Source organism: Mus caroli, unplaced genomic scaffold (genome assembly GCF_978045245.1).
Source record: "Mus caroli unplaced genomic scaffold, Mus_caroli_1 scaffold_5, whole genome shotgun sequence".
Classification (NCBI taxonomy): domain Eukaryota; kingdom Metazoa; phylum Chordata; class Mammalia; order Rodentia; family Muridae; genus Mus; species Mus caroli.
The window spans coordinates 651,370-723,458 of NW_028227260.1; the positions used below are offsets into that span (position 1 = coordinate 651,370).

General features: G+C 37.3%; 2 protein-coding genes across 3 annotated transcripts; both read right to left on the bottom strand.

Annotated features, from left to right (window-relative positions):
* Nucleotides 1-19,842: 19,842 nt before the first annotated feature.
* LOC110287625 (polyprenol dehydrogenase) lies at nt 19,843-40,867 on the bottom strand. Of its 2 annotated transcripts, none has more exons than XM_085837883.1 (7): nt 40,577-40,867; nt 22,849-22,956; nt 22,529-22,597; nt 22,091-22,192; nt 21,383-21,590; nt 20,574-20,781; nt 19,843-20,110 (listed from the first exon to the last, which is right to left on the bottom strand). In XM_085837883.1, exons 1-7 carry the CDS (start codon nt 40,683-40,685, stop codon nt 19,907-19,909), a joined length of 1,008 nt encoding a protein of 335 aa, XP_085694009.1. In that variant the 5' UTR covers nt 40,686-40,867; the 3' UTR covers nt 19,843-19,906. The 2 variants fall into 2 exon arrangements, with proteins under 2 accessions (XP_085694009.1, XP_085694008.1); XM_085837882.1 differs by lacking the exon at nt 40,577-40,867 and adding an exon at nt 40,064-40,473.
* A 26,740-nt stretch (nt 40,868-67,607) lies between these two features.
* Nucleotides 67,608-68,376, bottom strand: LOC147004450 (spindlin-2-like). Its single transcript, XM_085837848.1, has one exon. The coding sequence runs from the start codon at nt 68,325-68,327 to the stop codon at nt 67,608-67,610; it is 720 nt and encodes a 239-aa protein (XP_085693974.1). The 5' UTR covers nt 68,328-68,376.
* Between the last annotated feature and the right edge of the window lie 3,713 nt (nt 68,377-72,089).

The following is a 72,089-nucleotide window of genomic DNA, read 5'->3' on the forward strand; positions in this document are numbered from 1 at the left end:
GGTTTTAGGTTTTTTTTTTTTTAAATTAGAGTTCTTGAAGTTTTTTTTTTTTTAAATTAGGGTATTTTTTATTTTTTTTTAAAGTTTTTATTAATAATTCTAGGGTTTTTTAAAAGGGTTCTTTAATTTAAAAAATGATTTTAGGGATTTCTCCGAGTTTAAGATGATCTTTTAACGCCATAGGGGTTTTTGTTTGTTTGTTTGGTTTGGTTTGCATTTTATGGTTTTATGGTTTTTAGAGTCTTTTTCGGGTTCTTGGAGTTTTCCTGAATTTTAGGGCTTTTTCTTTTAATTTTTTTTTTTTTTAGTATTTTAGAATTTTTTGGTGTCTTTTTCGTGTTCTTCCTTTTTTTTGAATTTTAGCGTTTTTTAAAAAAGTGTTTATTGAGCATTTTAGGGGCTGCTCTTTTTATTTCTTAAGCTTTTCTCGGGGCTCTCTTGGTGTTTGTTGACAGACTCTAGGGATTTTTAGGGTTTTCCTTCTGAAAGGTTTCAGGTTTCTTTCACAGTTTTTAAACTTTCTGAGAGTTTTTAGGGTTTTTTCTGTGTGTGGGGTCGCAGGCCTCGTGGTTGTTGTCACGGTTGTGGGGTTTTTTATGGTTTTAAAAAGTTTTGGGGATTTTTGCGTTTTAGGGTCTTAGGGTTTTTTGTGGTTTATTTTTAGGGTTTTTTGAAGGTTCTCGATTTCTTGTAGAATTTTAAGGTATTTTAATCCCCGAAAATATAAAACTCTAAATTATAAAAAAAAATTAAGAACAACAACAACAACAAAAACCCTAAGAAATACAGTAAAATGATAAAATGAAATAAAGTCTAAATTAAATCCTAAAACCCTAACATACACTAAAAATCCTAAAAAAAAAAAAAAGAAAAACAAACAAAAACAAGAAAAAACATTAAAAATCCACGAGAAGTCTGAAAACCAAAAACCTCTAAAACACTCTTCTAAAAACGCTACAAACCTGTTACAAAACCCACAGGAATCTAAAAAATAAAATAGAATAAAATAAAATAAAATAAAATAAAATAAAATAAAATAAAATAAAAATAAAATAAAATAAAGTAAAATAAAATAAAATAAAATAAAAATAAAATAAAGTAAAATAAAATAAAATAAAATAAAGTAAAATAAAATAAAATAAAATAATAAAATAAAATAAAATAAAAATAAAATAAAAATAAAGTAAAGTAAAATAAAATAAAATAAAAATAAAAAAAATAAAATAAAATAAAATAAAATAAAATAAAATAAAATACACAAGAAGCCAAAACGTCCCTAAAACTTTTCTTCCTTCCTTTCTCTCGCTGCCGCTGCTGCTTCTTCTTTTTCTTCAGTTTTTCGGGACTCGGTTTCTCTGTGTTTCCCTCTCTGACTTTAGGTTTCAGAGCTGTGGTGAATATTTAGGTTTTTCATTTTTTTTTTAAGGAATTTAGGTTTTTTTTTATGGCTTTAGGGATTTTTTAGCAGACTTTTTCATGTTCTTGGGTTTTTCAGAATTATAGGTTTTTTTTTTTAGAGTTTTAAGTTTTAAGTTTTTTGGTTATAGAATTTCAGGGTATTTTAGTATTTTAAGGTTCGTTTATGTTTTTTTAATTTCACTTTTCTAGGTTTTTTAGCTTTTTTTGGCTTTAGGGATTTTTATAGTTTTATTTTTTTTAGGATTTTAGGAGGTTGGTTTTTTTTTTTTCATTTTTAGAGGGTTTTTTTTTTTTTTTTTTTAAGGTTGTGGGGATTTTTAGCGTCTTTTTAGGGTTCTGAAAGTTTTTTCTTATCATTTATGTTGTTTTTGGGTTTTAGATTTTAAAAAAATATCCAGAGTTCTGGAGGTTTTTCTTTGAGAATTTTACGTTTTTTTTTTGTTTTTTTGATTTTTTGTTTTTCCTTTTTTTTTGTTTTGTTTTTTTTTTTTGGGGGGATTTTTTTGTTTTGTTTTGTTTTTTTTTAAGGTTTCTTTCTTGTAAAAAATGACTTTAGGGTTTCTCAGAGTTTTTAAGATGCTTTTTTAAAAATGCCATAGGGTTTTATTTATTTATTTTTTTAATGGTTTTCAGTATTTTAGGGTCTTATTGGGGCTCTTGAGGTTTTGTAGAATTTTAGGACTTTTAGAATTTTTTGGGTTTTTTTATAGTTTTTTTTTTTTTTTTTTTTTTTAGAATTGTAGGTGTTTTTTTTTGCAGTGTATACGAAGCATTTCCGGTTTCTTTATTTTGGCTTTTTGGGGCTCTTTCCGTGTCTGTTTAAAGATTCTCCTTCTTTAAGGGTTTTCTGCTTTTTAAGGTTTTAGGTTTTTTTAAGGATTTTTTTAAGGTTTCCCTTTAGTGATTTTAAAGTGTTTTAGAGATTTTAGGATTTTAAGAGGATTTTTGACGGCGTCGTCAGTGTCATGATTTAGGGTTTCAGGGCCTTTTGGGGTTTTTAAAGGATTTTAGGATATTTTTAAGGCTTTACTTTTTTAGGATTTTACAGATTTTTAGAGTCTTTTAAGGATTTTTGTGGGTTTTTTTTTTTAGAATTTTGTGGGGTTTTTTTAGGGGTTTAGGATTCATTTTAGGGTTTTAGGGTTTTATAGGTATTTTTTTTTATTTTATTTTATTTTTTTTTACTTTTTTGGGTTTCAGGGTTTTGATGTGTTTTTAGTTTTTTTAAAGGATTTTACGGATTTTTTTAGTGTTTTAGGGGTTTCTTGGTCTTTTTACTGATCTTTAGGGTTTTTTTGTTTTTTTTTTTTTGTTTTTTATTTTTGTTTTCTTTTTTTTTTTTTTTTTACAATTTTAGGGTTTATCTTTAGGGTTTTAGGTTTTTTAAATTTTTATTAAGGATTTTAGAATTTTTAAAAAAGGTCTTTTTTAGGGTTTTTAATTAATTTAATTAATTTTAGTGTTTTTTTAGTGTTTCTTGGTATTTTTTAAGGTCATAGTTTCATTTTTCTTTGTTTGTTCTTAATGATTTTTAAGGTCTTTTTAGGGTTCTCGAGTGGCAGAATTTTAAGATATATTTTAGGGTTTCTGAATTTCTTAAGGTCTTTTCAGTGTTCTTGGATTTTCTTTTTTTGTTTTTTTAGAATTTTAGTTTTTTTTAAAAAAAACTGTTTATTAAGTATTTAAAAAAAATTTTTTTTAAGCTTTTATGTTTCCTTCAGGGTTTGTTTAGGGTTTTATGGTTTTTAAGGTTTTAGAGTTCTTTTAGGGTTTTAAAATGATTTTAGGGTTTTTTTTTTTGTTTTTCAGTGTATTTGGCGATTTCTTTCAAGGCCTTTGGGTTCTTTTTTTTTTTTATGGTTTTAGGGTTTTCTCGGTCTTTTTAGCCTTCTAGACGGTTCTTTGTGTTTTGATTGTTTCTTTGTTTTTTTCGTTTTTTACAATTTTTGAGATTTTTTTAGGGTTTCAGGTTCTTTTAATTTTTTAAAGAATTTTAGGGTTTTCTTTTTTTTTAAGCGTTCTGTTGATTTTTTCAAGCTTCGGTTTCTTTTTTGAAGTTTTTAGGGTCTTTTCAGGTTTCTTTTTGAAAAGATTTAAAAAAATATTTTTTTTTAGTGTTTAGGGTATTTTTTTAAGCGGTTTCAGGTTCGTTTTTTTTTAGGGTTTTAGGGTTTTTAGGGTCTTTTTGGAGTTTTTGAGTTTTCTTTAGAATTTTAGGGTTTTCAGGGGTTTAGGATGCGTCTTAGGGTTTCAGATTTTTATCGTAGGGACTTAAGGTTTTTTGGTATTTTTTTAGTGTTTTAGGGGTTTGGGGGGTTTCAGGGTTTTGATGTATTTTTAGGGTTTTTTTTCGGGATTTTAGGTATTTTTAGGGTTTTTTTTTTTCAGGATTTTAGGTATTTTTTAGGGCGTGGGGGCATTTTTGGAGGTCTTAGTGTTTTTATTTAGAGCTTTAGGAATTTTTTATAGTTTAAAAAAATTGTTTTTTTTGTGTCTTAGGGATTTTTGTGGTTTATTTTTAGGGTTTTTTGAAGGTTCTCGATTTCTTCTAGAATTTTAAGGTGTTTTAGGGTTTGAGGGCATTTTAGGGTTTTTAAAGGATTTTAGGATTTTTTAGGGTTTTACATGGTTTTGCTTTTTTTATATATAGTTCAGGTTTTTTTTTTGAGGGTCTTAGAGATTTTTTAGGTTTTTTTGTTTTTCTTAGAATTTCAGAGTTTTTTATGGGTTTGGGATTGTTATTAGCGTTTCAGGTTTTTATTTAGGGTTCTAGTGTTTTGTAGGTATTTATTTTTTAGAGGGCTGTAGGTTTGCTTTTTTTTTAATTTCAGGGTTTTGAAGTATTTTTAGGTTTTTTAAAGATTTTCAGGCTTTTTTTTTTAGGGTTTTAGGGTTTTTTTTTTTTTTTTTCGGACCTTTTTTCTGTTCTTAAGGTCGTTTTGTTTGTTTGTTTGTTTTTGTTTTGTTTTGTTTTGTTTAGAATTTTAGGGTTAATCTTATTTATGGTTTTAGGTTTTTTTTTTTCCAGTTTTTATTAAGGATTTTAGGATTTTGTTTAAAGCTTTTTAGCGTTCTTTTAGGGTTTTTAAATGATTTTAGTGTTTTTGTTTTTTGTTTTGTTTTTTATGTTTTTGGTGATTTTTTTAAGGCCATAGGGTTTTTGTTTTTGGTTTTGTTTTTGTTTTTTAAAGTTTTTCTGTGGTCTTTTTAGGGTTCTACGGTTGTTGTAGAGTTTTTGAGTAATTTTTAGGGTTTTTAACATCTTTCAGGGCCTCTTTACAGTTCTTGTGTTTTCTTTTTTAGAATTTTATTTTATTTTTTAAAGGTTAATTAATTGAGTATTTTAAACTTTTTCTAGATTTTGTGGCCTATTTTATTGTCTGTTTAAGGATTTTAGGATTTTTTAAAAGTTTAACTTTTTTCTTTTTAAGTCTTAGGTTTCTTTCATGTTTTTGAATGACTTTAGGGTTTTTTCACTGTTTTTGGTGATTTTTGTCAAGTCCTTGGCGTTCTCTTTTTTTAAGGTTTTAGGGTCATCTGGGCCTTTTTATACATCTAGAAGATTTTATTTTATTTTATTTTTTAAAGGATTTTAGGGATTTTTTTTAAGGGTTTTTGGTTCTTTATTTTTTTTTTTAGAATTTTATAGATTTTTGCGGTGGTTGTTAATTTTTTTAAAACTTGAGGGTTTTTTTTTTTAAGTTTTTAGGGTTTTTAGGGTCTTTTCAGGTGCTTTTAAAAAGATTGTTTTAACTTTGTTGTTGTTGCTGTTGTTAAGTCTTTAGGGATTTTAAAAGGTTTCAGGTTCTTTTTTTTATGGTTTTAGGGTTTTTAGGGTCTTTTTAGGGTTTCTGAGTTTTCTTGAGAATTCTAGGGTTTTTTTTTTAGGGTTTTAGGATTCCTTTTAGGGTTTCAGATTTATTTCGGGTCTTAAGGTTTTGTCGGTGTGTTTTAGAATTTTAAGGTATTTTAGGGTTTTCAGTATCTTTTATGGTTTTTAAACTATTTTAGGACTTTTGTTTTTTTTACCTTTAATGTTTTTTTTTTTTTTTTTTACATTTTAGGTTTCATTTAGGTTTTTAGGGATTTCTGCTTCCTTTTAGGGTTCTATGATTTTTTTTTGTTTTTTTTTTTTCACTTATTTATTTTTTTTATTTTTTTTCACTTATTTGTTTTTTTTAACTATTGTAGTATTTTTTATTTAGCTCTAGGGATTCATTTAGTATTTTAGGGATTTCTGGGTCTTTTTAGGATTCAATATATATATATATTTTTTTGAATATCAATTTTTTATAGGGTTTTAGGTTCTTTCAGGGCTTGTGTGTTTTTTTTTTTTATTTTTAGAGTTCTTTATGGTTTTTCTTTTTTTTTTTTTTTTTTAAAGCTTCCTGGTTTATCATTTTGACTTTTTAAGGTTCTCAGGGTTTTTCTGTTTGTTTGTTTGTTTGTTTGCGTGTTTTTTTGACTTTTCCAGACAGAGTTCCTCTGTGCAGACCTGGCCGTCCCGGAAGTGGCCGTGCAGACCTGGACCTCAGCGATCTGTCGGAAGTCAGAACACTTTTCAAGGTTTTAGAAATTTTCAGTGTCTCTTTAAAGTTCTCGGGTTTTCCTTTTTATTTATTTATTTATTTATTTATTTATTTATTTATTTGAATTTTATTTATTTATTTATTTATTTATTTTTGGAATTTTAGTTTTTTTAAAACAATTGTTTTTAAATTATTTTATTTTATTTTTTTTTTATGTTTCTTTAAGGGCCTTTTAGTGTTCGAGACAGGGTTTCTCTGCGTAGCTCTAGGTTTTTTAAAAGGATTTTTTGGCTTTTTAAAGTCTTTAGTGGTTTTTTGTTTGTGTGTTTTTGTTGTTTTCTTTTGTTTTTAGCCGTTCCAGGTTTTTGTTTTTGTTTGTTTGTTTGTTTTTTTAGGTGTTTAGGGTTTTGGGGTCTTTTTAGGGGTTTTGAGGATTTTAGGGTTTTGCCCATGTCTTCAGAGATTTATTAAGGCGATACGGAATTTTTTTTTATTTTTTGGTTTTGTTTTGCTTTTCCTTTTCTTTTCTTTTTTTGTTCGTTTGTTTGGTTTTTTTCTTCTGTTTTTTTTTTGTGGTTTTATGGATTTCATGGTGTTTTTAGGGTTCTTGTAATTTTGTACAATTTTAGAGCATTTTGTAGCATGGGGAATTTTTTTTTTTTTTATAAAAGTAATAATCATTTTTTTAGGGTCTTTTTAGAGTTCTTGGGTTTTCTTTCTTTTCGGAATTTTAGATTTTTTTTAAAAATTTCTTTATAAAGTATTTTAGGGCTTTTGTGTTCTTTGTTTTTTTGTCTTTTTAGTTTTTTTTTGTTTTTTTTTTTTTTTTTGGTTTTTCGAGACAGGGTTTCTCTGTGTCGCCGCGGCTGCCCTGGGACTTATTTTTCAGATCAGGTTGGCCTCGAACTCGATTTGGGGGGCGGGGGTTTCAGGGTTTTGCTGTATTTTTAATTTTTTTTAAACATTTTAATTTTTAATTTTTTTAATTTTAATTTTAAATTAAAAAATGTTTAAGTTTTACATGGTTTTGGGAATTACTTTGGGGTCTTTTTAGTTTTTCAGAATTATACTTTTTTTTAGGTTTTTTTTTTTTTTAAGGTTGTTTTTCTAAAGGATTTTAGGATGTTTTGGTGATGCAGTGATCGTTTATGGTTTTTTTTAAGAATTTTATGGATTTTTAGGATTTTTGTCTTTTTCGGTCTTTATTTTGCAGTTTTGAGCCTCTTTAGAGTTCTTGAAGGATTTTTTTTCTTAACATGATAGGATTTTGGAGGTTTTGGGGATTTTTAGTGTCTTTTTAGTGTTCTAGAGATTTTTTATTACTGCTTTAGGGTATTTTTTTTTTTTCCCTTTTCGGGCTTTTAAAAAATATACAGTTCTTGAGTGTTTTTTTTAGAATGTTAGAGGGTTTTCTTTTTTTAGGTTTTAACGTTTTTATTAAAGATTTAAGATTTTCTTAAGGGGTTCTTTCATTTACAAATGATTTAAGGGTTTAGTGCCCGTTCTCAGAGATTTATTAAGGCCATAGGTCTTATTATTTTTATTCATTTATTTATTTTTATTTATTTATTTTTATATTTATTTATTTATTTATTTATTATTTCTTTTTAGGGTTTCATGGTTTTCAGGGTATTTTTAGGGTTCTTGAAATTTTAGGGTTTTTTTTTTAGTTTTTTTTTATGGATTTTCATTTCTTCTAGAATTTTAAGGTAGTTGAAGTTTGAGTGTCTTTTATGATTATTAAAGTATTTTAGGATGTTTTTTTAACTTTAATAAGCTGTTTTTTAAGCTTTCAGGTTTCGTTTAAATTTTTAGGGATTTCTGGGCCTTTTTCGGGTTCTAGAATTTTTTTGGTTTGTTTGTTTTTTGTTCGGTTGGGTTTTTTTTTTTTTTTTTTTTAGAATATTAGGAAATTTTTTAGGGTTTTAGGTTCTTTCATGGTTTGTGTTTTTTTTTTATTTTTGAATTTTTTTATTGTTTTTCTTGAATTTTTTAAAGCTTCATGGTTTATTATTTTGACTTTTTAAGGTTCTTAGGGTTTTTTTGTTTGTTTCTTTGTTTGTTTTTTTTGGTTTTTCGAGACAGGGTTTCTCTGTGTATCCCTGGCTGTCCTGGAACTCACTCTGTAGAGCAGGCTGGCCTCAAACTCAGAAATCCCCCTGCCTCTGCCTCCCGAGGGCTGGGATGAAAGGCGTGGGACACAAACCCTGAAATAATTAAACACGCCCTACAAGAGCCTTAAAAAAGCTAGAAAAAAAATTAAAATACTCAATAAACAAATTTTTAAGACCCTAAAATTCTAAAGAAACAGAAAAACCAAAGAACTCTAAAAAGACCTTAAAAAATAATAAAACTCTAAAAAACAAAACACCAAAAACTCCACAACTCGAGAACCCTAAAAAGACCCGAAAAACCATTAAAAAAAACAAAACAAAACAAAAAACCGTATATTCTTATAAAATAGCTAAAAACACTGAAATGACATTAAAAAAAACCCTAAAAAAAACACTATTTTTTTAAAAAAATCCTAAAATCCTTTAAAAAAAAAATACCCAAAATGCTAAAAAAACCTAAAGCCTTAAAAAACGAAATAAATAAAAAAATCATAAAAACATATTAAAAACTGTTAAAAGACCCTAAAACCCTAAAATATCTTAAAATTCTAGAAGAAATCATGGTTTTTTCTTTTAACAATTTTAGGTTCATTTTTTAAGGTTTTTGAGGTTTTTTTTTTTTTTAGGGGTTTAGGATTCTTTTTGAGGGTTTCCGGTTTTTGTTGAGGGTTTTAAGGTTTTCTGGGTGCTTTTTGTAGGTTTTAGGATTATTCGTGGTTTCAGGGTTTTGATGAATTTTTAGATTTTTTTTTAAAAGGATTTTAATTTCTTTATGATTTTTGGGGGATTTTTTTTTTCCCTGTCTTTTTAGTGTTCTTGTATTTTTCAGAACTTCGGGGATTTTTAGTGTTTGGGTTTTTTTTTTTTTTTTTACTTTTTTTTTTTTTTTCAATTTTAGGGTATTTTGGTTTCTTAGGGTTTATTTATTTTTTTTTTAAGAATTTTATATTTTATTATTCTTTTTGAGATTTTTTTTGGCCTTTAGGTTTTTTTTTTAAGTAGTTTTTTTTTTTTTTTAGGGTTCTAGAAGGTTTTTTGTTTTTGTTTTTGTTTTAACATTATAGGTTTTTTTTTTTCTTAGGGTTTTAGGTTTTTTTTTTTTAAATTAGAGTTCTTGAAGTTTTTTTTTTTTAAATTAGGGCATTTTTTATTTTTTTAAAAGTTTTTATTAATAATTCTAGGGTTTTTTAAAAGGGTTCTTTAATTTAAAAAATGATTTTAGGGATTTCTCCGTGTTTAAGATGAACTTTTAACGCCATAGGGTTTTTTGTTTGTTTGTTTGGTTTGCATTTTATGGTTTTATGGTTTTTAGAGTCTTTTTCGGGTTCTTGAAGATTTCCTGAATTTTAGGGCTTTTTCTTTTAATTTTTTTTTTTTTTTTTTTTTTTTTAGTATTTTAGAATTTTTTGGTGTCTTTTTCGTGTTCTTCGTTTTTTTGAATTTTAGCGTTTTTTAAAAAAGTGTTTATTGAGCATTTTAGGGGCTGCTCTCTTTATTTCTTAAGCTTTTCTCGGGGCTCTCTTGGTGTTTGTTGACAGACTCTAGGGATTTTTAGGGTTTTCCTTCTTAAAGGTTTCAGGTTTCTTTCACAGTTTTTAAACTTTCTGAGAGTTTTTAGGTTTTTTTCTGTGTGTGGGGTCGAAGGCCTCGTGGTTGTTGTCACGGTTGTGGGGTTTTTTATGGTTTTAAAAAGTTTGGGGGATTTTTGCGTTTTAGGGTCTTAGGGTTTTTTGTGGTTTATTTTTAGGGTTTTTTGAAGGTTCTCGATTTCTTGTAGAATTTTAAGGTATTTTAATCCCCAAAAATATAAAACTCTAGACTTTAAAAAAAAATTAAGAACAACAACAACAAAAACCCTAAGAAACACAGTAAAATGATAAAATGAAATAAAGTCTAAATTAAATCCTAAAACCCTAACATACACTAAAAATCCTAAAAAAAGAGAGAGAAAAACAAAGAAACAAAAACAAGGAAAAACATTAAAAATCCATGAGAAGTCTGAAAACCAAAAACGTCTAAAACACTCTTCTAAAAACGCTACAAACCTGTTACAAAACCCACGGGAATCTAAAAAATAAAATAGAATAAAATAAAAATAAAACAAAGTAAAATAAAATAAAATAAAAATAAAATAAAGTAAAATAAAATAAAATAAAATAAAAATAAAATAAAATAAAAATAAAATAAAATAAAAATAAAATAAAATAAAAGTAAAATAAAATAAAATAAATAAAATAAAAAAATAAAATAAAATAAAAATAAAATAAAATAAAATAAAGTAAAGTAAAATAAAATAAAATAAAAATAAAATAAAATAAAATAAAATAAAATGAAATAAAATTAAATGAAATAAAATAAAATAAAATACACAAGAAGCCAAAACGTCCCTAAAACTTTTCTTCCTTCCTTTCTCTCGCTGCTGCCGCTGCTGCTTCTTTTTCTTCAGTTTTTCGGGACTCGGTTTCTCTGTGTTTCCCTCTCTGACTTTAGGTTTCAGAGCTGTGGTGAATATTTAGGTTTTTCATTTTTTTTTAAAGGAATTTAGGTTTTTTTTTATGGCTTTAGGGATTTTTTAGCGGACTTTTTAATGTCCTTGGGTTTTTCAGAATTATAGGGTTTTTTTTTTTAGAGTTTTAAGTTTTTTGGTTATAGAATTTTAGGGTATTTTAGTATTTTAAGGTTCGTTTATTTTTTTTTAATTTCACTTTTCTAGTTTTTTTTTTAGCTTTTTTTGGCTTTAGGGATTTTTATAGTTTTATTTTTTTAGGATTCTAGGAGGTTGGGTTTTTTTTTCATTATTAGAGGGTTTTTTTTTTTAAGGCTGTAGGGATTTTTAGCGTCTTTTTAGGGTTCTGAAAGTTTTTTCTTATCATTTATGTTGTTTTTGGGTTTTAGATTTTAAAAAATATCCAGAGTTCTGGAGGTTTTTCTTTCAGAATTTTACGATTTTTTTTTTGTTTGTTTTTTTGGGTTTTTTTTTTTGTTTTTTTTTTTTAAAGGTTTCTTTCCTGTAAAAAATGACTTTAGGGTTTCTCAGAGTTTTTAAGATGCTTTTTTAAAAATGCCATAGGGTTTTATTTATTTATTTTTTTAATGGTTTTCAGTATTTTAGGGTCTTATTGGGGCTCTTGAGGATTTGTAGAATTTTACGACTTTTAGAATTTTTTGGGGTTTTTTTTTATAGTTTTTTTTTTAGAATTCCAGGTGTTTTTTTTGCAGTGTATCTGAAGCATTTCCGGTTTCTTTATTTTGGCTTTTTGGGGCTCTTTCCGTGTCTGTTTAAAGATTCTCCTTCTTTAAGGGTTTTCTGCTTTTTAAGGTTTTAGGTTTTTTTAAGGATTTTTTAAGGTTTCCCTTTAGTGATTTTAAAGTGTTTTAGAGATTTTAGGATTTTAAGAGGATTTTTGACGGCGTCGTCAGTGTCATGATTTAGGGTTTCAGGGCCTTTTGGGGTTTTTAAACGATTTTAGGATATTTTTAAGGCTTTACTTTTTTAGGATTTTACAGATTTTTAGAGTCTTTTAAGGATTTTTGTGTTTTTTTTTTTTTAGAATTTTGTGGGGTTTTTTAGGGGTTTAGGATTCATTTTAGGGTTTTAGGGTTTTATAGGTATTTTTTTATTTTATTTTATTTTTTTTTTACTTTTTTGGGTTTCAGGGTTTTGATGTGTTTTTAGTTTTTTTAAAGGATTTTACGGATTTTTTTAGTGTTTTAGGGGTTTCTCGGTCTTTTTACTGATCTTTAGGGTTTTTTTTTTTTGTTTTTTTTTGTTTTTATTTTTGTTTTCTTTTTTTTTTTTACAATTTTAGGGTTTATCTTTAGGGTTTTAGGTTTTTTAAATTTTTATTAAGGATTTTAGAATTTTTAAAAAAGGTCTTTTGGGTGCTTTTAGGGTTTTTAATTAATTTAATTAATTTTAGTGTTTTTTTAGTGTTTCTTGGTATTTTTTAAGGTCATATTTTTATTTTTCTTTGTTCTTAATGATTTTTAGGGTCTTTTTAGGGTTCTCGAGTGGTAGAATTTTAAGATATATTTTAGGGTTTCTGAATTTCTTAAGGTCTTTTCAGTGTTCTTGGATTTTCTTTTTTTGTTTTTTTAGAATTTTAGTTTTTAAAAAAAAATGTTTATTAAGTATTTAAAAAAAAATTTTTTTTAAGCTTTTATGTTTCCTTCAGGGTTTGTTTAGGGTTTTATGGTTTTTAAGGTTTTAGAGTTCTTTTAGGGTTTTAAAATGATTTTAGGGTTTTTTTTTTCAGTGTATTTGGCGATTTCTTTCAAGGCCTTTGGGTTCTTTTTTTTTTTTATGGTTTTAGGGTTTTCTCGGTCTTTTTAGCCTTCTAGACGGTTCTTTACGTTTTGATTGTTTCTTTGTTTTTTTTTGTTTTTTACAATTTTTGAGATTTTTTTAGGGTTTCAGGTTCTTTTAATTTTTAAAAGAATTTTAGGGTTTTCTTGTTTTTTAAGTGTTCTGTTGATTTTTTCAAGCTTCGGGTTTCTTTTTTGAAGTTTTTAGGGTCTTTTCAGGGTTTCTTTTTGAAAAGATTTAAAAAAATATATTTTTTTTAGTGTTTAGGGTATTTTTTTAAGCGGTTTCAGGTTCATTTTTTTTTTTTTTTAGGGTTTTAGGGTTTTTAGTGTCTTTTTGGAGTTTTTGAGTTTTCTTTAGAATTTTAGGGTTTTCAGGGGTTTAGGATGCGTCTTAGGGTTTCAGATTTTTATCGTAGGGACTTAAGGTTTTTTGGTATTTTTTTAGTGTTTTAGGGTTTGGGGGGTTTCAGGGTTTTGATGTATTTTTAGGGTTTTTTTTCAGGATTTTAGGTATTTTTTAGGGCGCGGGGGCATTTTTGGACGTCTTAGTGTTTTTATTTAGAGCTTTAGGAATTTTTTATAGTTTAAAAAAATTGTTTTTTTTCTGTGTCTTAGGGATTTTTGTGGTTTATTTTTAGGGTTTTTTGAAGGTTCTCGATTTCTTCTAGAATTTTAAGGTGTTTTAGGGTTTGAGGGCATTTTAGGGTTTTTAAAGGATTTTAGGATTTTTTAGGGTTTTACATGGTTTTGCTTTTTTTATATATAGTTCAGGTTTTTTATTTGAGGGTCTTAGAGATTTTTAGGGTTTTTTTGTTTTTCTTTTAGGGTTTTTTTGTTTTTCTTAGAATTTCAGAGTTTTTTAGGGGTTTGGGATTGTTATTAGCGTTTCAGGTTTTTATTTAGGGTTTTAGTGTTTTGTAGGTATTTATTTTTTAGAGGGCTGTAGGTTTGTTTTTTTTTTTTAATTTCAGGGTTTTGAAGTATTTTTAGGTTTTTTAAAGGTTTTCAGGCTTTTTTTTTAGGGTTTTAGGGTTGTTGTTTTTTTTTTTTTTTCGGACCTTTTTTCTGTTCTTAAGGTCGTTTTGTTTGTTTGTTTGTTTTTGTTTTGTTTTGTTTTTTTTAGAATTTTAGGGTTAATCTTATTTATGGTTTTAGGGTTTTTTTTTCAGTTTTCATTAAGGATTTTAGGATTTTGTTTAAAGCTTTTTAGCGTTCTTTTAGGGTTTTTAAATGATTTTAGTGTTTTTGTTTTTTGTTTTGTTTTTTATGTTTTTGGTGATTTTTTTTAAGGCCATAGGGTTTTTGTTTTTGTTTTTGTTTTTTAAAGTTTTTCTGTGGTCTTTTTAGGGTTCTACGGTTGTTGTAGAGTTTTTGGGTAATTTTTAGGGTTTTTAACATCTTTCAGGGCCTTTTTACAGTTCTTGTGTTTTCTTTTTTTAGAATTTTATTTTATTTTTTAAAGGTTAATTAATTGAGTATTTTACAGTTTTTCTAGATTTTGTGGCCTATTTTATTGTCTGTTTAAGGATTTTAGGATTTTTAAAAGTTTAACTTTTTTCTTTTTAAGTCTTAGGTTTCTTTCAGGTTTTTGAATGACTTTAGGGTTTTTTCACTGTTTTTGGTGATTTTTGTCAAGTCCTTGGCGTTCTCTTTTTTTAAGGTTTTAGGGTCATCTGGGCCTTTTTATACATCTAGGAGTTTTTATTTTATTTAATTTTTTAAAGGATTTTAGGGGTTTTTTTTTAAGGGTTTTTGGTTCTTTATTTTTTTTTAGAATTTTATAGACTTTTGCGGTGGTTGTTAATTTTTTTAAAACTTCAGGGTTTTTTTTTTAAGTTTTTAGGGTTTTTAGGGTCTTTTCCGGTGCTTTTAAAAAGATTGTTTTAACTCTTTTTGTTGTTGCTGCTGTTAAGTCTTTAGGGATTTTAAAAGGCTTCAGGTTCTTTTTTTTATGGTTTTAGGGTTTTTAGGGTCTTTTTAGGGTTTCTGAGTTTTCTTGAGAATTCTAGGGTTTTTTTTTTTAGGGTTTTAGGATTCCTCTTAGGGTTTCAGATTTATTTCGGGTCTTAAGGTTTTGTCGGTGTATTTTAGAATTTTAAGGTATTTTAGGGTTTTCAGTATCTTTTATGGTTTTTAAACTATTTTAGGACTTTTGTTTTTTTTTTACCTTTAATGTTTTTTTTTTTTTTTTTTACATTTTAGGTTTCATTTAGGTTTTTAGGGATTTCTGCTTCCTTTTAGGGTTCTATGATTTTTTTTTTGTTTTTTTTTTCACTTATTTATTTTTTTTTTAACTATTGTAGTATTTTTTATTTAGCTTTAGGGATTCACTTAGTATTTTAGGGATTTCTGGGTCTTTTTAGGATTCAATATATATATATATATTTTTGAATATCAATTTTTTATAGGGTTTTAGGTTCTTTCAGTGCTTGTGTTTTTTTTTTTTATTTTTAGGGTTCTTTATGGTTTTTCTTGATTTTTTTTTTTTTAAAGCTTCATGGTTTATCATTTTGACTTTTTAAGGTTCTCAGGGTTTTTCTGTTTGTTTGTTTGTTTGTTTGCGTATTTTTTTGACTTTTCCAGACAGAGTTCCTCTGTGCAGACCTGGCCGTCCCGGAAGTGGCTGTGCAGACCTGGACCTTAGCGATCTGTCGGAATTCAGAACACTTTTCAAGGTTTTAGGAATTTTCAGTGTCTCTTTAAAGTTCTCGGGTTTTCCTTTTTATTTATTTATTTATTTATTTATTTTATTTTTTTGGAATTTTAGTTTTTTAAAAACAATTGTTTTTAAATTATTTTATTTTATTTTATTTTTTTTTATGTTTCTTTAAGGGCCTTTTAGTGTTCGAGACAGGGTTTCTCTGCGTAGCTTATTTTTTAAAAGGATTTTTTGGCTTTTTAAAGTCTTTAGTGGTTTTTTGTTTGTGTGTTTTTGTTGTTTTGTTTTCTTTTGTTTTTAGCCGTTCCAGGTTTTTGTTTTTGTTTTTGTTTTTGTTTGTTTGTTTTTTTAGGTGTTTAGGGTTTTGGGGTCTTTTTAGGGGTTTTGAGGATTTTACGGTTTTGCCCCTGTCTGCAGAGATTTATTAAGGCGATACAGAATTTTTTTTTATTTTTTGGTTTTGTTTTGCTTTTCCTTTTCTTTTCTTTTTTTGTTCGTTCGTTTGGTTTTTTTCTTCTGTTTTTTTTGTGGTTTTATGGATTTCGTGGTGTTTTTAGGGTTCTTGTAATTTTGTACAATTTTAGAGCATTTTGTAGCATGGGGAATTTTTCAGGGTCTTTTTAGAGTTCTTGGGTTTTCTTTCTTTTTGGAATTTTAGATTTTTTTAAAAAATTTCTTTATAAAGGATTTTAGGGCTTTTGTGTTCTTTGTTTTTTGTTTTTTTAGTTTTTTTTTTTTTTTTTTTTTTTTTTTTGTTTTTCGAGACAGGGTTTCTCTGTGTAGTCCTGGCTGTCCTGGAACTCACTTTGTAGACCAGGCTGGCCTCGAACTCAGAAATCCCCCTGCCTCTGCCTCCCGAGCGCTGGGATCAAAGGCGTGCGCCACCACGCCCGGCTCAGTCTTTTTCGTTTTTTAAAACATTAAAAAGGAAAACCAAAAAAGCCATAGAATCTTTAAACAAACATTAAAACCCCAAAACCCTAAAAAGACCCCAAACCCTGAAAATCTTAAAAAAAAAGAAAACCATAAAGACGGAAAACCCCCACAACGTAAAGGGATTTGTAAGTTTTTTAGGTTTTTTTTTTTTTTTTTTGGTCAGTTCCTTTTTAGAGGGTTTTACGGTTCTCGGGGCGGGTTCCAGGGTTTTGCTGTATTTTTATTTAATTCTTAAAAGATTTTAGTTTTTATTTATTATTTTCGTGTCTCTTTAGTGTTTTTGAGTTTTTCAGAAATGTACTTTTTTAGTGTTTTAGGGTTTGGTATTTTTAGGGTGGTTTTTTTTAAAGGATTCTGGGACGTTTTGGTAATATAGAGATCGCTTATGTATTTTTAAGAATTTTATGGATTTTTTTTTTTTTTACGATTTTTGGCTTTTTCGAACTTTCTGGGATTTTTTCTTAACATCATAGGGTCTTTTGGGTTTTAGGGGTTTCTAGTGTCTTTTTAGGGTTCCAGTGATTTTTTTTTTTATTATTTTAGGGTTTTTTTTTTAAATAGTTTTAGTTTTTTTAATTTAAAAAAATTAGAGTTCTTGAGGTTTTTTTTTTTTTTTTTTTTTTTTTTTTTTTTTTTTTTTAGAAATTTAGGGTTTTTCTTTATGTTTTAAAAAAGTGTTTATTAAAGTTTTAAGATTTTCTTAAAGGGTTCTTTCATTTAAAAATTATTTAAGGGTTTTGTGCCCATTTTCAGAGATTTATTAAGGCCATAGGTTTTGTGTTTTCTTTTGTTTTTGGTTTTGGTTTTTTGTTTGTTTGTTTTATATATATATATATATTTATATAATTTTAAGAATTTGCAGGTACTTTTTTTAGAGGGTTTTAGCGTTTTGGGGGGGTTTCAGGATTTTGCAGTATTTTAGTTTCTTTTAAAGATTTTCAGAATTATTTTTGGGTCTTTTTAGTGTTTTTGAGTTTTTCTGAATTGTACTTTTGTTTTTTTAGTGTTTTAGTGTTTGTTTTTTAAGGTTTTTTTTTTTTAAGGATTTTAGGGTGTCTTGGTAATATAGAGATCATTTATGTTTTTTTAAGGATTTTATGTATTTTGGCTTTTTCGATCTTTATGTTGTTTTTTTTTTTTTAGTTTTACAGCTCTTTATGCTTCATAAAGGATTTTTTTCCTTAACATTGTAGGTTTTTTTTTGGTTTTTAGGGGTTTTTAGTGTCTTTTTAGGGTTCAAGAGATTTTTTTTTAATTTTCATTTTAGTTTTTAAAATAGTTTTAGGACTTTTAAAAAATTAGAGTACTTGAGTGTTTTGTTTTTGTTTTTGTTTTAGATTTTTTTTTTTTTTTAGATTTTCCTAAAGGGTTCTTTCATTTAAAAATGATTTAAGTGTTTTCAGAGATTTATTAAGGCCATAGTTTTTTGTTTTGTTTGTTTGTTTTTGGTATTTTTTTTGTTTTTTTTTGTTTTTGTTTTCTGTTTTTTTTTTTTAAGGTTGTATGGTTCTCAGGGTATTTTTAGGGTTCTTGAAATTTTGTAGAGTTTTAGAGCATTTTTAAGGTTTTAGGATTTTTTTCAGGGTCATTTTAGAGTTCTCGGGTTTTCTTTTTTTGGAATTTTAGTTTAATTTTTTTTAACAGTGTTTATAAAGCATTTTAGAGTCTTTATGGTTTTCTTTTTTTACAGTTTTATGGCTCTTTAGGTTTCTTGAAGGATTTTTTTCTTAACATTATAGGGTTTTGGGCGGCTTTAGAGGTTTTCAGTGTCTTTTTAGGGTTCTAAAGATTTTTTTTATTATTTTATTTTTTTTTTACAGTTTTAGGGTTTTTTAAAAAAAAATTAGAGTTCTTGAGTGTTTTTATATAAATATATATATATTTTTTTAGTTTTTTAAAAAGTTTTCATTAAAGTTTTAAGATTTTGTCTTTAAAGGGATCTTTCATTTAAAAAGATTTAAGTGTTTTGCCCCTGTTTTCAGAGATTTATTAAGGCCATAGGTTTTTGTTTGTTTGTTTTTGTTTTTGTTTTTAAGGTTTTATGTTTCTTTTAGCGTATTTTTAGGGTTCTTGAAATTTTGTAGGGTTTCAGAGCATTTTTTTTTTAAGGTTTTAGGATTTTTTTTGGAATTTTTTAGAGTTCTTTGTTTTTTGTTTTTTTTTTTTTTTAGAATTTTAGGGTTTTTTTTTAAGTCTTTATTAAGGATTTTAGGACTTTTTTAAAGGGTTTTTTCATTTTAAAAATGATTTTGGGTCTTGTCAGTGTTTTGGGCGACTTTTCAATGCCGCAGGGTTTGTGTTGCTGTGGTTGTGATGTTGTCTTCGGTTCCTGAGCTTTTGTAGAATTTAAGGCATTTTTCCGGGTTTTAGAATTTTTTCGGGTCTTATTCGAGTTCTCGGGTTTTTTGAAAGTTCGGTTTTTTTAATCAAGTGTGTATGTGTGTATGTGTGTGTGCGTATGTGTGTGTGTGCGCGTGTGTATAATGTATATATGTGTGTGTGTGTATGTGTGTGTGTGTGTCTGTGTATAGGTATGTGTAGTAGATAACTATTTTTATGTGTTTATATGTATTGTCTATGTGTGTGCGTGTGTGCGTGTGTGTGTGTGCGTGTGTGAGTGTGTGTGTGTGCGTGTGTGTGTGTGCGTGTGAGTGTGTGTGCGTGTGAGTGTGAGTGTGTCTGTGTGTGAGTGTGTGTGTGCGTGTGTGTGTGCGCGTGTGTGAGTGTGTGTGTGTGCGTGTGCGTGTGTGTGTGTGTGTGTGTGTGATTGTGACTGTGTATTCTTTAAATTTCTTTAACTTTATTTTTGGGTTCTCTGAGTTTCAGGGTCGCCGGGCCGTGGTGGCCACGCCTTTCGTCCCAGCCCGCGGGACGCAGAGGCAGGGGGATGGCCGAGATGGAGGCCAGCCTGGGCTACACACTGAGCCCCAGGACAGCCCGGGCCGCACCGTATGCTAATTTATGCAAATGCGGCCCTGACTGACGTCACCGACCCCGCCCCCGGCCCCACCCCGGGCGACGTCTCCAGCTCGGCCGCCGCTGCCACCGCCGACCTCTACATCCCGGCCCCTGCGTGCGGCGGCCGGGGCGGGGGCGGGGCGGGGGCGGGGGCGGGGGCGGGGCCCCAGTGGAGCGGGAGTCACAGGGGGGTCGTACGGGCTCGTGGGGTGTCGCGGGGGTCACCGAGGTCAGGTGGGGGCGATCCGGGGTCACTGGAGGTCACATGGTTCACCAGGGTCAGGTCGGGGTGGCGGGGTCTAATGGGGTCACCGGGGTCACACAGGGGTCAACGACGTCAAGTGGGGTCATCCGGGTTCACGGGAGGTCGCCTGGATCCAGCGATGTCACGGAGGTCACCAAGGCCCAGGTGAGGTGAACGGGGTCATCGGGGGGTCACCTAGGGTCACGTGAGGTCACGAGGGTCAAGCTGTGTTGGGTCCTTATCCTGGGGGGTCACGCAGGGTCACCGAGGTCAAGTAGGGTCACCCGGGGTCACGGCAGGTCAGGGGTCATGGCAGGTCAGAGAGGTCACCGGGGTCAAGCTGGCTCCAGGTGGGTGACTGAGGTCACGTGGGGTCATCTAGGGTCACACGGGGTCACAGACGTCACAGAGGCCAAAAAGTGGCCCAGGTTGGGGTACGGGGGTCAAGCGGGGTCACCGTGGTCACTGAGGCCAAGGTGAGGTCACGGGGGTCATGTGGGGTCATGAGAGGTCACAGAGGTCACTGGCATCAGGATGGTTCAGGCTGGGTCACCTGGGGTCATCTGAGGTCACCCGAGGCCACAGAGGCCGCGTGGAGTCAGACAGGAAGTGGCGAGGAGACCCCGCCCGCCCTCACCCCCCCCCCAACACACACACACAGAGCCGCGAGCTGAGGCAGGGGCATGGACACGTCGTTTATTTCCCAGCGCCGGGCCCCGCCCACCCCGCGCCGACATCATCACCCCGCGACGCCGTCGCCGTCCCCGCCCCCCGCGCCCGTCAGCCTGAGGCCCTCGGCCCACAGACGCCGCTGCAGCTCCCGGTCCCGCGCGGCCCCCAGCGGCTCCGCCTCCGCCTCGTCGCGCAGGTAGCGACCTCCGACCCCTTCCAGCTCCGGCGCGGCCGCCGCGTACACCAGCGTCCACGCGCCCTCCTCCGGGCTCTGCGGGGGGGTGGGGGGCGGGAGGGGTCACGCGGGGGTCATCAGAGGTCGCGGGGTCGCTCGAGGCGGTGGGGGTTCAAGTAGGCGTCGGGTGTGATCGCGCGCGGGGGTCATGGGTCTCAGGGTCACTGAGGGTCACATGGGGTCATCAGAGGTCATGGGTCACACTGGGCTCGATGGGGTCAACCAGGGTCACGCAGGGTCAGGTGGGGTCACTGAGGGTCACATGGGGTCATCAGAGGTCATGGGACACACTGGGCTCCATGGGGTCAACCGGGGTCACGCAGGGTCAGGTGGGGGTCACTGAGGGTCACATGGGGTCATCAGAGGTCAAGGGGTCACCAAGGGGTAGGCAGGGGTCAATGGAGGTCACACAAGGTCAGGAGGGGGGTCACATGGGTCACACGGGGTCGGAAGGGGTCACGTGAGGTCACACGGGGTCGGGGGTCGCGCCCGTGCTCACCTTGAACACGAGCCGCCCGAGGGCCCGCTTCACCGTGCGCAGGACCCACCCCGCGTGCCGGTACAGCTCGGTGTCGACCACGCCAGGGTCGGCCATGTTGGAGGTCACGGGGTCGCCGCGGGCGTCCAGGACGCGCTGCAGCCGCAGGGCGAACAGGGCGAGGGCAAGCTTGCTCTGCGCGTAGGCCGCGTACGGGGAGTAGGCGTGGCTGCGGGGTCAGGGTGTGGGGATGGGGGGGGGTTATGGGAAGGCGGGGTCACACTTCCTGTCCCCCCACGGTCACTTCCTGTCCTCCCGGGTCACTTCCTTTCCCCCCACGGTCACTTCCTGTCCCCCCACGGTCACTTCCTGTCCACCCCCAGGGTCACTTCCTGTCCAGCAGAGTCACTTCCTGTCCTCCTGGTTCACTTCCTGTCCCATCTAAGGTCACTTCCTGTCCCCCCACGGTCACTTCCTGTCCACCCCCAGGGTCATTTCCTGTCCAGCAGGGTCACTTCCTGTCCTCCCGGATCACTTCCTGTCCCACTCCATGGTCACTTCCTGTCCCCCCACGATCACTTCCTGTCCACCCCCAGGGTCACTTCCTGTCCAGCAGAGTCACTTCCTGTCCTCCCGGGTCACTTCCTGTCCCAATCCACGGTCACTTCCTGTCCCACTCCATGGTCACTTCCTGTCCCCCCACGGTCACTTCCTGTCCTCCCGGGTCACTTCCTGTCCCACTCCACGGTCACTTCCTGTCCCCCCACGGTCACTTCCTGTCCTCCCCCCACCGAGACCCCGCCCACTCCGGGCCCCACACGTGTACTCACCGCCCGTGAAGGTCGGCCATGTCCACGGCGCCCACGTAGTGCGTGGCCGACCCCACGGTGACGACGCGCGAGCCCTGACCCTCGGCCCCGGACGCGCGCAGGGCGGGGAGGAGCAGCAGCGTCAGCAGGAAGTGGCCCAGGAAGTTCACGCCCAGGTGGCGCTCGAAGCCGTCCTCGGTCTCGGCCCGCGGCTCCAGCATCACGCCCGCTGCGGGGTCACGGGGGTCGGGGGTCACGGGGGCGGGGTCAGCGTCACGCCCGCTGCGGGGTCACGGGGGTCGGGGTCACGGGGGCGGGGTCAGCGTCACGCCCGCTGCGGGGTCACGGGGGTCGGGGGTCACGGGGGTGGGGTCAGCATCACGCCCACTGCGGGGTCACTGGGGTTGGGGGTCAAAGGGGCGGGGTCAGCGTCACGCCCGCCGCGGGGTCACGGGGGTCGGGGGTCACGGGGGTGGGGTCAGCCCCGGCCCCGCCCTCACCGTTGTTCACGAGCAGGTGCAGGGGGAGCCCCAGGGCCCCGCCCACCCTGCCCGAGGCCCCGCCCCGGCCCCGCCCTCACCGTTGTTGACGAGCAGGTGCAGGGGGAGCCCCAGGGCCCCGCCCACCCCGCCCGAGGCCCCGCCCAGGCCCCGCCCTCACCGTTGTTGACGAGCAGGTGCAGGGGGAGCCCCAGGGCCCCGCCCACCCCGCCCGAGGCCCCGCCCTCACCGTTGTTGACGAGCAGGTGCAGGGGGAGCCCCAGGGCCCCGAAGTCGCGGGCGAAGCCTCGGACGGAGGCCAGGGAGGCGAGGTCCAAGGGCAGGAAGTGCGCTGCGGGGGGCGGGGCCGGGGGCGGGTCAAGGCGTGTCAGTCACTCAGGCCCCGGGCAGGAAGTGCACTGGGGGGGCGGGGCCTGTGACGTCACCACGCCCATGGGAAGTGCGCTGCGGGGGGCGGGGCCAGGGGCGGGTCAAGGCTTGTCAGTCACTCAGGCCCGGGGCAGGAAGTGCGCGTCACCACGCCCACGGGCGGGGCCTGCGACGTCGTCACCCAACACCTGTCCGTCACGCCCCGCCCTCCAACCTCCCCGTCCACCACACCCCAGGCCACGCCCATCCTGACCCCCCAGGCCCCGCCCACCCCACCCCCTGGAGGCCCCGCCCTCACCTCGGTCGCTCCCCATCTCGGCCCGGATGGCGCTGACAACTTCCTGTCCGCGGCGCTCGTCATTGCCGGCTGTGGGGAGGGCGGGAGACAAGATGGCCGCTGTGTGACGTCACTGTGACCCCAGGCCGACCCCGGTGACCCCTGCAGCCCCGCGTGTGACCCCCGACCCCGGTGTGACCCCAGCTCCCGCGGTCGACCCCTGACCCCGCCCTGCGACCCCGCCCCCCAGGGGTGATTCCCCAACACCGCGCGCGACCTCTGACCCCCGGGTTCAACCCCCGCGACCCCCAGCGGACCCCACGGCCCCGGGCGCCACCTACCCACGACCACGCGCATGCCCAGCCGCGCCAGCTGCCTCGCGGTGCTGCGCCCGATGCCGGCCGTCGCCCCCGTCACGATGGCCACGCGGCCCGGCTGGGGGGGCAGAACTGCGGGGGGAGGGGCGGGGTCAGGGGTGGGCGGAGCTCCCCGTGCGGGTGAGAGCGACTTCCGGTGGGGAAGGCGGGGCTTCCGGGGCCGGGGTTGGGGCTTCCTCCCCGACCCCACTTCCTGTCTTCAGATTTTCCGCCCACAGGGACGTCACACACGCAGGCCCCGCCCACAGGGACGTAACACACTCAGGCCCCACCCACAGGGACGTCACACCCTCAGGCCCCGCCCACAGGGACGTCACACACTCAGGCCCCGCCCACAGGGACGTCACACACTCAGGCCCCGCCCACAGGGACGTCACACAGTCAGGCCCCGCCCACAGGGACGTCACACACTCAGGCCCCGCCCACAGGGACGTCACACACTCAGGCCCCACCCACAGGGACGTCACACCCTCAGGCCCCGCCCACAGGGACGTCACAGTCAGGCCCCGCCCACAGCGACGTCACACACTCAGGCCCCGCCCACGGGGACGTCACACACTCAGGCCCCGCCCACAGGGACGTCACACACTCAGGCCCCGCCCACAGGGACGTCACACACTCAGGCCCCGCCCACAGCGACGTCACACACGCAGGCCCCGCCCACGGGGACGTCACACACTCAGGCCCCGCCCACAGGGACGTCACACACTCAGGCCCCGCCCACAGGGACGTCACACCCTCAGGCCCCGCCCACAGGGACGTCACACACTCAGGCCCCGCCCACAGGGACGTCACACCCTCAGGCCCCGCCCACAGGGACATCACACCCTCAGGGTTTTTCGTATTTTAAATATAATTTTTCATCGTGCGTGGACGGGCGGAGCTGCGGTCGTTTATATTTTTTAAAAAATGTTTAAATTTAAATTCTTTAACTTGATAATTTATTATTATTATTATTATCATTATTATTATTAATATTATTATTAAACTACCATGGCTGCACCAATGCAGCAAAAAAAAAATCCAAAATTTAAATTTAAAATACTATTTTTTATTATTATTATTATTAAACTACCATGGCTGCACCAATGCAGTAAAAAAATTCCAAAATTTAAATTTAAAATACTATTTTTTATTATTATTATTATTAAACTACCATGGCTGCACCAATGCAGTAAAAAAAAATCCAAAATTTAAATTTAAAATACTATTTATTATTATTATTATTATTATTATTTTAACAATAATAATTGTCCTAAATGCATATTTTGTACTATACATTATTCTATATCAGGCTTCTTGCTGTTATCATACCGTCATACATTGCGTCTAATATGTATATACTCTGTATGTTACATCTGTTTATCATAGGTTCTATATTTTAGTTATTAAATGTGCCATTTCCATGCTACATATTAATTTTGTTATTTGTATATTATTTCTTTTATTACCGTATACATCATATACTATGTGTTATATTATCACCTTACATATTGTCTTTATTATATAAAAAAATTGTCGTAAAATTATCTTCTTATATATAACATTACATACTATTTAGAAATTTAATTGATGAAATTACTTTTTATTATTTTAACAATTTTTATTCTATATTACATACATATTACGGTGCTATTACGCTGCCATAGATTACCATACGTTTTACACATACCACACACTAAACCACATTATCACACGTTATACATCATTTTTATTATACAAAAAAAAACACAAAAAATTGGAAAAAAATTCTGGGTTCCAAACTCCTGACCACGACTGTGTCCATGAAAAAAAAAATTTAAATTTAAAACATTTTATCATTATTTCTGTTATAATTATTTAATTATTTTTAAGTATAAAGTAATATAGCCACGTCTGTCCGTGCAGGAAATTTTTAAAAAAATATTATTACTATTATTTTTATTATTATTGTTTTTGTTTTTAATTTTAAATATAAAAAATTGTGCTAAAAGCTGATTTTCTTTATATTTTATTTTATATCCCGCGCCTTGTTATGACGTCATGATACACCGCATGTAAAACGCACACGCACTATACATCACGTCACATTACCACGCATCATATGTTATCTTCATCCTTAAACCACGCCGGACGTCATTTTTATCCCAGAATTTAAATCTCGCCTCCAGAAACCCCAGGTCGTCGCTGTTGTTTCCCCAGGCAGCCATGCCCCTGCCTCAGATCAGAGGTAAGCAGGGACCTCACTTCCCCAAAACTGAGAAAGAAATAAATAAATTAAATAGAAATAAATGAATTTTTTTTAAAAAATGGGAATTTCTTCCACAAAGCCGACAGCCGAGTCCCTGGGCCGCACGGGAAGGATGCAGAGGTTCGTGCGCAACACCGGGAAGGAAGGGAAAAAAATGAAAATTGCGATTTCTTGTCACTGAGGCCAGAGAGAGGGGGAAATAATTTCGCTTTTTTTAAAAAAAAGAAAGATTTTTGTAAAAATTTGATTATTTTTGATTTTTTAAAAAAATTTCTAAAAGTAAAAATTTATTTTCTTCTAAAAAAAAAATTGAAAAACAATCCATGGGATTTTTTTCTCTAAAATTAAAAATATCAATAAAAAAAAAAACCAAAATTTTAATTTCTAAAAATAAAAATAAGCGGGGCATTTTTTTAGGGTTTTAGAATTTTGGATGGGTCTTATTGGATTAGAATTTTAGGTTTTTCTTATAAAGTGTTTATTAAGTATTTTAAGGTCACCGTGCGTGGTGGCGCACACCTTTAATCCCAGCACTCGGGAGGCAGAGGCAGGCGGATTTCTGAGTTCGGGGCCAGCCTGGTCTACAAAGTGAGTGCCAGGACAGCCAGGGCTACACAGAGAAACCCAGTCTCGAAAAACAAAAAATAAATAAATAAATAAATAAACAAACAAACAAACAAATTTAAAAAATTCAAGTTTTTTCATTTCACGGTTGCGAGATTTCACGGTTTTGGAATTAAAAAAAAAAAAAATTTGGTATTTTTTGTTTTTTTCCCGTTTCTCAGAAGAAAAGAACAGGAAACGGATGCGATCATTTTCCTGATTACCGCGTCACGCATCGTCCTGCGTGTCGTGTGCACCACGGGATGTCACGTTATTACATGCTCTGTATTGCATTGACTATAAAAAATGTTTAAAAAGAGGTTTTGAAGCCCGAATATGAGAAAAAAAAACAACAACTTAATTTTAAAACTCTTTTTTTTTTTTTTGGTGCAAAATAGAATCTGAAATAGATTTTATAATATAAAAATTAGTTATATAATTACGTTATATGTTATTTCACTTATTACCACATATATCACGTACTATAGGTTACATCATATTCTCATGTTACATGTTTTTATTATAATGAAAAAATTGTCAAAAATTATTTTATTATATTTATCATTTACAAACATATTTTATTATATAATACATATGTAATATAATGTAATGTTATATATTATTTTTGCTGCTACTCCATTGTCATATGCTGTCCTGTGTATTACATATGCTACATACTATATTATTACACATTATAGGTTACTTTTATTGCATAAAAGTTATTTTAAAATATGTATATATACTGTATGTTACGTCATATTATTTTTACTTGTTTTTATTACTAAATTTTCTATTATCACGCTATCTGTTATTTTTGCTCTTACTATAATATTTCTTTTATTATTACACATATCAGATACTGTGTGTCATATATTATGTTACATATCGTTTTCTGTTATAGAAAACACTTTCAAAAATTCATTTCATAATATTTTATATTATAGGTTATATTATAGGCTATTCCAAATTATATAAATTTTATTACATATTACGTGTCTGTATCCTACCATATACTATAGATTATTTTTCTATCACACTGCCGTAGATTACCGTAAGCGTTACACATACCACACACTATATCACATTATCACACGAAAGAGGTCATTTCCATTATCTAAAAAAAATTATTTTAAAAAAAAAATTCTGGATTCCAAACTCCCGACGGTGGCTGCGTCCGTGCACAGAAAATCAACTTCAAAATTTAAATTCAAGACATTTTTTATTATTATTTCTGTGATTATTATTTTTAAATATAACATCATTTTTATTATCTAAACAACAACAAAAAAATTACTTAAAAGAAATTCTGGAGTCCAAGTTCCCGACCGTGGCGGCGTCCACGCAGGGAAAAATTTTTTTCAAAATTTAAATGTAAAATATTATGGTTATTATTATTATTTTAAATATGAAAGGTTAAATGTAAGATATTATGGTTATTATTATTTTAAATATAAAAGGTTAAATGTAAAATATTATGGTTATTATTATTTTAAATATAAAAGGTTAAATGTAAAATATTATGGTTATTATTATTTTAAATATAAAAGGTTAAATGTAAAATATTATGGTTATTATTATTTTAAATATAAAACGTTAAATGTAAAATATTATGGTTATTATTATTTTAAATATAAAACGTTAAATGTAAAATATTATGGTTATTATTATCTTAAATATAAAACGTTAAATGTAAAATATTATGGTTATTATTATCTTAAATATAAAAGGTTAAATGTAAAATATTATGGTTATTATTATTATTTTAAATATGAAAGGTTAAATGTAAGATATTATGGTTATTATTATTTTAAATATAAAAGGTTAAATGTAAAATATTATGGTTATTATTATTTTAAATATAAAAGGTTAAATGTAAAATATTATGGTTATTATTATTTTAAATATAAAAGGTTAAATGTAAAATATTATGGTTATTATTATTTTAAATATAAAACGTTAAATGTAAAATATTATGGTTATTATTATTTTAAATATAAAACGTTAAATGTAAAATATTATGGTTATTATTATCTTAAATATAAAACGTTAAATGTAAAATATTATGGTTATTATTATCTTAAATATAAAAGGTTAAATGTAAAATATTATGGTTATTATTATTATTTTAAATATGAAAGGTTAAATGTAAAATATTATGGTTATTATTATTTTAAATATAAAAGGTTAAATGTAAAATATTATGGTTATTATTATTTTAAATATAAAAGGTTAAATGTAAAATATTATGGTTATTATTATTTTAAATATAAAACGTTAAATGTAAAATATTATGGTTATTATTATTTTAAATATAAAACGTTAAATGTAAAATATTATGGTTATTATTATCTTAAATATAAAACGTTAAATGTAAAATATTATGGTTATTATTATTTTAAATATAAAAGGTTAAATGTAAAATATTATGGTTATTATTATTTTAAATATAAAAGGTTAAATGTAAAATATTGTGGTTATTATTATTTTAAATATAAAAGGTTGTCGCAACAGCTCGCTTCTGTCTCATACGTCATCCCAGTTATGACGTCACATGCGCACACACACTGCGCGTGACCTCACGCTGCCACACACGACATTGTTATTGGTCAATCGGCTATCATCACGCCGTGCGTCGTCTACGTCACGACGCTATCGCTTCTCTGATCCCCGCCTACGCCATGCGCGACCGTGGGCCGCGTTTCCACTCTAGAGGAAAATTATTATTATTATTATATTATTATATTATTGTTATCGTGGTACACGTGCCCTGCGATTGTCTTGCTACGTACATCACATCTGTTACGTAATTACGTACATCACATCTGTTACGTAATTACGTATATCACATCTGTTGCGTAATTACGTACATCACATCTGTTACGTAATTACGTATATCACATCTGTTACGTAATGACGTATATCACATCTATTACGTAATGACGTACATCACATCTGTTACGTAATGACGTATATCACATCTATTACGTAATGACGTACATCACATCTGTTACGTAATTACGTACATCACATCTGTTACGTAATTACGTATATCACACCTGTTACGTAATTACGTATATCACACCTGTTACGTAATTACGTATATCACACCTGTTACGTAATTACGTACATCACATCTGTTACGTAATTACGTACATCACATCTGTTACGTAATTACGTACATCACATCTGTTACGTAATTACGTATATCACACCTGTTACGTAATTACGTACATCACATCTGTTACGTAATTACGTACATCACATCCGTTACGTAATTACGTACATCACATCTGTTACGTAATTACGTACATCACATCTGTTACGTAATTACGTATATCACATCTGTTACGTAATTACGTACATCACATCTGTTGTGTAATTACGTACATCACATCTGTTGCGTAATTACGTACATCACATCTGTTACGTAATTACGTACATCACATCTGTTACGTAATTACGTATATCACATCTGTTACGTAATTACGTACATCACATCCGTTACGTAATTACGTACATCACATCCGTTACGTAATTACGTATATCACATCTGTTACGTAATTACGTACATCACATCCGTTACGTAATTACGTATATCACATCTGTTACGTAATTACGTACATCACATCTGTTACGTAATTACGTATATCACACCTGTTACGTAATTACGTATATCACACCTGTTACGTAATTACGTATATCACATCTGTTGCGTAATTACGTATATCACATCTGTTGCGTAATTACGTATATCACATCTGTTACGTAATTACGTATATCACATCTGTTACGTAATTACGTATATCACATCTGTTACGTAATTACGTACATCACATCTGTTACGTAATTACGTACATCACATCTGTTACGTAATTACGTACATCACATCCGTTACGTAATTACGTACATCACATCTGTTGTGTAATTACGTACATCACATCTGTTGCGTAATTACGTACATCACATCTGTTACGTAATTACGTACATCACATCTGTTACGTAATTACGTATATCACATCTGTTACGTAATTACGTACATCACATCCGTTACGTAATTACGTATATCACATCTGTTACGTAATTACGTACATCACATCCGTTACGTAATTACGTACATCACATCCGTTACGTAATTACGTATATCACATCCGTTACGTAATTACGTATATCACATCCGTTACGTAATTACGTACATCACATCCGTTACGTAATTACGTACATCACATCTGTTGCGTAATTACGTACATCACATCTGTTGCGTAATTACGTACATCACATCTGTTACGTAATTACGTACATCACATCTGTTGCGTAATTACGTACATCACATCTGTTACGTAATTACGTACATCACATCTGTTACGTAATTACGTACATCACATCCGTTGCGTAGTTACGTACATCACATCTGTTACGTAATTACGTACATCACATCCGTTGCGTAGTTACGTACATCACATCTGTTACGTAATTACGTATATCACATCTGTTACGTAATTACGTACATCACATCTGTTGCGTAATTACGTACATCACATCTGTTGCGTAATTACGTACATCACATCTGTTACGTAATTACGTACATCACATCCGTTACGTAATTACGTACATCACATCTGTCGCATAATTTAAAGGTGCTGTATAGACTGCGTGTTACATATGTTATTATTAATTTTTTAAATATGAAAAGTTGTCCCACAAGCTCATTTTCTGTATATATTATTTTATGTCTCGCTTCTTGTTGTTATCACATCACGATACGTCACGTGGAACACATATACTCGCTATGTACGATTACATATGTATTACGTATATTATATATTATTATATGTTATATATAACACATATACTCGCTATGTATGATTACATATGTATTACGTATATTATATATTATTATATGTTATATATAACACATATACTCGCTATGTACGATTACATATGTATTACGTATATTATATATTATTATATATGTTATATATAACACATATACTCGCTATGTACGATTACATATGTATTACGTATATTATATATTATTATATGTTATATATAACACATATACTCGCTATGTACGATTACATATGTATTACGTATATTATATATTATTATATGTTATATATAACACGTATACTCGCTATGTACGATTACATATGTATTACGTATATCATATATTATTATATGTTATATATAACACGTATACTCGCTATGTACGATTACATATGTATTACGTATATTATATATTATTATATGTTATATATAACACATGTACTCGCTATGTACGATTACATATGTATTACGTATATTATATATTATTATATGTTATATATAACACATGTACTCGCTATGTACGATTACATATGTATTACGTATATTATATATTATTATATGTTATATATAACACATGTACTCGCTATGTACGATTACATATGTATTACGTATATTATATATTATTATATGTTATATATAACACATATACTCGCTATGTACGATTACATATGTATTACGTATATTATATATTATATGTTATATATAACACATATACTCGCTATGTACGATTACATATGTATTACGTATATTATATATTATTATATGTTATATATAACACGTATACTCGCTATGTATGATTACATATGTATTACGTATATTATATATTATTATATATGTTATATATAACACGTATACTCGCTATGTATGATTACATATGTATTACGTATATTATATATTATATATGTTATATATAACACGTATTACATATTATCTCTATCATTCAATCTTCTATCACCGCGCTGCACAGAATTTTTATCCCAAAATTTAAATCTCCCCCCCCCCCAGAAAACCCAAGGTCGTCGCCGTTAGTTTCCCAAGGCAGCCATGCCCCTGCCTCAGATGAGGGGTAAGTAGAGACCATTCCCCCAAACTGAGAAATAAATGAATTTTTAAAAAAAAAAATTTTAAAAATGGAAATTTCTTCCATGAAGCCGACGCCCGAGTCCCGGAGCTGCACGAGGGGAGGACGCGGAGGTTCGCGTGCAGCACCAGAAAGGGAAAGAGAGAAAAATCAGAATCGTGATTTCTTGTCTCCGAGTCCAGAGGACAGGAAAAATAATTGTATTTCGGTTTAAAAAAATATTTTTTTTTGGAAACAAAAAAAGATATTTTAAAATTTTTTCCCAAAAAATTAATTTTATTTTTAAAAAATTTTTAAAAATGTGCAAGATTGTTTTTAAAAATTCGGAAAAAAACCCAATAATTAAAATTTTAAAAATAAAATAAATGAATTAAAAGTAAATAAAAATTCATGTTAGTTACTTCCCTAAGACCAGAAAACGTTGACGTTTTAAAATAAAACATATTTTTTTTTTTTAAAAAGTAAATTAAAAAAAATATCAAGTTTTTTTCATTTCATGGTTGGAAGATTTAACAGATATGGAATTAAAAAACCAAGTCGGTATTTTATTATGTTTTTCTTTTCCTTTTTGCAGAAGCTAAGAGAACAGAGGAGGAGTCCACGGGGAGCGCGGGGACAATATGGAGGAAGTGCGCACCACGTCACGCAGCAAGCCGAGAAAAAAAAAAATGAAAATATCCACCAAAATTTATTTAAATTTTTATTATTTATTATTATTATTATTATAAGTCGTCTTTGGGCTGCACATTAGAACGTTTAATAGATTTTATTGTGTCAGAACTGGTTATTATATTTTTAGGTTATTTCACTGATGACCACAGATGTCGCACACTATGGGTTGCATCATATCCTCACGTCACATGGTGTTTTTATTATACAAAAAAATTGTCAGAGAATTTATTTTATGATATAGTGCATGATGTAACAATTTATGTGCAGAAACTGAGCCGTGCACAGGCCCATCCTGTGGCCTGAGACACACGTGACCTCCTCCGCCACCGTCTCGTGACGTATATTCCATCGAGTATACATATTAAACGTGCTGTGTAGACGATGTGTGACGTGTACGGTATTATTATTATTCCCTTTTGAACATGAAAAATTGTCCTTAAAGCTCACTTGGTCGATTTATTATTTTCTATCTCACTCCTTGTGGGGATCGCAGCGTTCTACATCGCGTGGAACAGCTATACGCGCCATGTATTACATATGTATTATGTATATTCTATATTAGCACATATATTATATATTATATATTATGTATTATATATTATATTATATGTAACACACCATGTATTATTACATGTATATTATGTATATTCTATATTAGCACATATTATATATCATATTATATACAACACGCCATGTATTATTACATGTATATTATGTATATTCTATATTAGCACATATATTATATATTATACATTATATATTATATTATATACAACACACCATGTATTACACATGTATTATGTATATTCTATATTAGCATATATATTATATATTATATATTATATATAACACATCATGTATTATTACATGTATATTATGTATATTCTATATTAGCACATATTATATATTATATATAACACGCCATGTATTATTACATGTATATTATGTATATTCTATATTAGCACAGATATTATATATTATATATTATATTATATATTATATTATATATAACACACTATGTATTATTACATGTATATTATGTATATTCTATATTAGCACATATATTATATATTATATTATATATTATATTATATATAACACACCATGTATTATTACATGTATATTATGTATATTCTATATTAGCACATATATTATATATTATATATTATATTATATATAACACACCATGTATTATTACATGTATTATGTATATTCTATATTAGCATATATATTATATATTATATATTATATATAACACATCATGTATTATTACATGTATATTATGTATATTCTATATTAGCACATATATTATATATTATATATAACACGCCATGTATTATTACATGTATATTATGTATATTCTATATTAGCACATATATTATATATTATATATTATATATTATATATTATATATTATATATTATATATTATATATTATATATTATATATTATATATTATATATTATATATTATATATTATATATTATATTATATATAACACACCATGTATTATTACATGTATATTATGTATATTCTGTTATTATATACGTTCTATATTATATATAACACACGTTACGTATTATTCTTTATCATTAAATCTGCTGTCACCACGCCATGCATCATTTTTTTTTTATCCCCCAGTTTAAATCTCCCTCCCCAGCAACCCCAGGTCGTCGCCATTGTTCCCAAGGCAGCCACGCCCCTGCAGGAGAAGGAGAAGGCTCTCCCAGGAGGGAAATATATATATATAATGCGATAATACATCTGCGGCAGGTGTCATATTTGTATGTGACATATACGATAATATACAATACGTGAGGTGTAACAGTCAGCACACACGCGTGCCGTAACAAACACGATGGGACCATCCATAGGATGGGCAACATTAATATGATGTCACGCACACCATGTATAACACACGGGATGATATATAAACTTACGATAACGGAAACACTGCGTCATGATAAATTATGATATATAATAAAAAAGAAAATGATTTTAAAAAAATTGGAAAAAAAATCACTTTTTTAAAAAATATGACCACGGCAGCCGGTCATGTCGCCGATAACAACATTAATATGATATCACGCACACCATATATAACACACGGGATGATATATAAACTTACAATCATGGAAATGCTGTATCATGATATATTATGATATATAATAAAAATGAAAATGATTTTAAAAAATTGGGAAAAAAAATCACTTTTTTAAAAAATATAAAGACACACCATGTATAACACACAGGATGATATATAAACTTACGATAATGGAAATGCTCTATCATGATAAATTATGATATATAATAAAAATGAAAATGATTTTAAAAAAATTGGAAAAAAAATCACTTTTTAAAAAATATAAAGACACACCATGTATAACACACGGGATGATATATAAACTTACAATAATGGAAATGCTGTGTCATGATAAATTATGATATATAATAAAAATAAAAATGATTTTAAAAAAATTGGAAAAAAAATCACTTTTTAAAAAATATAAAGACACACCATGTATAACACACGGGATGATATATAAACTTACGATAATGGAAATGCTCTATCATGATAAATTATGATATATAATAAAAATAAAAATGATTTTAAAAAAATTGGAAAAAAAATCACTTTTTAAAAAATATAAAGACACACCATGTATAACACACGGGATGATATATAAACTTACGATAATGGAAATGCTGTGTCATGATAAATTATGATATATAATAAAAATAAAAATGATTTTAAAAAAATTGGAAAAAAAATCACTTTTTAAAAAATATAAAGACACACCATGTATAACACACGGGATGATATATAAACTTACGATAATGGAAACACTGCGTCATGATAAATTATGATATATAATAAAAATGAAAATGATTTTAAAAAAATTGGAAAAAAAATCACTTTTTTAAACAATATAAAGACACACCATGTATAACACACGGGATGATATATAAACTTACAATCATGGAAATGCTGTATCATGATAAATTATGATATATAATAAAAATGAAAATGATTTTAAAAAAATTGGGAAAAAAAATCACTTTTTTAAAAAATATAAAGATGGCAGCCGGTCATACCGCCGATAACAACATTAATATGATATCACGCACACCATGTATTAACACACGGGATGATATATAAACTTACAATAATGGAAATACTGTATCATGATAAATTATGATATATAATAAAAATGAAAATGATTTTAAAAAAATTGGAAAAAAATCACTTTTTTAAAAAATATAAAGACACACCATGTATAACACACGGGATGATATATAAACTTACGATCATGGAAATACTCTGTCATGATAAATTATGATATATAATAAAAATGAAAATGATTTTAAAAAAATTGGAAAAAAAAATCACTTTTTTAAAAAATATAAAGATGGCAGCCGGTCATGTCGCGGATCACCGCCGCTGGGGAGGCGGGCGGGTCACGCACGACGTCGCCCCGCGTGCGTCCAGGAGCCCCCAGCTTCCGGGTGTGTCACGGCCGCGCCGGGGAGAAGGCAGCTGTGCAGTCAGACTGGGAGCAGAGCGGAAGCCCAGGATGCACCGCGGCCCATGAAATCACATTCATGATAAAAATAATACGGTAGTGTTTTATATTACATAATCGCACTACATATGATCTGCTTTTTATTTCACGGTCGTACACTGTCCTGCGTGTCACGTGGACGACACATCGCATCATCACACCTTAAATTTCATTTTTATTATATATATATAAAAAAAATTACTTAATAGAATTTAGAATTCTATTATTATTATTATTATTATTATTATTATAAGTCCAAACTCCCGACCCCAGCTGGATCTGCCCAGGAAAAACACAGACATCAAATTATTATTATTATTATTATTATTATTATTATTATTATTATTATTAGTCCAAACTCTCTACCCCAGCTGGATCTGCCCAGGAAAAACACAGACATCAAATTATTATTATTATTATTATTATTATTATTATTATTATAAGTCCAAACTCCCGACCCCAGCTGGATCTGCCCAGGAAAAACACAGACTTAAAATTATTATTATTATTATTATTATTATTATTATTATTAGTCCAAACTCCCGACCCCAGCTGGATCTGCCCAGGAAAAACACAGACATCAAATTATTATTATTATTATTATTATTATTATTATTATTATTATTAAGTCCAAACTCCCGACCCCAGCTGGATCTGCCCAGGAAAAACACAGACATCAAATTATTATTATTATTATTATTATTATTATTATTATTATTATAAGTCCAAACTCCCGACCCCAGCTGGATCTGCCCAGGAAAAACACAGACTTAAAATTATTATTATTATTATTATTATTATTATTATTATTAGTCCAAACTCCCGACCCCAGCTGGATCTGCCCAGGAAAAACACAGACATCAAATTATTATTATTATTATTATTATTATTATTATTATTATTATAAGTCCAAACTCCCGACCCCAGCTGGATCTGCCCAGGAAAAACACAGACTTAAAATTATTATTATTATTATTATTATTATTATTATTATTATTAGTCCAAACTCCCGACCCCAGCTGGATCTGCCCAGGAAAAACACAGACATCAAATTATTATTATTATTATTATTATTATTATTATTATTATTATTAGTCCAAACTCTCTACCCCAGCTGGATCTGCCCAGGAAAAACACAGACATCAAATTATTATTATTATTATTATTATTATTATTATTATTATTATTATTATTATTATTAGAAGTCCAAACTCCCGACCCCAGCTGGATCTGCCCAGGAAAAACACAGACATCAAATTATTATTATTATTATTATTATTATTATTATTATTATTATTATTATTAGAAGTCCAAACTCCCGACCCCAGCTGGATCTGCCCAGGAAAAACACAGACTTAAAATTATTATTATTATTATTATTATTTTTATTATTATTATTATAAGTCCAAACTCTCTACCCAAGCTGGATCTGCCCAGGAAAAACACAGACATCAAATTATTATTATTATTATTATTATTATTATTATTATTATTATTATTATTATAAGTCCAAACTCCCTACCCCAGATGGATCTGCCCAGGAAAAACACAGACTTAAAATTATTATTATTATTATTATTATTATTATTATTATTATTATTATGAGATATAAACTACCACGGCCGCATCCATGCAGTGAAGCTGTCACGCATGGGATCAGCAACGCCGTCAGTCACTTTGTCCATCTGCCTTCTGTCCTCGCTGTCATGGGGAATTTAAAAAAAAATTGTTTTTTAAATAAAATAAATTTTTTGAGAAAAAAAATGTAAAACCATCTGTGGGTTGGGTAAGCGCTGTGCATTCGCAGATGCATTTTCCCACGGTGATTGGTCATGAGGATTTATTTTTTGAGAATTAATAAATTAAAATTAATTAAATTAAATTAATTAAATTAATTTTTTGAAAAAAAATCTTTAAAATAAAATTAATTTTTTGAGGAAAAAAATGTAAAAATATCTGTGGGTTGGGCAAGCGCTCTGCATTCGCAGATTCATTTTCCCACGGTGATTGGTCATGAGGATTTTTTTTTTTGAGAATTAATTAAATTAAAATTAATTAAATTAAATTAATTAAATTAATTTTTTGAAAAAAAAACTTTAAAATAAAATTAATTTTTTTGAGGAAAAAAATGTAAAACCATCTGTGGGTCGGGTAAGCGCTCTGCATCGGGTCCCGGCACCAAAACCCTTCCACCTTCCCACAGGACCTCTTCTTCCACTTTCACCTCTCTGTGCGTGACAATCGTTCTGTATCATAGAAAATACGTCACACAATAATATAAGACACGGCACGCGGTCTATATACGGTGGTAAATAAGACAATACCGTCATCGTCAGGGTCACACAGAGTGTAATAAGAGGAATAAATTTTTTATAGTGACGTAGACCAGGACGATGTAGTTGAGGGGAAATATATTATTATTATTATTTTGTATTATTATTATTATTATTTTTTTAACATAAAGTCCCACGAACGCGTCTGTCAGTCATAGTCCGGGTCACACAGATTGTAATAAGAGGAATAAATTTTTTATAGTGACGTAGACCAGGACGATGTAGGTGAGGGGAAATATATTAGTATTATTATTTTGTATTATTATTATTTTTTTTAATATAAAGTCCCACGAACGCGTCAGTTGAGGGGAAATATATTATTATTATTATTTTGTATTATTATTATTATTATTTTTAATATAAAGTCCCACGAACGCGTCCGTTGAGGGGAAATATATTATTATTATTATTTTGTATTATTATTATTATTATTTTTAATATAAAGTCCCACGAACGCGTCTGTCAGTGCAGGAAAAAAAAATTAAATTTGAAATATCGTTATTGCTGTCCTGATTAATTTTAAATATGAAATAATTGTCCTGAGAGCCTGTTTTCCTCATCTATGATTTTACCTTAGGCTTCTTGCTGTCGTCACACCGTTATGCGTGACGTGGAATCTGTCCGTACCCTGCGCGTGACCTCAGATCACCACACGCTGCGTGCGATTTTTACTAATAAACCTGCCGTGACCATGCTCCACGTCAATGTCATGATTTCTGTGTTATTTAATCATCACCACGCATATCACACACGGTGTATCATATCCTGTGGCATGGCGTATTGTTTTTATGATACGAAAAATTGCCGTAAGAATTATGTATATCAAAAAAAAAAAAAAAAAAAAAAGAAAGCCGGGCATCGTGGCGCAAACCTTTAATCCCAGCACTCGGGAGGCAGAGGCAGCCAGGGCTGTGGAGAAACCCTGTCTCGGAAAACCAAAAAGTAAAAAATAAAAAAAAAGGATTATGTGTACATAGTATAAACTATAATATAACGTTATATATATCATATTATTTATTATTTTATTAAGGATATATACTATTTATTATTATTAAATTCATATAAATATATGTACAGTTGTAGAATATATAGTAAACACTATAATCGCATATAGAAAAAAGCCAAAATTTAAATTTAAAATAATATATATAATATATATATATAATAATAATATATATAATATATATTTTATATTATTTTAAAATTTAAAAATTTAAAATTTTATATCTTATATTTTTTTATATTTTAAAATACACAATTTTCCCATGGTACACCGCGTATATGAATTATACTCTACGTCATCCATGACATCACATGCACGTATTAAGCGTTAGTGTTCAGGGCGGGGCTTAAGGGGGAACCTGAAAGAAGCGGCTCATGAATATTCACCGGGAGCTCATTAATATTTATGAGACTTCATTAATATTCACGAGGGGAAAGGGACAGAAGACTGAGTCAGGCCACACAGGCCCCGCCCACAGTGACGTCAGGACGCTCAGGCTCCGCCCAAAGGGGGTGGAGCGTCGTGAATAATCATGGCTGCCTGTGAATATACAAGAGGAGGCCTGGGGGGAATCCCGAGGGAAGCCACTCATGAATATTTATGAGGCCTCATTAATATTCATAGGGGCGCCGCGACCCAAGGCAGACGGCCGGCGGGCTGGTCGGGCTCATGAATATTCATGAGCGCTCATTTACATATCAGGCCGCAGCCGCGAGGCCTCAGAGCGGAGTCCGCGGCCCTCGTTAATATTCATGAGCCGCGTCATGCATATTCATGAGGCGTCCCAGGGAATTACACCCCGGACCGCCCGACGCCGGTTTTCCCTTCCCGGGTTAGGCTGTCAGTCACCGACGGCTGGGAGGGACTTACACGCGAGGGCGCCTCTTCCGGCAGCACTGACTCCCACAATCCCCCGCGGCGCCCAAGTTCCGCGCGGAATGTCCATCAGACACGACTTCCGGTCGGAGCGGGGAGGGGGTGGGACGAACCGCTCGCGGTTCCGGTTTCCCGTGTCTGTGCTGCCCGCGTTTCCGGGCGACCCCCGGGGACACCGCCGGGATCCGGGGTGAACCCCCCCGTGTCCGCAGGGGCTGCCGGGAACGCGACGAAGCGTCCGGACCGGTTTTGAGGTTGACTTCCGGTCGGAAGCGCGACGACACATTCGCGTTTCCGGTTCTGGTTTCCGCGTTTGTCCCGTTTCCCAGCGTCCCCCGCGCCCCGGATCCGCCCACCGCCCGGTGCCATAGGACGCGCGGGACGTCCGTCAAAGCCGGCATCCGGCGGGAGTCAGGCCTCGACCCCGCGGTTCCGGTGTGCCGTTTTTCACGCGCTCCGCGACCCCCCGCGCGCCCCCGCACACCCGCCGCGACCCCACGCACTCACCCGGCGGCCGGAAGTCGCCGCGGAGCCTGCGCAGAAGCTGCGCCAGCGCCACCGCGATGCCCACGGCGTAGACGCCGAGCGCGGCCCGCAGCGCTCGCCAGGCGGACATGGCCCCGCCCCCGGAAGTGCCGCTGCGACCCCGGAAGTGCCCCGACCCCGCACGGGTGTCTGTTCGTCACCGCGGGCCCCGCTGCACCGGGGGCTCCCAGGATCCTCAGCGCCGACCGCTCGTCACCACGCGGAGGCCCACGGGATGCCCGACCCGGAAGTCCGTAACCGGAAGTCCCGCCGCCCGCAGCTGTCATCGCGACGAACGCCGCTCCCCTCCCAGAATCCCCAGCGCTGACCTGCGTGACCCCCCCAATCCGTGACCTTCAGGCACCGCCCCATGACGTCACTCACGAGACCCCCTGAGCCCCTCAAGGTCGACCTCCGTGTGATCCCTGGGGCAATGACGTCATGAAACCCCTAAAATGAAAAATCCGTGACCCCTGACCCCAGGGCCGCTGTTGCCTGACCCACACCCCCGACCCTTGACCTGTTGCCGACCCCGGAAGTCACACAAGACGCAAGGTAAAGGGGTCGGAGCCTAAGTTTCAGAAATAGTCATTCATTTCCGCTGGGGGGGGGTGGTGGTGAGGGGGCGTTGCCGCAGGCGATGACGCGGGCGTTGACGTCACAGCCGGGCATCGCGGGAGCTCTGACGACGACGAAGAGAAGACGATGACGACGATGATGACGCAGCGATGGTGATGGAGGAGACGGGGGCGGAGCCGAGTGACTGACAGCTCGGGGTGGGCGGGGCGCCGAGCCGCAGGACCCGCCTGCTTCCCGTGACGTCACCGAGAGGAAGCGGAGGCGAGCCGAGAAGAGGGTGTGTGGATATGTGTTTCTGTAGATTGCTGTGATCTCTGTGGGAATGTGTGTGTGTGTTTCTGTAGACTGCAGCATGCAGTGGGCATGTTGATGTGTTTTTAAGTAAGGTGCAGTGATTGCAGTGGGCGTGTGAATGTGTGTGACAATGCATTGATGTCATGAATGTCAATGTGTGTTCCTATAGAGTGCAGCATGCAGTGGGCATGTGAATGTGTTTTTAATAAGGTGCAGTGATTGCAGTGGGCGTGTGAATGTGTGTGACAATGCATTGATGTCATGAATGTCAATGTGTGTTACTATAGAGTGCAGCATGCAGTGGGCATGTGAATGTGTTTAATAAGGTGTAGTGATGGCAGTGGGCATGTGAATGTGTGTGACAATGCATTGATGTCATGAATGTCAATGTGTGTTTCTGTAGACTGCAGCATGCAGGGGGCATGGGAATGTGTTTTTAAGTAAGGTGCAGTGATGGCAGTGGGCATGTGAATGTGTGTGACGATGCATTGATGTCATGAATGTCAATGTGTGTTACTATAGACTGCAGCATGCAGTGGGCATGTGAATGTGTTTTTAAGTAAGGAGCAGTGATGGCAGTGGGCATGTGAACGTATGTGACAAAGCATTGATGTCATGAATGTCAATGTGTGTTCCTATAGAGTGCAGCATGCAGTGGGCATGTGAATGTGTTTAATAAGGTGCAGTGATGGCAGTGGGCATGTGAATGTGTGTGACAATGCATTGATGTCATGAATGTCAATGTGTGTTTCTGTAGACTGCAGCATGCAGGGGGCATGGGAATGTGTTTTTAAGTAAGGTGCAGTGATGTCAGTGGGCATGTGAATGTGTGTGACGATGCATTGATGTCATGAATGTCAATGTGTGTTCCTATAGAGTGCAGCATGCAGGGGGCATGTTGATGTGTGCTCCCTACAGTGCAATGATGGCATAGTGCATGTGAATGTGTGTCTCTGTAGAGTCCTATAAAGCAGCGAGCATGAGATTGTGGGTTTCTGTAGAGGGAAAGACAGGGATCGGCAAGGGAACGTGTTCATTTTAGAGTGCATCATTGCATTAGCCACGTGAATGTGTGTTACTCTAGAGTACACGATGCAGTTGGAATGTGAGTTTTGTTTCTGTACCGGGCATGGATGGCATCGGACAAGTGAATGTGTGCTACTGTAGAGCTCAGTGTGCAGTGTGCATGTGAACATGTGTTCACGTAGAATACAGCTTGCTGTGGGCATGTGAAAGTGTGTTTTCCAAGACTGCAGTACGCACTGAGCATGTGAATGTGCGTTACCTTAGTATGCGGTATTCAGCGGGCACATGGATGTGTGTTTATTTAGCGTGCTGGACAGCAGCGGGCATGGTGATGTGTGTTTGAAGACTGTAGGATCGCAGTGTTTATGTGAATCCATGTTTCTATAGCATGAAGAATTCACTGTGGGCTTTCGAATGTGTGTTTCTGTAGAGGGCAGAACAGCATTGGTACTCGGAATGTGTGCTTCTCTAGAGAGTAGTATAGCAGTGTGCGTGGGAATGTGAATATTTTAGGAGATTGCAGTGATGTCACGAGGGATGGGAATGTGTATTTTTGTAGAGTAGAGTATACAGTCGCTATTTCGATGTGTGTTTATGTACACTGCATTATACTGTGGGCATATGAACGTGTGCTTCTTAGAGTGCAGGACAATAATGGGCATGGGAATATGTATTTCTGTAGCGAGTCATATAGTAGTGTGCTTTTGAATGCGTTTTGCAGAGTGCAGTGACGCCAGAATGGATGAGAATGTGTTTTCCTGTAGAGTACTGTATGAATTGGGCATGTGAATGTGTGTTTCTGTACAGTGCAGTATGCATTGATTTTTTTTTATTCATTTATTTATTTATTATATGTAACTACACTGTAGCTGTCTTCAGACACTCCAGAAGAGGGCGTCAGATATCATCACGGATGGTTGTGAGCCACCATGTGGTTGCTGGGATTTGAACTCAGGACCATTGGAAGAGCAGTCGGCGCTCTTAACCTCTGAGCCATCTCTCCAGCCCCCGCATTGATCTTTTGAATGTATATTTCTGTAGAGTGCAGAGTGGCAAGAGCATGTTAATGTGTGTGTGTGTGCTTTTTTTTTAGAGTGCAGAATATTAGTGGGCATGTGAATGTGGTTATTTGTAGAGTGAAGTCATGGCATCGGGCTTGTGAATTTGCGTTTCTGTAGAATACACTATGTTGCTGGAAAGTGAGTCTGAGTTTTCATACATTGTATTGATGTCATCGGGTAAGTGAATGTCTGTTACTGTAGAATGCAATGTGCAGTTGGCATGTGAATGTAGGTTTCTCTCGGGTGCAGTATGCGGTGTGCATGGGAATGTGTGTTTGTGTGGAGTGCAGTACAGTTTTGGCATTTGAACGTGATTTTTTCTAGAGTGCATGATGCACTGAACATAGGAGTAGAGTGCACTATGCGGTGGGCATGCGAATGTGTGTTTCTGTACACTGCATTGATGGAATCAGGCGGGGGAATGTGTGTTTCTGTAATTAGCAAGATAGCAGTGGGAATTAGGATATGTGTGTTTCTGAACAATCCAGTATGCAGCGGACATGTGAAGATGTGTTTCTGTACAGTGTGTTGATGACAGCAGTCTTAGGAATTTCTGTTACTGTAAAGTGCTCTATGCAATCAGCATTTATATGAGTTTCTGTACAGTGCAGTAAGAAGTCCGCATGTTAATTTGCGTTTCTGTGGGCTACAGTATGCACTGGGAACGGGAATGTGTTTTTATGTAGAATGCAGGATACCAGTGGGCATGTTCATGTGTACAACAAAGCAGGTTAATGTGTGTTTCTGTAGGGTGCAGCATGCAGTGTGGGTGTAAATGTGTTTTTTACAGTGCATTGATGACCGTGAGCGTGTGTTTCTGTAGAGTGTAGCATATCTGCTGGTGTGTGGAAGTGGTTTTCTGTAGAGAGAGAGAGAGCAGTGTAGCAGTGGGCATTGGAGTTTGTATTTCTATCGTGTGTAGAACAGCAGTGGGGGTGCGAGTGTGTGTTTCTGTAGAGTGTAGGATGGCGGTAGTCCGATGATCGTGTGTTTCTATCGACTGCACTGGGCAGGTGGATGTGTATTTCTGTAGATTTCAGTATGCAACGGTCACGCGGGTGTGTGTTCTGTAGAGTGCAGTGATAGCAGTATGATTGTGAATGTTTTGTTTCTTAAGTGTGCAGGATGGGACTGGGAGTGGGAATGTGTGTTTCTTCAGAGTGCACGATAGCAGTGGACGTGCAAGTGTGTGTTTATGTAGAATGCAGGATAACAGTGGGCCTGTGAACGTGGGACTCTCTACACTGCAGTGTTGGCAGTTGTCACATGAAAGTGTGTGCACTCTGTAGAGTGCAGTACGAAGCGGGCATGGGAATGTGTGTTTTTGGGAATGTGCATGGGAACAGTGGAAGGGAATGTGTTCTCCTGTAAAGAGAAGTATATCGGGGTTCTTATGAATGTGAGGATATTTTGTAGAGTGCAGTGATGCTAGTGGTCATGGGAATGTGTGTTTCTATAGAGTATATTATGCAGTGGGTATATGGATGTGCATTTCTGTATAGCAGTGAACATGATAGTATGTGTGTCTTCACACTGTAGAAAATCTGTGGGCATGTGAATGTTTGCTTCTGAGTAGGTCATTCACGGCGGTGGGCATGTGAATGTGTGCTTCTGTACAGTGCAGTATGCCGTGTGCCAGTAAATGTGTGTTTGTGTAGAGGGCAATAAAGCCTTGGGCATGTTAATGTGTGTTTCTGTTTAGTGCAGAATGGCAATGGGCGTGTTGATATGCGTTTGACAATGATCAGGATCGCAGGAGTCATTGGAATGTGATTTTCTGTACAGAGCAATAGGGCAGTGGGCATGTGGATGCGCTTTTTTTGTAGAGTGCAGGGACGCCAGTGGGTGTGTGAATGTTTGTTTCTGTACAGTGCACAGCGCAGTTGGCACTGGATGTGAGTTTCTGTAGAGTACGGTTTAGCAATGAGCGTGTGAGTGTGTGTTTATTTAGAGTGCTGTTAGCACAGGAAATGTGAATTTCTTTTTCTATAGAGTGTACGACAAAAGTGGGCGTAGGAATGTGTGTTTCTGTAGAGAGTAGTTAGCAGTGGAAATGGGAGTTTGTGCTTCTGTAGAGTGCATGGCAAGAGTGGACATGGGAATATGTGTTTCTTTAAAGTGTAGGAAAAGAGTGGGTAGGTGTTTATGTGTCCCTGCAGAGTACACTGAACAGTGGACTTGTTTTTTTTTTTTTTTGTTGCCGGATGTGGTGGCACACACCTTTTTTTTTTTTTTTTTAAAGATTTATTTATTTATTATATGTAAGTACACTGTAGCTGTCTTCAGACACTCCAGAAGAGGGCGCCAGATCTCGTCACGGATGGTTGTGAGCCACCATGAGGTTGCTGGGACCTGAACTCTGGACCTTCGGAAGAGCAGTTGGGTGCTCTTACCCACTGAGCCATCTCACCAGCCCCCGAACAGTGGACTTGTAACTGTATGTTTCTATAGAGTGCAGGATAGCAGTGAGCATAGAAATATGCGTTTCTCCAGAGTGTACGATAGCATTCGCATATTAATGTGTGTTTCTTCACGCTGCAGTAGATCTGGGGCAAGTAAACATGTGTTTGTGTACAGTTTATTGATGGCGGTGGGCATGTGTGTTCCTGTACAGTGCAGAAAGCAGTGTGCCTGTGAATGTGTGTTTCTACACAGTGCGGTATGCATTGGGAATATGAATGTGTAAATCACTAGAGTGCAGAATAGGAGTGAGCACGTGAATGTTTATGTCTGTAGAGGGCAGTATAGCATTGGGCATCTGAATGTTGGTTTCTCTAGGTTACAGTATGCAGTAGGCGTGTGAATGTGTGTTTATGTAGAGTGTGTGACAACAGTGGTCATGGAATTGTATGTTTTGGTAGAATGTAGGACAAGTGTGGCTAGGTTTTATTTTATTTTTTTGATTCTGTAGAATGCAGGATAGAAGTGATCATGTGAATTTGTGTTTCTGTAGAGGGCAGTATAGCACTGGTCATGTGATTGTGTGTCTCTGTAGGATGGCAGTGTGCATGCTGATTTCTGTTTTGTAATGAGCAGTATCAGAGTGGATATTGGAATGTGTGTTTCTGTAGCGAGTAATGTAGCAGTGTGCATGTGCATTAGCTTTTTTCGTCGGCTGCAGTGATGCCAGTGGATATGTGAATGTGTGTTTCTGTAGAGTACAGTATGCATGGGCATGCCATTGTGTGTATTTGTAGATGTCAGAATAGCAGTGAGCATGTGACTCTGTGTTTATGGACAGTGCGATACGTTTTGGGCCTGTGAACATGTGTTACTGTCGAGTGCAGTTTGCAGTAGAAATGTGCATTTGTGTTTCTGTAGAGTGCACAACAACAGTGGGAATGTGGATGTTTGTTTCTGTTTAGTGCATTGATGGCAGAAGGCATGTGAATGTGTGTTTCTGTACTGTACAATATGCAGGGTGCCTCTGCATGTGTGTGTGTTTTTTACAGTGCAATATGCATTGGGCATGTGAATGTGTGTGTCTGAAGAGAGCAGGATAGCAATGAGCATGTGAATATGTGTATCTGTATAGGGCATTATAGCATTTGGCATGTGACTATGTCTTTCTGTATGATGCATTTTGCAGTGGGCATGTGAGGGTCTCTTTATGTAGAGTGCAGTATGGTCTGGGCATGTGAATGTGTGTTCCTGTAGAGTTAGATTTGCAGTGAAATAAGAATTTGTGTTAAAGGAGAGTGCAAGGTAACAGTGGGCATGGGAATGTTTGCTTTGGTAGAATGTAGGATAAGAGTAGGTAGGTTTTTGTTTGATTCTATAGAGTACAGGATGGCAGTGAGCCTTTGAATGTGTGTTTCTGTAGAGGACTGGATAGCAGTGGACATGTGAATGTGTGTTTCCGTAGAGTGCAGAATGGCAGTTGGCGTGTTGATTTGTGTTTTATAATGAGCAGTATCGCAGTGGTAATTGGAATGTGTGTTTCTCTAGAGAGTAATATAGCAGTGTGCATGTGAATGTTTTGTTTCTTAAGTGTGCAGGATGGGACTGGGAGTGGGAATGTGTGTTTCTTCAGAGTGCACGATAGCAGTGGACGTGCGAGTGTGTGTTTATGTAGAATGCAGGATAACAGTGGGCCTGTGAACGTGGGACTCTCTACACTGCAGTGTTGGCAGTTGTCATATGAAAGTGTGTGCACTCTGTAGAGTGCAGTATGCAGTTAGCATGTGATTGTATATTTTGTGTAGTGCAGTTTTTGCAGTGGTGCCGCAGACCCTCTGGGCCCCGGTGCCTGCGTGGAAAAGAGTCTCTAGAGTCGGAGGGCAAAGCTTAGTGTGAAATGACAGACAGAGACACACATGCAAGAGAGGTGTTGAACATGAATGTCATTTTCTGGTCGAGCTTCGACTAATTATATTAGACCGAATATCAGAAATTGCAAATCATAGCAGATACATTGCAGTTTTCCAGATGCGAGAGGAGTGACTACAAAAAGAATTTGTAGGAACCAGATCAATGTTTAGAGATTAGGATCCCTCCAGATGCAAGAGGAGTGACGTCACAAGGGATGTGTCTACACTAGAGATGAGCATCAGCCCTGCGCCAAGCAAGAGTTTCACACTTTAGTGTTAATTGCTCCAGGGGCGGGGGGTTAACTCTTTTTTTTTTTTTTTTTTTTTGGTTTTTCGAGACAGGGTTTCTCTGTGTATCCCTGGCTGTCCTGGAACTCACTTTGTAGACCAGGCTGGCCTCAAACTCAGAAATCCGCCTGCCTCTAACTCTTGACAGGCCTCAAGAGTAATGTCGTATCACCGACCCCAAAATTCTCTAGGCCTTGTTAATCCTTATCTACGTCTGGAGGATTCCCATTTATCAGGATAGTGTATTAATTTGCTCCTGGCATGGAATGTAGTCTGTGATAAGAATTTCTTTTTTTTAAAGATTTATTTATTTATTATATGTAAGTACACTGTAGCTGACTTCAGACACTCCAGAAGAGGGCGCCAGATCTCGTTACAGATGGTTGTGAGCCACCATGTGTTTGCTGGGATTTGAACTCTGGACCTTCGGAAGAGCAGTCGGGTGCTCTTACCCACTGAGCCATCTCACCAGCCCCGGCCTTGTTAATCCTTATCTACGTCTGGAGAATTCCCATTTATCAGGATAGCGTATTAATTTGCTCTTGGCATGGAATGTAGTCTGTGATAAGAATTTCTATCTCAGCCGGGCGTGGTGGTGCACGCCTTTAATCTCAGCCCTCGGGAGGCAGAGGCAGGCGGATTTCTGAGTTCGAGGCCAGCCTGGTCTACAGAGTGAGTTCCAGGACAGCCAGGGCTACACAGAGAAACCCTGTCTCGAAAAACCAAAAAAAAAAAAAAAAAAAAAAAAAAAAGAATTTCCATCTCAGTGAGAATTCCAGACTCTTTCTGCAAACCAATTGAATGAGTGGCTCTGTCTTTTATTGTTTTATGGTAGAGCTTAATGAGTTACTGAATAGGTGAAGCTCCTTGCTGCTCTCTGGGATCTTGGAACACTGGGAAAGGCCTTGGCTATGTTAGAATTCAATCTCAAAAGGCCTTACAGTAAGGTAATGCTAAATAGAGAACACGTGAGTCCATGCACTAGACGAATGCGGGGGTGGGAAATGGATTTTATGGTTTATATGGATTAGGGAGAGGGTGCCAGACCCCGGGAAGAGAGTTTCCTTGAAACTCATTGCTTCACGTGTCAGCTTCCCACCTTTTGCTTTGTCAAACTGACTCAACCAAAGTACCTGGCATCTCCCCCCCCCCACTTTTTTTTTAATTTTTCAGCCGATGTTCCAGGATGTCCCGCCTCTTCGTAGGTACAGATCTCAGGAGCACTCTAAAGATGAGTGGAAACACAATGATTACTAATAGAGCAATGCCAAAAATAATAACAAGTAGGATAATATATTGAACCCAATCCAGGGGGTTCAGTGCACTTAAGTTGTTTTTCAAATCATCAATGTCCCAAGCGTCCCGTAGCTTTTACTAATATCTGAAATTTTTGCCTTTAAATGTTCGACGTCATGAGAAATATCAGTATCTTTCCAAATTCCCTGTAAATGCATTTTTGTCTTAATCCAAGCAGGAGTTGTATTATAAGGTGGGGGGTAACACAAATGTACTGGAAAGAAGCATGACATTTAGTAGCTAACCTGGTCTTAATGTTAGCAATATCCTGCCCTATTGCCAGCACTACTTCTTCTAGGGCGTTAACCTTTGCTTCCAATTAATTTTTTTTTTTTTTTTTTTTTTTTTTTTTTTTTGGTTTTTTGAGACAGGGTTTCCCTGTGTAGCCCTGGCTGTCCTGGAACTCACTTTGTAGACCAGGCTGGCCTCGAACTCAGAAATCCGCCTGCCTCTGCCTCCCGAGTGCTGGGATTAAAGGCGTGCGCCACCACCGCCCGGCTCCAATTAATTTTTTATCTATGATATACAAGTCTGAGAAGGCCACAGAAATAGTCTCATGCATGTCATTAACAAAATGAGCGGTATGAAGTTGCTGTGCTAAGGCTGTGGTGGATATTGTAAAGGAAGTTAAGATGGCAATTAAGGCAGTTATTCCGAAAATCAAAGCTGGTACAAATCTCTCAGGTCTAATAAGTTCGTCGAGTCTTTTTAAAGCTTTCAATCCCGAATTCTCAAACCACGCATCGTGTCTCAACTCTACGGGCAGGAAAACGTAAGCAGATCTTTTTAACAAAATCATAACAGTACATTCCTTATTTAAATTAGGATCTACACAATTAGTTAAATGACAAGAATTACAATGTATATGAAAAGACTGGTCAAGATTGGTGATGTTAACACTTAAAATTATGTAACCGTAAGCATACAGGAAAGGTACACAAGCTTTTACAGCTATAGGGGAGTTGTCCTGAATGGCCAAAAACAGTCTCTGATGAAATCTTGTCCAATGTTCTGTAGCAGTCCTCCCGCCTCACGAGTCAGCTCTTTTAGTTGTCTCCAAAGTTGACACCAGGTCTGCTCTCCTTGCTGTAGCCCATGGCGGAGATAGGAAGAGTTTCTTTATTTGGCTTGTGAGTGGCCGCTCTCTGATTTCTTTTTCCTCTGTGCACTCAGTACAGCTTTCTGGTCATCACTGTCAGGGCACTCAGGAGCTCACAGGTCAGCCTGTCACAGGAAGCATTCTGGGAGCTAGCACGCTCTTGTAGCATTCTGTGGAAAAAAAAAAACAAAAAACAGAAATATTGCCCCCTTTCCCCCATATTAAGTATCTGAACAGGATCATGCCATGTGCCAATAAGTGGATCCCTTCATCTCATGAGTATGTCTGATTGTAGGGTGCCATAGACACTGAGAGAGATTTTTGGTTTCTAAATTTTTAAAAGATATAGATTCAAAGTGCCACAGTACTGTTTCCTTGAGAATTATAAAAATCTCAGTAACATGGATAACATTAAATTGTTGATAAAACATCTCAAATGTTTGGCTGTAGTAGCCGGTTTTAATTTGATTTGGAACACCAAGCATAAAAAAAAAATCAATACAGGCAGCTATACTTTTAGTTGCTTTTCCTGTTAAAGCAGTTGTAGTTAGAAAGACTAAAAAGTTATCAATAGTCATATGTGCATATTTTATTTTTCTAAAATCAAAAAGTATCCATTTGCAATAATTTATTAAGTATATGTCCTCAAGAACTAATACCAATGTGTGGAACAGGTAGAAACTGAGGACACTGAGATCAAATCTTTACAATATGCTATGCACATTTATTTATTTATTTATTTATTTATTTAAAATACCAAATTATTATCTCAAGCCATTACTATTTTGATGATGTAAAGAATGAGATTATATGGCCAATTATTTTTGTATAAGATCCATAATTTACCTGGGATATAAATCTAGCGTGGCATTGCCTTGAGAGGTCTTTTCCAGGCAATCTTCAACAATTTAAAACACCATCTACAGCACATAATTTAATTATCTGTGCTGAAGCAGGCGGAAACTCAAACGAATAAACATGTGATCTAATTCACACATACCTTTGTCCCATAGAAGGGTTGTTATTAAATACAGTAAATGGGATGCATGCATGAATTTATAGAAGAAACAAACAAAAGCATGCATATAAGCAATTTTTAACTTATTTTTAGGATGAGTATCAATTTTGTTTAAAATGATGGTATGCAATAGGTCAAATATCAATATTCTGCAATGACCAATTGCTGTTTGGAAAAAGGAATTCTTAATTCTTAATTAGCACCAGAGCATTCTTATAATAGGATGTTAAAACTTTGAGGTGAAGAAGGACGATTTTACATTAATGTTTTTTCTTGCCAAAGAATAGCTGTGGACACATTTAATAACAATAACTAGAATATGTATCTAATATTTGATTAGCACCAATTGCAATCGATACCATTAGGTTACAGATGTTTCCTCCACTTTCTGTTAAAGCCTTTTTGGTTCTCACCAGTTAATTTGAATCTCACTTGCTAGCACCTAACAAAAGCTTAGGTTCTTCAGTGGTGAATTTGAGGTGAGGTTTTAACCAATTAACATCTTCTGGAAGCTTTTGAAAATAAAATTTTGGAGCAAATTTGTACCAATTTTCCAGTATAGCTAAAACCCTAAATATTAGAAAAGATATGGCCTCTGAATCTTATGAAGCAACAACTATTCCCCAGAACTTTAAACTTCCCTTTAGAGACATTAGCTAATAAAATACTTTTTGTTTAGGAAACAATATACACTGAAAGATTTAAAACTTTTTGCTTTTTGTAATGAAGCTGACAGTAAAATTTTCTTACATATTATAAAGCTATGTTAGCCATACCTAGGGACAGAAATCTTTAATGGTCACCAGTTCACTGGAAGTAAACTCTTTACAGTTAACAGGATGCAAAGGAAATAATAAACTTTCAAATCTATAATAATTTTGTATGAAGTAGGTAAGATATCTTGTAATGCCTTTATAAGTTCTAAAGCCTGATTGAACTTTTATACATCTTTAATTTAGACTTTATTACGAACAACACCTGGGTAGATCGGAAAAGAAAAAAATGTTGTTTAGCTAAAAGGAATCTCCCTGAAGGCAGGGAGGGTGAAGTTTCCAGAATTTCCCTAGGCGCAGTCTGCAAAACGCAAGAAACGTTGCACAAACTTTCCTGAGGCTGCTTTAAGCTTTGTATCAACCCGAATGTATGTGTTTTCCAAACTGAGCATCTTGGCCCTCCTGCAATGAGGAACGATTTAACTGACTGCCCATGCCTCTGATTTCGGACAATCTTTCTTAAGAAGACTTATACCTTAAACATTTCCTTTTGTGACCTTTTATGGTCCTGCAAGGCCGCAACCATAGTCAAACGGATTGTGGGAGGGTCTAATTTCTGTACAAAGACGAATATATCTAGTGAGCTCTGCCTTGCTTTGTATGGCTGAATGGCCCAAGCGAGCAGCATTAGCACTCTCATAAGTAGATTACCCTTGTCATAATCTTAATTATGGGTGAGTTAAAAATCTTAAGCTTTTGGTTAAACTGCAAACTGTAGTCAACGGCAACTTTAACCATAATCTTTAAGTTTTTGTTGCAATATTAGAATACATCTATAACTTTTGGAAAGCAAGACCCAATTTTAAACAATTTATTCCCCTTAAAATCGATACTAAAACATCATTATCACGTTGCAAAACTTGGCTGCCAATTCATTAATGTATGGCAGTTTAAATTTTAATGTTCCATTAAAGAGACATTGTTTTAACATCTTATCTTTATAAGTCAATCTTTTAGGATAAGAATTACATAAAATGTTTTCTCAGTTTAGCAGTATCTTTAGAGGACTAGTTTTCTGGGCTGGTTTATGCCAGGTGCTTTCGTTTGAAAATGACTCTAGCCCTGAGTTACTACTTTTAAGTTAACTTTTTAACCAGTGATACAACTTTTTAACCATACCCAAATGACCTATAAGCCAATTCTCTATGACCAAGATATGCAGATTATATTTATACCTTTAAGACCAATCCAAAACCAAATGAAGTGGCTACATGAATCTTATAAATTTAGATCAAAGAATTTTACTTTTATAGCTATATTGTAAGATAAAAAAGCAATTTGTCATTTGCTAAACACAATAATCACAACATTGCAGAGAATTTTTTAGGAAAAAACAACTATTAGCTTATTTGCCTTAGAACTAAGAGGTTGCAGATTCCTGTTCTTTAAGAACGAGTTTTTCCGTAGGTCCTCTCTTGCTGTGCTTGATTTTTGGCTAAAGTGAAGGCTCTCTTTTAGCCTTCTCTGTACAAACTGAGAGTGAATCAGCAGGCAAAGTTTTAACCAGTATTTTTATTATTTTTTTCAACATGAAACATGAAAAAGTCAGCCACTCAGACAACGACACAATCACTCAGACAACGAAACAAAAGTCATACATGAATTGACATGACTGGTGCACCAAACATTCGACAATACATAAAGGGGGTAGAGAATTCCTCCTGTAGGGGCCGGAGAGAACAAAGCAGGGCGCCCCCCGATTCCTCTCTGTCCCTGGGAGAATTCTAAAATCCATTTTCTTTTATCCCTTCCTTTCTCTTCCTGCTTGTAAGAGACAGGTTGTCAAACCAAGATTAAAATCCAAAATTTTCTAACAGCTTCTGGCAAGCATCTAAAACTTCTAATTTATTTAATCTGAGGGCAATTTTTTTTTTGAGAAAACACACAATCTCTATACACTAAATGTCTCAATTAGCCTAAAAGTTTACCACGCTGAATCTTTTTGAAGCTATCATCAGGCCACACTTAGTCAAATATTTTATAGCCATCTGCAAGATGTTCTCTACTTTCTGCAACCAACAAAAATACCATTTATAGAATGAAGTGTAAATGTTTTAAGAGATGACTTAACTTTCAATAAAGCCTTTTCTACGAGTATTTAGCACAGTGTAGGATTGGAAAATTGTCAGTAATGTAACAGTAAGAAGTGACCTATATTTTGACTTTTATGAAGTCTCTTTTTTATATTTTGACCATAATTTAACTATAACTTTTAATTTAGCGTAAAGTATCAGAATCCACAACTTGAAGTGTTTTTTTTTTTTTTCCTTATAACTGGAGCTGTGTCCTATAATGAGCTCCACAGTTTCTGAACGGGGCTAAGAGACTGCCCCTTTAGTTTTTTTGTCTTACCTGCTTTTTTAGTGATTGGAGTACCATCCTTGTGAAACTTTGATTTACACTCATTTTTCCAATGACTTCCTTTGCCACATCGCGGGCAGGGACGCGAAGGAACGTTTTCCTTATTTCCTGAGAGACTCTTACAATCTTTTCTCAGGTGCCCCGGTTTCTTACAACCGAAACATGTAATTCCACATGTAGCGCCGAGTTTCTTCCTTTTCCTTGCTGTGGCGTAAGCTGTCTCCTGCATTACGGCCGGTGAGGCGTCTACACATGCTTTAATATAATCTTGTAGGGAACTTGTCTTATGGATTGGTCTGTTTAGGTCCTGGCACAAGGTATTCACGTATTCCCAAGCCGATTGTTGTATTAATACATCAGTCCCTTCCGAGGGAGGAAGCATCCTAGAAACGGCCTCTTCCAATCCAGCCACGTAACCTTCATAAGATTCATCATGCTTTTGTCTAATTCCTGAAAGGACTGTGGATTTAGCCCCAGGGGGAGGTAAACGCTGCCAGCTGGATACAGCTATCTGGTTAATTCTCTCCAACACCGCCTTTGGAATATTCAGTTGCACTGCTGGTTTAGCATAGTCTTTTTGCCCAAGAAGCATAGGCACTGTGGGTTTAGCTCCGTTTCTCGGTGAAGATCTTTCCTGAACTAACTTTCTGGCCCTTCCTTCATACTCTGTTCTCCAGAGAATGAAATCTCTGGGAGCAAGAGTAGTCTTTGCCATTTGGTGCCAACCAACCAAAATTAATCAAAAGACACAGGGAACATCGCAAGAGACAGGGAAGGATACTTCATTTTCATCAAAGGAAAAAAATGGATCAAAATGATATCTCAATTCTGAACATCTATGCCCCCCAAACAAAGGTACCCACATTTGTAAATGAAACATTGCTAAAACTTAATTTATATATAGATACCCACAAATTAATACTGGGAAATTTCAACACTCTACTCATACCAACTGACAGGTCATTTAGTTAAAGACTAAACAGAGAAGTAATGAAACTAACAGATATTATGAATCAAAAGCACCTGACAGACATCCCTAGAATATTTCACCCAAACACAAAAGAATATACCTTATTCGCAGCACCTCATGGATCTTTCTCCAATATTGACCCTATCGTCAGTCACAAAGGAAGCCTCAACAGATATAAGAAAATTAAAATAACTCTTTCTATCTTTTGAGACCACATGGATTAAAGTGAACTTCAACAACAACGGAAACACTGAGAAAGTTTACACACTCATGGACATTGAACAACTGTCTACTCAATGACGTCCTTGTAAATCTCCAACCCAGAAAAGTTCGGGCAAAGAAACCAGAACTCAATAAAGAGGAAAACAAGCTACACTCCTAGGTTGGTCATATCTATCACTACATTACTCTATTCCCCATCTATGGGATCCCTTATAACTTGTGATTTCTCCAGGCCACATGGTTCTGCTCCATTGCCCTTACACCTACTCCTCTCCCTCCTCCTCCATACTCCACTCTCCCCTCCTCTCTTCCTTCTTCCCCAAATTTTGCAGCTCTCCCTTCCCTTCTGCTGCCCAATCACCTGCTCTAGCCCTTAATTTACAAGTTAAAATGGGGAGAGAGTACACAAGAAGTCACCTGTGATAAGGGATTCACTCCTCATTTGCAACATCCCCCAGGATAGCAAAATTAGCATCAAAATTAGTGACCAGGGGTATCCACAACAGGAAAGTAAAGATTTTCTGGAATTAAATGAAAATGAAGGCATAACATACCCAAATTTATGGGACCCAATGGAAGTAGTGCTCAGAGGAAAGTTCAAAACATTAAGTGCCTCCATAAAGAAATTAGAAAGTCTCCGTACCAGCAATTTACAAGTACACCTGAAAGCTGTAGGAAAAAAAAAAAAGCAAGCACACCTAACAGGAGTAGAGGGTAGGAAATAATAAAAATCAGGGCTGAACTCAATCTGTTAGAAACAAAACAATACAAAGAATCAGCAAAACCAAGAGCTGGTTCTTTGAGAAAATTAACAAGTTAGACAAACCTTTAGCCAAACTAACCAAAAGACAGAGAGACATTTCCCGAATAAACAAAATCAGAAATGCAAGTGGAGACCTAACAGGAGACACTGAACAAATTCAAAGAACCATTAGGTCTTGTTTCAAAACCCTGTGCTCCACCAAAAGGGAAAACCTTAATGAAACCGATGAATGTCTAGACAGATATCACATACCAAATTTAAATCAAGATCAAGTAAACTATCTATACAGCCCTTTAACCCCCAAAGAATTAGAAGCAGACATCAAAATCTCTCAACCAAAAAAAAAAAAAAAAAAAAAAAAAAAACCAAACCCAGGGCCATATGGTTTTAGTGCACAATTCAATCAAAGAAGAGTTAATTCCAATACTCCTCAAAGTATTGCACAAAATAGAAACTGAGGGTACACTGCCAATCTCATTCTATGAAGCCATACCGCCCTTGTTTCTAAACCACACCATGTCTAAAAGGAAAAGGAACTTAAGGACAATTTCTTTTATGAACATTGATGCAAAAATACTCAATAAAGTACTCACAAACTGAATCCAGGAACACATAAAAAAACATGGTTCATCAAGAAGAAGTAGGCTAGATCAGTGGCCCAATACCCGTCCGAATAACAGCGTCGTTACCTCCCAGAATGTCCACAGTGACCAAAGACACAAGGGACTCTCTTGTTGGGAGCTATTAAGACAACACTATGGTCTTGATCTCTAAATTGGGCCTCTTCCCCGGAGAAGAAAAGGGGGTCAAAAGCGGGCCACCTACACACCGATTCCGAGAACAACCACAGAATGTCCCGGCCCTAAGTCATCGCCGATGTCCCGACCACACCGTGATACCACCAAGTTCCTGCTTCCCCGCGCAACTGCCTAAGGAATGTACAATTCTATTGCCCCCCCCCACTGGTAAGTACTTCTCCTTTTGCATGTATTGCCCCACCCCTCCCGCTGATAAGTATCTGTACTTCCCCTTTTCCTTGTGCATTTAAGCCTTGGGCCTTTCTCAATACATTGGGGTCTTGATGCAATTCAGAACGTTTCCCTGTCGTTATTCGCACAAGACCCCCGTCTCTCTCTGCCCCTCCATTTGGTTCTTAGGAGAAAGTTCCTCTCAAGACCCTCAAATAACTGGACCTGCTGGACGGGTCACTCTCTCACCCAAATTTCCACACAGGCTGGAACCTGAACTCAGCCAAGCTGACAAGGGACTTACCCCCCACTTCCACCTCATCCCCCAAGCTCCACTTTCTTTCTTCATCTTTTTCTCACCAGAGCCAGATCAGTGGCCCAAATACCTACCCCAATACTACAGCCTGTTAGCCTCCCGGGAGGTCCATAGTAACCAAGGGCACAGGACATCTTCAGTAAGTGGGGCACAGGATGTCTGAAGTAACCAGAGACACAGAAGCTCGACTCTAACCAGAGACACTGGAGGCCCACTCTAATCAGAGATAACACTGCCTGTCTCCAAGGACATCATCCCTAACTCAGATTACAGAGTTCTCTGCCTCCAAAGAAACCAGTTACAATCATAGATACTCGGGCCACTTGACACCAGAGTGAGCCAGATGGCCAGAGGCAAGCAGAGGATCGTAAGTGACAGAACCCTAAGCAATCTGGCACAATCAGAACCCAGTTCTTCCACCACAGCAATCCCTGGATACTCTAACATGACTGAAAAGCAAGATAGTGGCCTAACATCCCATCTTTCGAAGATGACAGATGCCTTTAAGGAAGATATAACAAACTGCCTTTAAAGAAACAGGAAAACAAAGGCAAACAGGTAGAAACAAACAAATCCGTTAAAGAAATACAGGAAACTATGAGCAAGCAGGTAACATAGTTGAATAAAACAGTCTTAGAACTAAAAATTGAAACAGAAACAATAGAGAAAACACAAAATGAGGAAACCCAGGAGATGGACAACTTAGAAAAGATATCAGGAGTTACAGATGCAAATATCACCAACAGAATATAAGAGACAGAATAGAGAATCCTAGGCATAGAAAATACAAAGTGTAAAAAGCTCCAAACCCAATGGAGGAGCTAGAGAAAGTACCTAAGGAGCTGAAGGGGTCTGCAACCCTATAGGTGGAACAACAATATGAACTAACCAGTACCCCCAGAGCTTGTGTCTCTAGCTGCATATGTAGCAGAGGATGGCCTAGTCAGCCATCACTGGGAAGAGAGGCCCCTTGGTTTTGCAAACTTTATATGCCCCAGTACAGGGGAAGGCCAGGGCCAAGAATTTGGAGTAGGAGTGTAGGGGAGCAGGGTGGGGGGATGATATAGGGGACTTTCGGAATGACATTTGAAATGTAAGTGAAGTAAATATCTAATAAATTTGAAAAATAAAAAAGCTCCAAACCCAAAATGTCCAGGAAATACAGGACACAAGGAAAAAACCAAACCTAAAAATAATAGGAATAGAAGAGGGTGAAGAATCCCAGCTCAAAGGGCCAGAAAACATCTTCAACAAAATCATAGAAGAAAACTTCCCTAACCTAAATAAGAGATGGTCATAAATGTACAAGAAGCCTACAGAACACCAAATTAATTGGACCAGAAAAGAAAATCCTTTCATCACAAAATAATCAAAATACTAAATGCACAGAAAAAAGAAATTATTAAAAGCTGTAAGGGGGGAAGACCAAGTAACATATAAAGGCAGACCTGTGAGAATTGCACCATACTTCACAACAGAAACTCTAAACGTTAGAAGATCCTAGACAGATATCATCCAGACCCTAAGAGAACATATATGCCAGCACAGGTTACTATACCCAGCAAAATATTCCAAAACCATACAAAATTTAAACAATATCATTTTCTTTTTACTAATCCAACCCTACAGAGGATACTGGAACAAAATTTCCAATACAAGGAGAGTAACTACACCCAAGAAAACATAAGAAACTAAACATTTCACAACAATCCCAATAGAAGAGAATCATAAACACGGAATACCATCTCCAACAACATAAATATCAGGAACTAATAATCATCTGTCTAATATCTCTTAGCATCAATGGACTCAATTGGCTAATAAAAAGACACTGGCTAAAGACTGGATACATAAGCAGGATCCAGCCCTTTGCTTCATACAAGCAATACACCTCAGTGACAACCACAGACACTACCTCAGAGTAAAAGGTTGGGAAAAAGTTTTGCAAGCAAACAGTCACAAGAAACAAGCTGGAATAGTGTGCAGCTGTGGGCTGTGAGAGGAAGCCTGATAAGGTTGAGCTAAGGTTTAAAGACCTGGGGACCCTGAAGGGACAGTAGAAGCTTTGCCTGCTTCGGGAACCAGGCCCCTGTCATGTAGCCACACACTCACTTTAGAGAGGTTTGTGGCTTTCAGTCATAGTGAGACAGCACCCCAAGCCCTTCCACATGTAGATGAGGTATCCCCGACCTCTTAGACCAAGCCAATAGTAAACACCTACGGTCATACTCTGACCCACCCCAAGACTGTACATAAGAATCCTATTGAGAAGAAAAAAAGGTGCATGAGAATTACTCTGTCATTATCTGAGAGCCTCTGTCATAAGAGTTGTAACACGACCGCCAGGGAAAGGACCTGCTCTCCCAAAACACCACGAGAAGCTCCCCACCACCTCTCCCTGGCTAGTCAGCCTCCCACCAGCTCAGCCAGGTATGACTCAGCACAGAGCATCTTAGAGCAACAGAAGCTACAGCAGTGGTGGATGCAGCTGCAGTAGTGGAGACAGCAGAGACAATTCCGACTTCCTTGTAGCATTCTCTCCCCTTCCCCTCAACCCTCACACCTGGTCAGGCTAAAGATCTCTGTGGAAAGCTTACTGCACACAGGCCCACATCATAGTTATCCTAATATCCAATAAAATAAAATTTCAACCACAAATAGTAAAAAAGATGAGGAAGAATTCATTCTCATCAAAAGAAAAATCCACCAAAACAAATTCTCAATTCTTAACATCTATGTCCCAAATGCAGGGCACCCACATTGTACTGGCTAGTTTTGTGTCAACTTGACACAGCTGGAGTTATCAGAGAGAAACAAGTTTCAGTTGAAGAAATGCCTCCAGGAGATCCATCTGTAAGGAATTTTCTCAAATAGTGATCAAGGGAGGAGGTCCCCTTGTGGGTGGTGCCATCTCTGGGCTGGTACCCTTCCTTCTATAAGTGAGCAGTCAGAGCAAGCCAGGGGAAGGAAGCCAGTGAGCAACATCCCTCCATGGCCTCTGCATCAGCTCCTGCTTCCTGACCTGTTTGAGTTCCCATCCTGACTTCCTTGATGATAAACAGCAGTATGGAAGTGTAAGCTGAATAAACCCTTTCCTCCCCAACTTGCTTCTAGGTCATGATGTTTGTGCAGGAATAGACACCCTGAATAAGACACACATCCATAAAAGAAATTTTACTAAAGCTCAAAACACACATTAAACTTCACACAATTACAGTGGGAGACTTCAACAATCCACTCTCACCAATGGACAGATCATTGAAACAGAAAATAACAGAGACACAGTGAAACTAACAGAAGTTATGAACCAAAGGGATTTAAATGATATCGATAGAACATTTCACCCCATAACAAGAGACTATACATTATTCTCAGATCCTCATGGAACATTCTCCAAAACAGATAATATAATTGTTCATAAAGCAAATATTAACAGATACAAGAAAATGGGAATAATCACATGCATTCTATCAGATAACCTCAGACTAAGGCTAGATGTCATAAGAACCAAAACAAAAGAAAGTCCACATACTCATGAAAACTGAAAAAACACTCTGCTCAATGATACTTGGTCAGGGTAGAAATAAGAAAGAATTCCAAGAAGTTATAGAATTCAACTAAAGTGAAGACATATACCAAATATCATGGGGCACAATTAAAAGAGCATTAAGTGAAAAATTCATAGCACTAAATGCCTTCGTAAAGAAATTTCAAGAGATCCTATACAAGCGAGTTAAAAGCACACCTTACAGCTCTAGAACAGCAAGAAGCAAAGTGCACCAAAGAAGAGAAGATGTCAGGATATTGTCAAGCTCAGGGCTGAAATCAACTGGTTAGAAACTAAGAGAATAATTAAAAAAATCAACAAACCAAGAGCTGGTTTGTTAAGAAAATCAACATGATAGATATGATATACCCTTAGCCAAACTAACTAAAGGGCACAGAGACAGTATCTAAATTAACAAAATCAGAAATGAAAAGGAGACATAACAACAGAATCTGAGAAAATTCAAGAAAATCATCTGAAGCTACTACAAAAGCCTTTAGCTCTACAAAACTGAAAAATCTAGATGGCTTTCTGTACTAAAGTTAAATCAAGGTCAGGTAAACAATCTAAACAGTCCTATAACATCTAAGAAAATACATAGAGTTATCAAAAGCCTCCCAACCAAAAAAGCCCAATACCAGACAATTTTAGTGAAGAATTCTACCAGACCTTAAATAAGATCTAATACCATTACTCCTCAAACTATTCCACAAAATAGAAACAAAAGAAACACTACCTATTTCATTTTATGAAGCCACAATTACTCTGATAGCTAAGTCACACAAAGACCCAACAAAGAAAGAGAACTTCAGACCAAACTTTCCTATGGATATTGGTACAAAAATACTCAACAAAATTCTCGCAAAACTGAATCTAAGAACACATCAAAACCTTTATTTACCATGATTAAGTAGGCTTCATCCTAAGGCTACAGGGATTGTTCAATATATGCAAGTGCTTCAACATAATATACTATATAAATAAACCCAAGGGAAGAAACCACATGATCATCTCACTAGATGCTGAAACAGCCTTCAATAAAATGTAACACTCATTCATGTGAAAAGGCTTGGAAAGATCATGTTAAACTTGGAATTTAACTTGGAATTAAACTTGGAATCATGTTAAAGATTCATGTTAAAAAGCTTGGAGTTTACAGCACATATCTAAACATAATAAAAGCAATATCGTGCAAATAAACAGCCAACAGGAAATAAAATGAAGAGAAATTAGAGCAATCCCGCTAAAGCCAGGGACAAGACAAGGTTGCCCACGCTTTCCTTATCTATTCAATACAGGACTCAAACTTCTAGCTAGAGCAAGTAGATAATAAAAGGAAATCATGGGGATGCAAACTGGAAAGGACTAAGGCAAAGTATCACTATTTTCAGATGTTATGACAGTATATATAACCAACCTGCAAAATTCCACCAGAGAACTACTACAGCTGAAAAACAATTTCAGGGAGCTGGAGAGATGGCTCAGTGGTTGAGAGCACCAACTGCTCTTCCAGAGGTCCTGAGTTAAATTCCCAGAAACCAAACGGTGGCTTAAAATCATCTGTAATGAGATTTGATGCCCTCTTCTGATGTTTCTGAAGAAAGGAATGGTATACTCATATACATAAAGTAAATAAATAAATATTTACAAAATACAACTTAGACAAAGTGGTAAAAAAATGGTCCTGGTCTAACTGGATGTCTACAGGTAGAAAGAAAATTGATCCATATTTATTTATAACTCTGCACAAAACTCAAGTTCAAGTGGATCAAGGACCTGAACATAAGACAGGATGCTCTAAATCTGATAGAAGAGTAAGTGGGAAAGGCCGTTGAATACATTTTTGCCAGAGACAATTGCCTGAACAGAATAGCAATGGCTCAGGCTCTAAGATCAAATATTGATAAATGGGACCTCATGAATCTGAAAAGCTTCCGTAAGGCAAATGACACTGTCAAATGTCAAATCGGCAACCTATAGATGGGAAAAGGGCCTGCACCAACCCTACCTCTGACTGAGAGCTCATATCCACATTCACAAATAACCAAATAACTCAATTAAAATATGGGGTGCAGAGCTAAACAGAAAATTCTCAAAAGAGAAATCTCAAATGGCCAAGAAGCACTTAAAGAAATGGTCAAAGTCCTTAGTCATCAGGGAAAAGCAAATCACAACAACTGTAAGGTTCCGTCTTCTATCCGTCTGAAACGGTAAGATCAAAAACTCAAGAGATAGCACATACTGGCAAGGATATAGAGCACGGGGAACATCCCTTGATTGCTAGTAGGAGTGCAAACTTGCACAATCTCTTTGGAAATCAATTTGGCAGCTTCTCAGAAAACTTGTAATAGTTCTATCTCAAGACCCAGCTACATCACTCCTAGGTATATACCTGAAAGATGTTCTAACATCCCAGAAAGACACTTGGTCTGCAATGATTAAAGCAGGTTTATTTGTAGTAGCCAGAATGGATAGAACTTGAGTATATCATCCTGAATGCGGGAAAAAAAAAATCCTAAAAGGATACACATACATGACAGGTGCGTGGTGTCCTCTGAGAGGCTCCACCAGCAGCTTACTAAGACAGATACAGACACCCACAGCCAAACAATGAATGGAGTTTGGGGACTCTCATGGATTTATATGGTAAAGGATTGTGGGCCAAAGGGTATAGAAACTCCCCAATGAGACAAACACAATCGACTAACCTGCACCCTCGAGGATCTTGGAGTCTGAACCGCCAACCCAAGAACATATAGGGGCTGAACCTAGGCCTCCCCACATATATCTAGCAGATGTGCAGTTTGACCTTCATGTGGGTCCCAAACAATTGGATCTGAACCTACCCACAAAGCTGTTTCCTGTCCATGGGTTATCTTTTTTTCTAGTTGGACTGCATTCTTTGGCCTTAGTAGGAGAGGGTGCAAATAGCCTCCCAGAGACTTGAAGTGCCAGGATAGTGGGATAGGCAATGGGCCCCCAGTCACTCAGAGGAGAAAGGGAAGTGGGAGAATTGTGGGAGGGAGGGAGGGACCACGAGGGTGGGTAGGGAAAAGGAAGTAAAGTGAATACTTGAAAAATCAATAAAATTAAAATTTATAAAAGTCAAATTGGATGCTAAATACAACAAAACACTAATGCCAAAAATACCCATCTAAGCTAGCAGAAATGGGTCTCTGGAAGAGGAACTGCTGGTGTTGGTTTAGCAAACACACATGATGTAGAAAAGAAAACTACAGCTGCCCTGGTGAGGTGTGCTGGTCTTGTGTCAGTTTTGATGCAATGAACTTGAATTGAGTCAATGCTTGGTAGGCAGTGAGCATCAACAAGATTTGACACCTTATTTCAATGTCTGGAAGACCATGCTTCTTCCAAGTGTGGCCTTGGGAAGAACTCAGCAGCAGGAACAAGAAATGCTCTTCTTTCGTGAGGCAATAACAAAGTTTGCAAAAGGAGGAAAGAACACACACTCACAGAACCCTCAGAGGGTCTTTGGAAGCATGGGAAAGGAAAACAAAGAAATCATGAGGACAGAGACTCATGCCCTGGACTCCACATGAAAAAAAAAACCATATATATATATATACATATATGGCAGAGCACTGAGGCACTTGGCTGACATTGACAAGTCTTCTTCCCAGGAAGCACAGCTTTCCAATCAGCAGTATACAGTCAAAGGAATTAGTTAGACAAAGCCACGGTTCACATCCTAAGCCCTTTTGTATTTATAGAACCCTTCCGCAAAAGAGAGGTATAACGTTCATGTTTTGAAGAGCCTGCTTTTAATGATGGTTTCTAAATGCTTTAAGCTCCCCTTTAGCCCACCACCCACCAGAGGTAGCAGAAAACAAGGGATACAGGGGAAGCGCACCTGTTTAGGAATAGTTCTTTGGAGCAACTTCCATCTATGTTTTCTGGAAATCAGTAGTTCAGTTCACAGGTCAGCAACTGCACCTCAATCTACACCCAAACACACTTCATGGATACACCAGTAGTCCAGTTCTATAGAGTTGGGCTAGCAAACCTGAATCGGTATCAGTGACGCTAACTACCAGAAAGAGCCAGGCCTCAGCCTTGGCATGAGTCAGCAAGAGGGACCAGAGCCAAGAGAACCCCAAGAAAAGTTCCCCACGGTGCCTCTCTCAAGAAAATACCATCAGCAAAGGCACAAGATCGAGAAGTGTTTAGCTATGTAAGTAAGCCAAGCTCAGCCACCTTCACTGTTCATCTATCCCTTCTTTTTTTTTTTTTTTAAAGATTTATTTATTTATTTATTTATTTATTTATTTATTTATACATACAGACACTGTAGCTGTCTTCAGACACACCAGAAGAGGGCATCAGATCTCATTACGGATGGTTGTGAGCCACCATGTGGTTGCTGGGATTTGAACTTTGAACCTTCGGAAGAGCAGTCGGGTGCTCTTACCCACTGAGCCATCTCACCAGCCCCCAAACACCACACGTCTATGGGCCTGGCCACAGCATGTGTCTTGTCTCAGCATGAGGCTGCCTCAGCTGACATCACACTCACAATCAGCTGGAGTCCTCAGAAGTGGTAAGAAGCCAAAGGACACCACCAGAAGTTCTCCAGTGAGTTTCTCCCCGGAGTCCCAACAAAGTCTAACTATAAAATGTAAGACAGACCAACACACATATTTCATTAGTGAAGAGTCTCTCATCACACATCATTTTTTCACGAGCTTGTTTAGCAGAACATCCTTTCACCTGTGTCTGCTTCAGTGAAATGTTCTTTTATGTGTTTGCCTTAGCCAAACACCGTGCAACACAACTGACTGTCCAAAGAACCCATACATTTCCATTTCAGAGAGGGTCACACATTTCCTTCAGGGTTAGCTCTCAGTTTTAGAAGAAAGGGAAAACTTGTTTGAATAAGAGGTACCTAGAAGGTGTCAGGAGCTATAGGTTTTGTAGGGAGTCTAACCAGAAAGGGCAGCTTCCCTTTGCCTGGGCAAGGAATGGAGCCACTTGTGGCTTCAGGCAGCTGAGACAGAACATGGACAGGCAAGTTCTCTCTATATCATGGAGACTTGAGGCACAATCAGCAGACGTCCTCTCCCCCCAGAAGGCAAGGCTATTCCAGCAGCAAAAGGACACTGACACGACTGCTATTCCTGTATCCACTAAGGGTCCATTTCCAAAAAAAAAAAAAAAACCTCCCCCTTGCCCAGAACAAGCCAAGAACTCTCACTAGCTTTTTCAGGATGCTGGCTATCCCAGACTCTGAAAAAAAAAACCTGAGATATATGTAATGTTGATTTGTGGTTGAAATTGTCCAAGTAGTCCCTGTTGAAATGGCCTTTAGTGACCCTTCAATGCACCTGCATGCCCTCACAAGGCCATTTTTTTCCTGGGCCTTCCTGCTCCCCCCCCAAAGCTACCCACCATGCTTCCTTATCTCTCACAACCCAGAGGCAGCCTTTCTTCTTGGAATTGGTCCTCCCAGGGGTACCTCTTTAGTGTCTCCATCACTAGGTATGCATCGGTCCTTCTGGACTCCCAGGTCATTAGTCCTCTCCTCCGGGTCCTCTCTGAATGGCTCACCCTGTCCACCCTTGCTGTACACCTCTTTTACACTGCCTTGTGTGTCCTTCTTCCTGAATTCCTTAGTTTTCCTGAAAGCCAGAAGGTGCCACCATGGCTCACTCTGCTTCCAACCCATCCCTTTTCAATCTATATTTCTTTCTTCACTCTGCCCCTCTTCCAGGGAGCCTCTCTCTGCCACCCGTCTCTCTTTGGCTTCCTTCCACCTCTCTCTGGTCAGTCATCTCCTTCTGTCCCCTCCTCCACAAGCCATCTCCAGTTCCTTCTCCTCTCCACACCAAGACCAGAACAGATAAGTCCCATTCCATTTGTAGATGACTGCTTATGATACTAGCTCACTTTTCTCATAGGCTGAATTGACAGCCGTTCCTTCCATCCCTTTTCAACCCAACAAACACACCCAGTAGAGTGCTTCAGACAGCATGCCATACCCACAGAAGCCTGCATTCTTCAGGACAACTGGGATTCCTGCATTCAGGATACACTCAAGAGCAGCAAACTGAGCCCATCTGGAAATTACAACTTCAACTTTATTTCCAAAGAAATTAACTTTATTTCTACAGTTGTGACAATGCAGCAACAAATCGATAGAACTGTTTGACCAGGTCGTAGACATAGATATGGAAATCATCTACAAACTTGATGAAGTATACAGTAGGCTTGGCTTCAACCTGGTTAATGACCATTCCGACCCTCCTGGAGCTGTCATCTTTGGTGTATTCCACGTCTTTTCCTATCAGGCCATCCACAAGCTCCAGGTCGATGTCTAAAAGAGGGGGATCACTGAACACCTCCATAATACGGAGGTCACCCTCTTTATAATCAACCAGAAGCTGGTACGTGTATAATACGGGATCTCTCTCATAAGTAATATAAAAGTTGCTATCCAAGATAGGCGCTTGGCCCAGGACCATCCCCCTCCACTCGTCCTTAGAGCCATTCTCACCCTCAAATATATGTTTCACTGCTTTGCCAATTTTGGCATCAGCAGGGCTGGCATCGGTGACTCGGGATGATGCCACCTCGTCAGAAAGAACTTTTAGGGACAATACCCTCTCATACACAGAGTCAATCCCATCATATTTAACCAGGTACAGGGAGGGGTTTACTGGCACCTGATCCAGCACAGTCCCTTTCCACTGTGTGATTGGCTCCTCTCCTTCTTTCCACTTACGATTAATTCTGCAGCCCACGATGTTCCTTTGGGGCAGGGCTGGAGATCTGCTCCGCTGCCTCTTCAGACCAGCTCCTTTCTTGGTCAGTTTTGAACTTTCCATGTCCTGTTAGGAAGCTTTGCTGCCCTTCTGCTTCCTGGGTCCTGGAGGTCTCCAAGGCGATATTTATATCCTTTGGTTCATTTCTTTAGTTTAAATCCTTTCAGCGACCCTTTCATCAGCTTTTCATCTTTCAGGAATTTGTTTTAAAAACATAACAACCCTAGCCCCCAATACACTGATAAAATTGTTCTGTGTACCCGAATTCTCTTTCCTTTCCATTGGAGAAACTTTGAAGGAAGAAATGTGCTAGCACTTTGTTTGCCATTTTGACCTAGTCTCAACCTAATTTTTAGTTAATTAATTAATTAATTTTTTTCCGGCATGTAGAACATTTTAAAAATATTTTTATTAGGTATTTTCCTCATTTACATTTTCTTTGTTATCCCAAAAGTCCCCCATACCCTCTCCCCCCACTCCCCTACCCACCCATTCCCATTCTTTTGGCCCTGGCATTCCCCTATATTGGGGCATATAAAGTTTGCAAGTCCAATGGGCCTCTCTTTCCAGTGATGGCCGACTAGGCCATCTTTCGATACATATGCAGCTAGAGACAAGAGCTCCAGGGTTCTGGTTAGTACATCATGTTGTTCCAACAATAGGGTTGCAGATCCCTTTAGCTCCTTGGGTACTTTCTCTAGCTTCTCCATTGGGAGCCCCGTGATCCATCCAATAGCTGACTGTGAGCATCCACTTCTGTGTTTGCTAGGTCCCTGCATAGTCTCACAAGTGACAGCTATATCTGGGTCCTTTCAGCAAAATCTTGCTAGTGTATGCAATGGTGTCAGCGTTTGGAGGCTGATTATGGGATGGATCCCTGGATATGGCAGTCTCTAAATGGTCCATCCTTTTGTCTCGGCCCCAAACTTTGTCTCTGTAACTCCTTCCATGGGTGATTTGTTCCCAATTCTAAGAAGGGGCAAAGTGTCAACCTAATTTTTACTGACCTTTCCCTGATCTTTCAATTGGATGGTGTATTCTCCCCAGCCCCTCCCCTTCTTTAAGGCTTTACTGTGAGGAGCCGCCCTCACAGTCACCATTACAAGATGGCGCTGACATCCGTTGCTCCTAAGTGTGCGCAGGCGTCAGGGTATCTTTCCATCGCCTGAGCCCTGCCTCTCTCATGGAGTTAACTGACTGATAGTGACCAGCCAATCCAGGTGGTGCAGGTCTCCAACCGTTTTTCGCAGCCTATAAAAGGGAAGGGTTTTCTGCTCTCTGGGTCTCCTCTCCTGAAGCTGATCATCTATCTCTCGAGATGTATTAAAGCTGCATCTTTGTATTAAAGCTGCAGGGAAAAGGTAAGTTCGGAGAGATATATCTGATCGTGAACCTCTTATCCCTTTTGATTTCCGTCTTAATCTAGATGCACCCTAAGAAAGGGCGGTAAAAGATCTAGTCTTGGTTGCTGTCCATCGAGGCTGGTGCTGAAATTTGCTGTCCATTGAAACTGGTGCTGAAATTTGCTGTCCATCGAGGCTGGTTCTGAAATTTGCTGTCCATCGAGGCTGGTGCTGAAATTTGCTGTCCATCGAGGCTGGTGCTGAAATTTGCTGTCCATTGAAACTGGTGCTGAAATTTGCTGTCCATCGAGGCTGGTGCTGAAATTTTTATTCTGTCCATCGAGGCTGGTGCTGAACTTTTTATTCTGTACATCGAGGCTGGTGCTGAAATGTGAGGTGTGGTCAGTCCGACGTAGATATGCGGCAGCACCAAGGAATCTTGTAAGCCTCCCGTAGATAAGGGAGCAGAGCACCGTGTTTACTTTCGGCTTTGCTTATGGAGTACCATAAGACGGGCGTAGATCATTTTTCCTTTCTTTCTTTCTTTCTTTCTTTTTTTTAGGTGCTTCTCAGACTCTCGGTATTCCTTAGTTGAGAATTTTTTGTTTACCCCTGTACCCCATTTTTAATAGGGTTACTTGTTTCTCTGGAGTATAATTTCTTGAGTTCTTTGTATATATTGGATATTAGCCCTCTATCAGATGTAGAACTAGTGATGATCTTTTCCAATATGTTGGTGGTCATTTTTGTCTTCTTGACAATGTCCTTTGCCTTATAGAATCTTTGCAATTTTATGAAGGCCCAATTCGTCAATTTTTGATTTTACTGTACATTCCGTTGCCGTTCTATTCAGGAATTTTTCCCCAGTGCCCATATCTTTGAGGCTTTTCCCCACTTCCTCCTCTATAAGTTTCACTGTCTCTGGTTTTATGTGGAGTTCTTGATCCACTTAGATTTGACCTTAGTACAAGGAGATAGGAATGGATCGATTCGCATTCTTCTACATGATAACCTTCAGTTGAGCCAGCACCCTTTGTTGAAAATTCTGTCAATTTCTTTCCTTTTTCTTTTTTCTTTTTCTTTTTCTTTTTTTTTTTTTTTTGAGTTTGTCTTGACTGCATTTCTCTGTTTATCTCTCCCTGTCTTGGAGATCACTCTGAACACCAGGCTGGGCACAAACTAAGAAATCCATTACCTCTGCCTCAAAATTGCTGGTATTGAACTCAAGGACCACCACTTCCTGGCAAACTTAAACCCTTAAACTCCAAAAATAAAACCATAAAATTAAAAAAATGCTCAAAAACACAAAAGAAATATCCAAATAAACTCAAGCAAGCAAACAAACAAACAAACAAAAAAAACAAAGAAAATCCGAGAAAAGCCTAAAAAACAACAAAACAAAAAAAAACCCTCTAAAACAGTCTCCTAAAAACCCTACAAAACCCTTAACAAAAACACTAGAATTCAAAAAACAAACAAACAAACAAACAAAAAACCTAACGTTTTGCATTTTGCCAAACGTAAGTAAATATTTTATTAATGGGTGTGGAGGGTAGTATACTGATGATGAGTCTCATTGTATATTCTACATCATGGGTCAACTCTTATCCCCTACTTCCTGGACTCATTTCACATCTGGTTTTAACATGGCCCTCTGAATTTTACATACTTAGCAGTTTCTCATAAAATTGCAAATACTTTTGTCTTCTATACTGATCTTACAGAGAACATGGATTGTGTACCTAATATTCTCATGACCTAAGCAAGGAGATTTGGTAATATCTTCGGTTCTTCATGGGATCATGGTGTGCAATCATATATAAGGCAAATATAATCATGAAATATGATTAAATTAATTCTTTTTAAAATCTACTGTACATATAGTTTTACAATAGATTAATTAATGGGAAAAGCTTGTGGAGAATTTATTTAAATTGCAGTTCTATTTTCTAAAGTATTTCTTTGTGAAAATTTAATCTACCTTGAATTTGTAATGAGACAATATGTGGGACAAGGCACAAGGTATGTGTGTGTGTGTGTGTTTGTTTCTTTCAGGATTTTATTAATGGTTTTATAATCTATAACTAGTAAATTAGATATGTAATATATTTTATATTTGCAGGTCCCTTTTAAATGACTTTATCACCCCATTGTGGTACAAGAGCAATATATATTTGCAGGATTTATCAGAGCAGCAAACACTCACTTGTCCCATTAGAAATTTCATTTTCAGGTCAGGGGCTACAAACAAAACAGCATGGCTGCCACCCCCTTCTTCCAGAATCTTCTGAATCCAGACCACAATCTGCACTGCTCACAGAGGTTGGCATCTCAGAAATAATTAGACACATGCTGATAATGTATTTTAAGTTTGTCTTTTATGTTTTATATTAGCACATTAAGGTTTCAATAAGCTTACTTTATGTACACCAAATGATTGACATTTCACTCTCTCCATTATGTAATGGTCAGCTATGAATGT

Bases quoted from the DNA above. Each gene is read 5' to 3' on its own strand.
- LOC110287625 (XM_085837882.1), bottom strand. From the start codon at position 40,355: ATGTGTCGTCGCGCTTCCGACCGGAAGTCAACCTCAAAACCGGTCCGG. The intron at 21,591-22,090 runs GTGAGGGCGGGG...GTGACCCCGCAG, and splicing joins GCACCTGCTCGTCAACAACG to CGGGCGTGATGCTGGAGCCG. The intron at 20,782-21,382 runs GTGAGTACACGT...CTGACCCCGCAG, and splicing joins ATGGCCGACCTTCACGGGCG to CCACGCCTACTCCCCGTACG.
- LOC147004450 (XM_085837848.1), bottom strand. From the start codon at position 68,327: ATGGAAAGTTCAAAACTGACCAAGAAAGGAGCTGGTCTGAAGAGGCAG.